This window comes from Scyliorhinus torazame, chromosome 12 (assembly GCF_047496885.1).
Source record: "Scyliorhinus torazame isolate Kashiwa2021f chromosome 12, sScyTor2.1, whole genome shotgun sequence".
Taxonomy (NCBI): Eukaryota; Metazoa; Chordata; class Chondrichthyes; order Carcharhiniformes; family Scyliorhinidae; genus Scyliorhinus; species Scyliorhinus torazame.
Genome location: NC_092718.1, coordinates 138,467,945 through 138,539,631, shown reverse-complemented (window position 1 = coordinate 138,539,631; position 71,687 = coordinate 138,467,945). Strand labels below are relative to the sequence as shown.

General features: G+C 55.6%; 1 protein-coding gene across 1 annotated transcript; it reads left to right on the top strand.

Moving 5' to 3' along the window:
- Nucleotides 1-14,748: 14,748 nt before the first annotated feature.
- Nucleotides 14,749-63,131, top strand: LOC140386616 (uncharacterized). The gene is made up of 2 exons (XM_072469093.1): nt 14,749-15,248; nt 60,193-63,131. Exons 1-2 carry the CDS (start codon nt 14,889-14,891, stop codon nt 62,794-62,796), a joined length of 2,964 nt encoding a protein of 987 aa, XP_072325194.1. The 5' UTR covers nt 14,749-14,888; the 3' UTR covers nt 62,797-63,131.
- Nucleotides 63,132-71,687: the final 8,556 nt, after the last annotated feature.

The window sequence follows — 71,687 nt, the reverse complement described above, 5'->3', positions numbered from 1 at the left end:
GGAGCGACTGGGAGGGGGAGAGATGGGGAGGGGAGGGGGAGGGAGGGGGAGAGACGGTGCGGGGAGGGGGAGAGACGGTGCGGGGAGGGGGAGAGACGGTGCGGGGAGGGGGAGAGACGGTGCGGGGAGGGGGAGAGACGGTGCGGGGAGGGGGAGAGACGGTGCGGGGAGGGGGAGAGACGGTGCGGGGAGGGGGAGGGACGGGGAGGGCGAGGGACGGGGAGGGGGAGGGACGGGGAGGGAGAGAGAGGGGGAGGGGGAGAGACGGTGCGGGGAGGGGGAGAGACAGTGCGGGGAGGGGGAGGGGGAGGGGGAGAGACGGTGCGGGGAGGGGGAGAGGCGGTGTGGGGAGGGGGAGCGACTGGGAGGGGGAGAGATGGGGAGGGGGAGAGAAGGTGCGGGGAGGGGGGGATTGGGAGAGACGGTGCGGGGAGGGGGGGGAGGGGGTGAGACGGTGCGGGGAGGGGGAGACACGGTGCGGGAGGGGGAGAGTTGGTGCGGGGAGGGGGAGTGGGAGAGACGGTGCGGGGAGGAGGGGGGGAGAGACGGTGCGGAGGGGAGGAGGAGGAACGGGGAGGGGGAGGGGTGGTGCGGGGAGGGGGAGGGGTGGTGCGGGGAGGGGGAGGGGTGGTGCGGGGAGGGGGAGGGGTGGTGCGGGGAGGGGGAGGGATGGTGCGGGGAGGGGGAGGGACGCTGCGGGGAGGGTAGGGGGAGAGACGCTGCGGGGAGGGGGTGGGACGCTGCGGGGAGGGGGAGGGACGGGGAGGGGGAGGAACGGTGCGGGGAGGGGGAGAGACGGTGCGGGGAGGGGGAGAGACGGGGCGGGGAGGGGGAGAGACGGGGCGGGGAGGGGGAGAGACGGGGCAGCGAGGGGGGGAGGGGGAGAGACGGTGCAGGGAGGGGGAGAGACGGTGCAGGGAGGGGGAGAGACGGTGCAGGGAGGGGGAGAGACGGTGCAGGGAGGGGGAGAGACGGTGCAGGGAGGGGGAGAGACGGTGCAGGGAGGGGGAGAGACGGGGCAGGGAGGGGGAGAGACGGGGCAGGGAGGGGGAGAGACGGGGCAGGGAGGGGGAGAGACGGGGCAGGGAGGGGGAGAGACGGGGCAGGGAGGGGGAGAGACGGGGCAGGGTGGGGGAGAGACGGGGCAGGGAGGGGGAGAGACGGGGCAGGGAGGGGGAGAGACGGTGCAGGGAGGGGGAGAGACGGTGCAGGGAGGGGGAGAGACGGTGCAGGGAGGGGGAGAGACGGGGCAGGGAGGGGGAGAGACGGTGCAGGGAGGGGGAGAGACGGGGCAGGGAGGGGGAGAGACGGGGCAGGGAGGGGGAGAGACGGGGCAGGGTGGGGGAGAGACGGGGCAGGGTGGGGGAGAGACGGGGCAGGGAGGGGGAGAGACGGGGCAGGGAGAGGGAGAGACGGGGCAGCGAGGGGGAGAGACGGGGCCGCGAGGGGGAGGGGGAGAGACGGGGCCGCGAGGGGGAGGGGGAGAGACGGGGGCCGCGAGGGGGGGAGGGGGAGAGACGGGGCCGCGAGGGGGGGAGGGGGAGAGATGGGGGGGAGGGGGATAGACGGTGCAGCGAGGGGGGGAGGGGGAGAGACGGTGCAGCGAGGGGGAGGGGGAGAGACGGTGCAGCGAGGGGGGGAGAGGGAGAGACGGTGCGGGGAGGAGGGGAGGGGAGAGACGGGGAGGGGGAGGGACCGTGCGGGGAGGGGGAGAGACGGTGCGGGGAGGGGGAGGGTGAGAGACGGTGCGGGGAGGGGAGCGACTGGGAGGGGGAGGGGGAGGGAGGGGGAGGGGGAGAGACGGTGCGGGGAGGGTGGGAGGGGGAGAGACGGTGCGGGGAGGGTGGGAGGGGGAGAGACGGTGCGGGGAGGGGGAGAGACGGTGCGGGGAGGGGTAGAGACGGTGCGGGGAGGGGGAGAGACGGTGCCGGGAGGGGGAGAGACGGTGCCGGGAGGGGGAGAGACGGTGCCGGGAGGGGGAGAGACGGTGCGGGGAGGAGGGGAGGGGGAGAGACGGTGCGGGGAGGGGGAGGGACGGTGCGGGGAGGGGGAGAGACGGTGCGGGGAGGGGGGGAGGGGGAGAGACGGTGCGGGGAGGGGGGGAGGGGGAGAGACAGTGCGGGGAGGGGGACGGGGAGAGACGGTGCAGCGAGGGGGAGAAGGAGAGATGGTGCGGGGAGGGGGAGCGACTGGGAGGGGAGAGACGGTGCGGGGAGGGGGAGAGACGGTGCGGGGAGGGGGAGAGACGGTGCGGGGAGGGGGAGAGACGGTGCGGGGAGGGGGAGAGACGGTGCGGGGAGGGGGCGAGACGGTGCGGGGAGGGGGCGAGACGGTGCGGGGAGGGGGAGAGACGGTGCGGGGAGGGGGAGGGACGGGGAGGGGGAGGGAGGGGGAGAGACGGTGCGGGGAGGGGGAGAGACAGTGCGGGGAGGGGGAGAGACGGTGCGGGGAGGGGGAGAGGCGGTGTGGGGAGGGGGGAGAGACAGTGAGGGGAGGGGGAGCGACTGGGAGGGGGAGAGAGGGGAGGGGGAGGGGGAGAGAAGGTGCGGGGAGGGGGGGATTGGGAGAGACGGTGCGGGGAGGGGGAGAGACGGTGCGGGGAGGGGGAGACACGGTGCGGGAGGGGGAGAGACGGTGCGGGGAGGGGGAGGGGGAGAGACGGTGCGGGGAGGAGGGGGGGGAGAGACGGTGCGGAGGGGAGGGGGAGGGGAGGGGGAGGAACGGGGAGGGGAGGGGGAGGAACGGGGAGGGGAGGGGGAGGAACGGGGAGGGGGAGGGGTGGTGCGGGGAGGGGGAGAGGTGGTGCGGGGAGGGGGAAGGGTGGTGCGGGGAGGGGGAGGGGTGGTGCGGGGAGGGGAGGGGTGGTGCGGGGAGGGGGAGGGGTGGTGCGGGGAGCGGGAGGGGGAGAGACGCTGCGGGGAGGGGAGGGGGAGAGACGCTGCGGGGAGGGGGTGGGACGCTGCGGGGAGGGGGAGGGACGGGGAGGGGGAGGAACGGTGCGGGGAGGGGGGAGAGACGGTGCGGGGAGGGGGAGGGGGAGAGACGGTGCGGGGAGGGGGAGAGACGGGGCAGCGAGGGGGGGAGAGACGGTGCAGGGAGGGGGAGAGACGGTGCGGGGAGGGGAGGGGGAGAGACGCTGCGGGGAGGGGGTGGGACGCTGCGGAGAGGGGGAGGGACGGGGAGGGGGAGGAACGGTGCGGGGAGGGGGGAGAGACGGTGCGGGGAGGGGGAGGGGGAGAGACGGTGCGGGGAGGGGGAGAGACGGGGCAGCGAGGGGGGGAGAGACGGTGCAGGGAGGGGGAGAGACGGTGCAGGGAGGGGGAGAGACGGTGCAGGGAGGGGGAGAGACGGTGCAGGGAGGGGGAGAGACGCTGCGGGGAGGGGGTGGGACGCTGCGGAGAGGGGGAGGGACGGGGAGGGGGAGGAACGGTGCGGGGAGGGGGGGAGAGACGGGGAGGGGGAGGGGGAGAGACGGTGCGGGGAGGGGGAGAGACGGGGCAGCGAGGGGGGGAGAGACGGTGCAGGGAGGGGGAGAGACGGTGCAGGGAGGGGGAGAGACGGTGCAGGGAGGGGGAGAGACGGTGCAGGGAGGGGGAGAGACGGTGCAGGGAGGGGGAGAGACGGTGCGGGGAGGGGGAGAGACGGTGCGGGGAGGGGGAGAGACGGTGCGGGGAGGGGGGAGACACGGTGCGGGAGGGGGAGAGACGGTGCGGGGAGGGGGAGGGGGAGAGACGGTGCGGGGAGGAGGGGGGGGAGAGACGGTGCGGAGGGGAGGGGGAGGGGAGGGGGAGGAACGGGGAGGGGAGGGGGAGGAACGGGGAGGGGAGGGGGAGGAACGGGGAGGGGGAGGGGTGGTGCGGGGAGGGGGAGGGGTGGTGCGGGGAGGGGGAAGGGTGGTGCGGGGAGGGGGAGGGGTGGTGCGGGGAGGGGGAGGGGTGGTGCGGGGAGGGGGAGGGGTGGTGCGGGGAGCGGGAGGGGGAGAGACGCTGCGGGGAGGGGAGGGGGAGAGACGCTGCGGGGAGGGGGTGGGACGCTGCGGGGAGGGGGAGGGACGGGGAGGGGGAGGGACGGGGAGGGGGAGGAACGGTGCGGGGAGGGGGGAGAGACGGTGCGGGGAGGGGGAGGGGGAGAGACGGTGCGGGGAGGGGGAGAGACGGGGCAGCGAGGGGGGGAGAGACGGTGCAGGGAGGGGGAGAGACGGTGCGGGGAGGGGAGGGGGAGAGACGCTGCGGGGAGGGGGTGGGACGCTGCGGAGAGGGGGAGGGACGGGGAGGGGGAGGAACGGTGCGGGGAGGGGGGAGAGACGGTGCGGGGAGGGGGAGGGGGAGAGACGGTGCGGGGAGGGGGAGAGACGGGGCAGCGAGGGGGGGAGAGACGGTGCAGGGAGGGGGAGAGACGGTGCAGGGAGGGGGAGAGACGGTGCAGGGAGGGGGAGAGACGGTGCAGGGAGGGGGAGAGACGCTGCGGGGAGGGGGTGGGACGCTGCGGAGAGGGGGAGGGACGGGGAGGGGGAGGAACGGTGCGGGGAGGGGGGAGAGACGGTGCGGGGAGGGGGAGGGGGAGAGACGGGGCAGCGAGGGGGGGAGAGACGGTGCAGGGAGGGGGAGAGAGACGGTGCAGGGAGGGGGAGAGACGGTGCAGGGAGGGGGAGAGACGGTGCAGGGAGGGGGAGAGACGGTGCAGGGAGGGGGAGAGACGGTGCAGGGAGGGGGAGAGACGGTGCAGGGAGGGGGAGAGACGGGGCAGGGAGGGGGAGAGACGGGGCAGGGAGAGGGAGAGACGGGGCAGGGAGGGGGAGAGACGGGGCAGGGAGGGGGAGAGACGGGGCAGGGAGGGGGAGAGACGGGGCAGCGAGGGGGAGAGACGGGGCAGCGAGGGGGAGAGACGGGGCCGCGAGGGGGAGGGGGAGAGACGGGGCCGCGAGGGGGAGGGGGAGAGACGGGGCCGCGAGGGGGGGAGGGGGAGAGATGGGGCCGCGAGGGGGGGGAGGGGGAGAGATGGGGGGGGGGAGGTGGATAGACGGTGCAGCGAGGGGGGGAGGGGGAGAGACGGTGCAGCGAGGGGGGGAGGGGGAGAGACGGTGCAGTGAGGGGGGGGAGGGGGAGAGACGGTGCGGGGAGGAGGGGAGGGGGAGAGACGGTGCGGGGAGGGGGAGGGACGGGGAGGGGGAGGGACCGTGCGGGGAGGGGGAGGGGGAGAGACGGTGCGGGGAGGGGGGAGGGTGAGAGATGGTGCGGGGAGGGGAGCGAGTGGGAGGGGGAGAGATGGGGAGGGGGAGGGGGAGAGACGGTGCGGGGAGGGTGGGAGGGGGAGAGACGGTGCGGGGAGTGTGGGAGGGGGAGAGACGGTGCGGGGAGGGGGAGAGACGGTGCGGGGAGGGGGAGAGACGGTGCGGGGAGGGGGAGAGACGGTGCGGGGAGGGGGAGAGACGGTGCCGGGAGGGGGAGAGACGGTGCGGGGAGGGGGGGGAGGGGGAGAGACAGTGCGGGGAGGGGGACGGGGAGAGACGGTGCAGCGAGGGGGAGAAGGAGAGATGGTGCGGGGAGGGGGAGCGACTGGGAGGGGGAGAGACGGTGCGGGGAGGGGGAGAGACGGTGCGGGGAGGGGGAGAGACGGTGCGGGGAGGGGGCGAGACGGTGCGGGGAGGGGGAGAGACGGTGCGGGGAGGGGGAGGGACGGGGAGGGGGAGGGAGGGGGAGAGACGGTGCTGGGAGGGGGAGAGACAGTGCGGGGAGGGGAGGGGGAGAGACGGTGTGGGGAGGGGGAGAGGCGGTGTGGGGAGGGGGAGAGGCGGTGTGGGGAGGGGGAGAGACAGTGAGGGGAGGGGGAGCGACTGGGAGGGGGAGAGAGGGGAGGGGGAGGGGGAGAGAAGGTGCGGGGAGGGGGGGATTGGGAGAGACGGTGCGGGGAGGGGGAGAGACGGTGCGGGGAGGGGGAGAGACGGTGCGGGGAGGGGGAGAGACGGTGCGGGGAGGGGGAGAGACGGTGCGGGGAGGGGGAGAGACGGTGCGGGGAGGGGGAGAGACGGTGCGGGGAGGGGGAGACACGGTGCGGGAGGGGGAGAGACGGTGCGGGGAGGGGGAGGGGGAGAGACGGTGCGGGGAGGAGGGGGGGGAGAGACGGAGGGGAGGGGGAGGGGAGGGGGAGGAACGGGGAGGGGAGGGGGAGGAACGGGGAGGGGGAGGGGTGGTGCGGGGAGGGGAGGGGTGGTGCGGGGAGGGGGAGGGGTGGTGCGGGGAGGGAGAGGGGTGGTGCGGGGAGGGAGAGGGGTGGTGCGGGGAGGGGGAGGGGTGGTGCGGGGAGGGGGAGGGGTGGTGCGGGGAGGGGGAGGGGTGGTGCGGGGAGCGGGAGGGGTGGTGCGGGGAGCGGGAGGGGGAGAGACGCTGCGGGGAGGGGAGGGGGAGAGACGCTGCGGGGAGGGGGTGGGACGCTGCGGGGAGGGGGTGGGACGCTGCGGGGAGGGGGAGGGACGGGGAGGGGGAGGAACGGTGCGGGGAGGGGGGAGAGACGGTGCGGGGAGGGGGAGGGGGAGAGACGGTGCGGGGAGGGGGAGAGACGGGGCAGCGAGGGGGGAGGGGGAGAGACGGTGCAGGGAGGGGGAGAGACGGTGCAGGGAGGGGGAGAGACGGTGCAGGGAGGGGGAGAGACGGTGCAGGGAGGGGGAGAGACGGTGCAGGGAGGGGGAGAGACGGTGCAGGGAGGGGGAGAGACGGTGCAGGGAGGGGGAGAGACGGTGCAGGGAGGGGGAGAGACGGTGCAGGGAGGGGGAGAGACGGTGCAGGGAGGGGGAGAGACGGTGCAGGGAGGGGAGAGACGGTGCAGGGAGGGGGAGAGACGGGGCAGGGAGGGGGAGAGACGGGGCAGGGAGGGGGAGAGACGGGGCAGGGAGGGGGAGAGACGGGGCAGCGAGGGGGAGAGACGGGGCCGCGAGGGGGAGGGGGAGAGACGGGGCCGCGAGGGGGGAGGGGGAGAGATGGGGGGGGGAGGGGGAGAGATGGGGGAGGGGGATAGACGGTGCAGCAAGGGGGGGAGGGGGAGAGACGGTGCAGCGAGGGGGGGAGGGGGAGAGACGGTGCAGCGAGGGGGGGGGAGGGGGAGAGACGGTGCGGGGAGGAGGGGAGGGGGAGAGACGGTGCGGGGAGGGGGAGGGACGGGGAGGGGGAGGGACCGTGCGGGGAGGGGGAGGGGGAGAGACGGTGCGGGGAGGGGGGAGGGTGAGAGATGGTGCGGGGAGGGGAGCGACTGGGAGGGGGAGAGATGGGGAGGGGAGGGGGAGAGACGGTGCGGGGAGGGTGGGAGGGGGAGAGACGGTGCGGGGAGTGTGGGAGGGGGAGAGACGGTGCGGGGAGGGGGAGAGACGGTGCGGGGAGGGGGAGAGACGGTGCCGGGAGGGGGAGAGACGGTGCGGGGAGGGGGAGAGACGGTGCGGGGAGGGGGAGAGACGGTGCCGGGAGGGGGAGAGACGGTGCCGGGAGGGGGAGAGACGGTGCGGGGAGGAGGGGAGGGGGAGAGACGGTGCGGGGAGGGGGAGGGACGGTGCGGGGAGGGGGAGAGACGGTGCGGGGAGGGGGGGGAGGGGGAGAGACAGTGCGGGGAGGGGGCGGGGAGAGACGGTGCAGCGAGGGGGAGAAGGAGAGATGGTGCGGGGAGGGGGAGCGACTGGGAGGGGGAGAGACGGTGCGGGGAGGGGGAGAGACGGTGCGGGGAGGGGGCGAGACGGTGCGGGGAGGGGGCGAGACGGTGCGGGGAGGGGGAGAGACGGTGCGGGGAGGGGGAGGGACGGGGAGGGGGAGGGAGGGGGAGAGACGGTGCTGGGAGGGGGAGGGGGAGAGACGGTGCGGAGGGGAGGGGGAGGGACGGGGAGGGGGAGGGAGGGGGAGGGGTGGTGCGGGGAGGGGGAGGGGTGGTGCGGGGAGGGGGAGGGGTGGTGCGGGGAGGGGGAGGGGTGGTGCGGGGAGGGGGAGGGGGTGGTGCGGGGAGGGGGACGGGTGGTGCGGGGAGGGGGAGGGGTGGTGCGGGGAGGGGGAGGGGGTGGTGCGGGGAGGGGGACGGGTGGTGCGGGGAGGGGGAGGGGTGGTGCGGGGAGGTGGAGGGATGGTGCGGGGAGGGGAGGGGGAGAGACACTGCGGGGAGGGGAGGGGGAGAGACGCTGCGGGGAGGGGGTGGGACGCTGCGGGGAGGGGGAGGGACGGGGAGGGGGAGGAACGGTGCGGGGAGGGGGGAGAGACGGGGCAGCGAGGGGGGGAGGGGGAGAGACGGGGCAGGGAGGGGGAGAGACGGTGCGGGGAGGGGGAGAGACGGGGCAGCGAGGGGGGGAGGGGGAGAGACGGGGCAGGGAGGGGGAGAGACGGGGCAGGGAGGGGGAGAGACGGGGCAGGGAGGGGGAGAGACGGGGCCGCGAGGGGGAGGGGGAGAGACGGGGCTGCGAGGGGGGGAGGGGGAGAGATGGGGGGGGGAGGGGGATAGACGGTGCAGCGAGGGGGGGAGGGGGAGAGACGGTGCAGCGAGGGGGGGAGGGGGAGAGACGGTGCAGCGAGGGGGGGAGGGGGAGAGACGGTGCAGCGAGGGGGGGAGGGGGAGAGACGGTGCAGCGAGGGGGGGAGGGGGAGAGACGGTGCAGCGAGGGGGGGAGGGGGAGAGACGGTGCAGCGAGGGGGGGAGGGGGAGAGACGGTGCAGCGAGGGGGGGAGGGGGAGAGACGGTGCAGCGAGGGGGAGAGACGGTGCAGCGAGGGGGAGAGATGGTGCAGGGAGGGGTAGGGACGGTGCGGGGAGGGGGAGGGACGGACTGTGCGGGAACGGACGGTGCGGGGAGGGGGAGGGACGGTGCGGGTACGGGGAGAGACGGTGCGGGGAGGGGGAGGGACTGTGCGGGTAGGGGGAGAGACGGTGCGGGGAGGGGGAGAGACGGTGCGGGGAGGTGGGGAGGGGGAAAGACAGTGCGGGGAGGGACGGTGCAGGTTGGGGGAGGGACAGTGCGGGGAGGGGGAGGGGGAGGGACGGTGCGCGGAGGGACGGTGCGGGGAGGGGGAGGGACGGTGCGGGGAGGGACGGGGAGGGGGAGGGACGGTGCGGGGAGGGGGAGGGACGGTGCGGGGAGGGGGAGGGACGGGAGGGGGAGGGACGGTGCGGGGAGGGGGAGGGACGGTGCGGGGAGGGGGAGGGACGGTGCGGGGAGGGGGAGGGACGGTGCGGGGAGGGGGAGGGACGGTGCGGGGAGGGGGAGGGACGGTGCGGGGAGGGGGAGGGACGGTGCGGGGAGGGGGAGGGACGGTGCGGGGAGGGGGAGGGACGGTGCGGGGAGGGGGAGGGACGGTGCGGGGAGGGACGGTGCGGGGAGGGGGAGGGACGGTGCGGGGAGGGGGAGGGACGGTGCGGGGAGGGGGAGGGACGGTGCGGGGAGGGGGAGGGACGGTGCGGGGAGGGGGAGGGACGGTGCGGGGAGGGGGAGGGACGGTGCGGGGAGGGGGAGGGACGGTGCGGGGAGGGGGAGGGACGGTGCGGGGAGGGGGAGGGACGGTGCGGGGAGGGGGAGGGACGGTGCGGGGAGGGGGAGAGACGGTGCAGGGAGGGGGAGAGACGGTGCAGGGAGGGGGAGAGACGGTGCAGGGAGGGGAGAGACGGTGCAGGGAGGGGGAGAGACGGGGCAGGGAGGGGGAGAGACGGGGCAGGGAGGGGGAGAGACGGGGCAGGGAGGGGGAGAGACGGGGCAGCGAGGGGGAGAGACGGGGCCGCGAGGGGGAGGGGGAGAGACGGGGCCGCGAGGGGGGAGGGGGAGAGATGGGGGGGGGAGGGGGAGAGATGGGGGAGGGGGATAGACGGTGCAGCAAGGGGGGGAGGGGGAGAGACGGTGCAGCGAGGGGGGGAGGGGGAGAGACGGTGCAGCGAGGGGGGGGAGGGGGAGAGACGGTGCGGGGAGGAGGGGAGGGGGAGAGACGGTGCGGGGAGGGGGAGGGACGGGGAGGGGGAGGGACCGTGCGGGGAGGGGGAGGGGGAGAGACGGTGCGGGGAGGGGGGAGGGTGAGAGATGGTGCGGGGAGGGGAGCGACTGGGAGGGGGAGAGATGGGGAGGGGAGGGGGAGAGACGGTGCGGGGAGGGTGGGAGGGGGAGAGACGGTGCGGGGAGTGTGGGAGGGGGAGAGACGGTGCGGGGAGGGGGAGAGACGGTGCGGGGAGGGGGAGAGACGGTGCGGGGAGGGGGAGAGACGGTGCCGGGAGGGGGAGAGACGGTGCGGGGAGGGGGAGAGACGGTGCGGGGAGGGGGAGAGACGGTGCCGGGAGGGGGAGAGACGGTGCCGGGAGGGGGAGAGACGGTGCGGGGAGGAGGGGAGGGGGAGAGACGGTGCGGGGAGGGGGAGGGACGGTGCGGGGAGGGGGAGAGACGGTGCGGGGAGGGGGGGGAGGGGGAGAGACAGTGCGGGGAGGGGGCGGGGAGAGACGGTGCAGCGAGGGGGAGAAGGAGAGATGGTGCGGGGAGGGGGAGCGACTGGGAGGGGGAGAGACGGTGCGGGGAGGGGGAGAGACGGTGCGGGGAGGGGGCGAGACGGTGCGGGGAGGGGGCGAGACGGTGCGGGGAGGGGGAGAGACGGTGCGGGGAGGGGGAGGGACGGGGAGGGGGAGGGAGGGGGAGAGACGGTGCTGGGAGGGGGAGGGGGAGAGACGGTGCGGAGGGGAGGGGGAGGGACGGGGAGGGGGAGGGAGGGGGAGGGGTGGTGCGGGGAGGGGGAGGGGTGGTGCGGGGAGGGGGAGGGGTGGTGCGGGGAGGGGGAGGGGTGGTGCGGGGAGGGGGAGGGGGTGGTGCGGGGAGGGGGACGGGTGGTGCGGGGAGGGGGAGGGGTGGTGCGGGGAGGGGGAGGGGGTGGTGCGGGGAGGGGGACGGGTGGTGCGGGGAGGGGGAGGGGTGGTGCGGGGAGGTGGAGGGATGGTGCGGGGAGGGGAGGGGGAGAGACACTGCGGGGAGGGGAGGGGGAGAGACGCTGCGGGGAGGGGGTGGGACGCTGCGGGGAGGGGGAGGGACGGGGAGGGGGAGGAACGGTGCGGGGAGGGGGGAGAGACGGGGCAGCGAGGGGGGGAGGGGGAGAGACGGGGCAGGGAGGGGGAGAGACGGTGCGGGGAGGGGGAGAGACGGGGCAGCGAGGGGGGGAGGGGGAGAGACGGGGCAGGGAGGGGGAGAGACGGGGCAGGGAGGGGGAGAGACGGGGCAGGGAGGGGGAGAGACGGGGCCGCGAGGGGGAGGGGGAGAGACGGGGCTGCGAGGGGGGGAGGGGGAGAGATGGGGGGGGGAGGGGGATAGACGGTGCAGCGAGGGGGGGAGGGGGAGAGACGGTGCAGCGAGGGGGGGAGGGGGAGAGACGGTGCAGCGAGGGGGGGAGGGGGAGAGACGGTGCAGCGAGGGGGGGAGGGGGAGAGACGGTGCAGCGAGGGGGGGAGGGGGAGAGACGGTGCAGCGAGGGGGGGAGGGGGAGAGACGGTGCAGCGAGGGGGGGAGGGGGAGAGACGGTGCAGCGAGGGGGAGAGACGGTGCAGCGAGGGGGAGAGATGGTGCAGGGAGGGGTAGGGACGGTGCGGGGAGGGGGAGGGACGGACTGTGCGGGAACGGACGGTGCGGGGAGGGGGAGGGACGGTGCGGGTACGGGGAGAGACGGTGCGGGGAGGGGGAGGGACTGTGCGGGTAGGGGGAGAGACGGTGCGGGGAGGGGGAGAGACGGTGCGGGGAGGTGGGGAGGGGGAAAGACAGTGCGGGGAGGGACGGTGCAGGTTGGGGGAGGGACAGTGCGGGGAGGGGGAGGGGGAGGGACGGTGCGCGGAGGGACGGTGCGGGGAGGGGGAGGGACGGTGCGGGGAGGGACGGGGAGGGGGAGGGACGGTGCGGGGAGGGGGAGGGACGGTGCGGGGAGGGGGAGGGACGGGAGGGGGAGGGACGGTGCGGGGAGGGGGAGGGACGGTGCGGGGAGGGGGAGGGACGGTGCGGGGAGGGGGAGGGACGGTGCGGGGAGGGGGAGGGACGGTGCGGGGAGGGGGAGGGACGGTGCGGGGAGGGGGAGGGACGGTGCGGGGAGGGGGAGGGACGGTGCGGGGAGGGGGAGGGACGGTGCGGGGAGGGGGAGGGACGGTGCGGGGAGGGACGGTGCGGGGAGGGGGAGGGACGGTGCGGGGAGGGGGAGGGACGGTGCGGGGAGGGGGAGGGACGGTGCGGGGAGGGGGAGGGACGGTGCGGGGAGGGGGAGGGACGGTGCGGGGAGGGGGAGGGACGGTGCGGGGAGGGGGAGGGACGGTGCGGGGAGGGGGAGGGACGGTGCGGGGAGGGGGAGGGACGGTGCGGGGAGGGGGAGGGACGGTGCGGGGAGGGTATAGGGACGGTGCGGGGAGGGGGAGGGACGGTGCGGGGAGGGGGAGGGACGGTGCGGGGAGGGGGAGGGACGGTGCGGGGAGGGGGAGGGACGGTGCGGGGAGGGGGAGGGACGGTGCGGGGAGGGGGAGGGACGGTGCGGGGAGGGGGAGGGACGGTGCGGGGAGGGGGAGGGACGGTGCGGGGAGGGGAGGGACGGTGCGGGGAGGGGGAGGGACGGTGCGTGGAGGGGGTGAGGGGGAGTGACTGTGGGGGAGGGGGAGACAGACAGGGCGAGGGAGGGAGGGACGGACGGGGCGAGGGAGGGAGAGGCGGACGGGGCGAGGGAGGGAGGGAGGGACGGACGGGGCGAGGGAGGGAGGGAGGGACGGACGGGGCGAGGGAGGGAGGGGCGGACGGGGCGAGGGAGGGAGGGGCGGACGGGGCGAGGGAGGGAGGGAGGGACCGACGGGGCGAGGGAGGGAGGGACCGACGGGGCGAGGGAGGGAGGGGCGGACGGGGCGAGGGAGGGAGGGGCCGACGGGGCGAGGGAGGGAGGGACGGACGGGGCGAGGGAGGGAGGGGCCGACGGGGCGAGGGAGGGAGGGACGGACGGGGCGAGGGAGGGAGGGACGGACGGGGCGAGGGAGGGAGGGACGGACGGGGCGAGGGAGGGAGGGACGGACGGGGCGAGGGAGGGAGGGACGGACGGGGCGAGGGAGGGAGGGACGGACGGGGCGAGGGAGGGAGGGACGGACGGGGCGAGGGAGGGAGGGACGGACGGGGCGAGGGAGGGAGGGACGGACGGGGCGAGGGAGGGAGGGACGGACGGGGCGAGGGAGGGAGGGACGGACGGGGCGAGGGAGGGAGGGGCCGAAGGGGCGAGGGAGGGAGGGGCGGACGGGGCGAGGGAGGGAGGGACGGACGGGGCGAGGGAGGGAGGGACGGACGGGGCGAGGGAGGGAGGGACGGACGGGGCGAGGGAGGGAGGGACGGACGGGGCGAGGGAGGGAGGGAGGGACGGACGGGGCGAGGGAGGGAGGGACGGACGGGGCGAGGGAGGGAGGGGCGGACGGGGAGAGGGAGGGGGGGGCGGACGGGGAGAGGGAGGGAGGGGCGGACGGGGAGAGGGAGGGAGGGGCGGACGGGGAGAGGGAGGGAGGGAGGGGCGGACGGGGAGAGGGAGGGAGGGAGGGGCGGACGGGGAGAGGGAGGGAGGGGCGGACGGGGAGAGGGAGGGAGGGGCGGACGGGGAGAGGGAGGGAGGGGCGGACGGGGAGAGGGAGGGAGGGGCGGACGGGGAGAGGGAGGGAGGGGCGGACGGGGAGAGGGAGGGAGGGGCGGACGGGGAGAGGGAGGGAGGGGCGGACGGGGAGAGGGAGGGAGGGGCGGACGGGGAGAGGGAGGGAGGGGCGGACGGGGAGAGGGAGGGAGGGGCGGACGGGGAGAGGGAGGGAGGGGCGGACGGGGAGAGGGAGGGAGAGACCGACGGGGAGAGGGAGGGAGGAAGGAACCGACGGGGAGAGGGAGGGAGAGGCGGACGGGGAGAGGGAGGGAGAGGCGGACGGGGAGAAGGAGGGAGAGGCGGACGGGGAGAGGGAGGGAGGGACCGACGGGGAGAGGGAGGGAGAGGCGGACGGGGAGAGGGAGGGAGGGGCGGACGGGGAGAGGGAGGGAGGGGCGGACGGGGAGAGGGAGGGAGGGGCGGACGGGGAGAGGGAGGGAGGGGCGGACGGGGAGGGGGAGGGAGTGACCGACGGGGAGGGGGAGGGAGTGACCGACGGGGAGAGGGAGGGAGTGACCGACGGGGAGAGGGAGGGAGTGACCGACGGGGAGAGGGAGGGAGTGACCGACGGGGAGAGGGAGGGAGTGACCGACAGGGCGAGGGAGGGAGAGACCGACAGCAGGTCACAGACGATTCAGCGAGGTGGGGAGGGGGAGAGGCGGTGCAGCGAAGGGGGGAGGGGGAGAGACGGTGCAACGAGGGGGGGAGGGGGAGAGACGGGGAGGGGCGGTGCGGGGAGGGGGAGAGAAGCGGGGTGAGGGGGAGGGACGGTGCGGGGAGGGACGGTGCGGGGAGGGGGAGAGATGCTGCGTGGAGGGGGTGAGGGGGAGTGACAGTGCGTGGAGGGGTGAGGGAAAGTTACGGTGCGGGGAGGGGGAGTGACGGTGCGGGGAGGGGGGGGAGATGCGTGGAGGGGGTGAGGGGGAGTGACGGGGAGGGGAAGTGGGAGGGGGAGACACGGTGCAGCGAGAGGGAGTGGGGAGGGGGAGAGACGGTGCAGCGAGGGGGAGTGGGAGGGGGAGAGACTGTGCAGTGAGGGGGGGGGGCGGAGAGACAGTGTGGGGAGGGTGTAGTGAGGGGTGATGAAAGCTCTCGAGCCTCTGTGCCAATGTCATGTTCTCCTTTCAGGCTGTGTGAGGCTGGGCTGGGCGGGCTGTGTGTGACCCTAGTCCGATGATCAAGATTCATTTCCTTGTAGGTAATGCTTCATTACGGGTCCTCGGACAGCTTACTGTCTTGCTGAAGACGGCCAGGTTGGAGGGAGCAGGGGTTGCAGATGGAGACGGAGAGCAGCGCGGTGATCGAACACCAGTATATGTGCTCCGAGTGCGGGCAGCTCTACAACACGCTGGAAGATGTGCTGCTGCATCAGCAGACTCATGTGGGCCTCCATGTGTACGTGTGCCCTGAGATGGCCGAGTCGGAGATCAAGGAGATGGAGCTGACGCACAGCATGTGCGAGACAGAAAACCGCTTCCAGTGTGTGGACTGTGAGCAGCTTGTTGGCACAGCCGAGGAGCTGCTGCAGCATCAGGAATTGCACGCCCAGGATAGCTTAGTCTGTGGCAAACTGGACATCGGCAGCTTCAGCCTGCCTGAGGGCACTCATCATTACGCATGTTCAGAATGTACGCAGGTCAGTCTGAGGCGACCCACTTCACTCAAACTGCAGCACCAGGTGCAGAGAGCGAGATCTGCAATATTAAAACCTCCCATCCCATCCCAAATTGGGATGACACATTGGAATGGATGACAGGAGGCCGGAGAGAGAGTTTTTGGGGTTGGTTCACTTGAAGGGGACCAGGGATTCGGCACCTTTATTGCTGTGGAGGCGTTGGTGTAGAGATGCGTTGTCCTCCAGGCAGCAGAGACGGTTCTGGGGAGATATAATTGTTGTGCATCATATAAATAAGGGTAGTTGATTGAGTAAAAGAGGGGATGGTGGGGGAGGTGAGTGTGGCCTTGAAGTCTAGAGTTGTTCTGATCTGGGAATTGTGGCTCAGGGGGTGGGGGCAGTGTCTGAAAGGTGTTCAGTTCTGGAGGCTGATTGGTTGTGTACCAGACTCCAATTCAGCACTGCCTAAGCTGCTGGAGCGAAGTCATCCAAAAGTTTTTTGAGATCTGCTGTGTCCGGACAATATTCCCACAGTGATATTACACTGGGGACAGCACGGTGGGGACAGGTCTGTCACTGTATAACACTGCAGTACAGTGCTGATGGGGACAGGTCTGTCACTGTATAACACTGCAGTATAGTGCTGGTGGGGACAGGTGTGTCACTGTATAACTGCAGTACAGTGCTGGTGGGGACAGGTCTGTCACTGTATAATGCTGGGGTACAGTACTGGTGGGGACAGGTCTGTCACTGTATAACTGCAGTACAGTATTGGTGGGGACAGGTCTGTCACTGGATAATGCTGGGGTACAGTACTGGTGGAGACAAGTCTGTCACTGTATAACGCTGTGGTACAGTACTGGTGGGGACAGGTCTGTCACTGTATAACTGCAGTACAGTATTGGTGGGGACAGGTCTGTCACTGGATAATGCTGGGGTACAGTACTGGTGGAGACAAGTCTGTCACTGTATAATGCTGTGGCACTACTGGTGGGGACAGGTCTGTCACTAACACTGGTGTACAGTACTGGTGGGGAAGGTCTGTCACTGGAATACGCTGGGGTACAGTACTGGTGGGGACATGTCTGTCACTATAACACTGGCGTACAGTACTGGTTGGTACATGTCTGTCACAGAAGGGCACTGGGATACAGTACTGGTGGGACAGGTCTGTCACTACATAACGCTGGTGTACAGTACTGATGGGGACAGGTCTGTCACTATAGCACTGAGGAACAGTACTGGTGGGGACAGGTCTGTCACTATAACACTAGGGTACAGTACTGGTGGGGACAGGTCTGTCACTATAACACTGGGGTACAGTGCTGGTCGGGACTGGTCTGTCACTATAACGCTGGGGTACGGTACTGGTGGGGACAGGTCTGTCACTATAACATCGAGGTACAGTTCTGGTGCGGACAGGTCTGTCAATATAACATTGAGGTACAGTACTGGTGGGGACAGGTATGTTACACTATACTACTGGGGGACCGTACTGGTGGGGTCAGGTCTGTCATTAACAGTGGGGTACAGTACAGGTGGTGACAGGTATGTCACACTATACTACTGGGGGACAGTACTGGTTGGGACGGGTCTGTGATTGCATGATGTGTACAGTACTGCTGGCGACCGGTCTGTTGTTGTAGACGGCTCTTTCATTAACACTGGGATACAGTGCTGGTGGGGCAGTGCTTAAACTATAGGAAAGGGCAGGTAGTGGTATCATTGTTGTGTTGTAATTCTCTGACTCACTACTTGTATGTAAGTGAATGTGGTGTCAGCTGACGTCAGGCTGGCTGGAGGAAACTGAAGATGAAGTTCCTTGTGCATGATCTTACTGTTTATCATCTGTTTTGTATATTGTTTACCCACTCTTAATGTTAATAAATTGTTTCTAGCTTTAGCTACAAGTGTTCTTGTGATATAAATCAGGCCAGCCGACAAACATACAACTGGGATACAGTACTGCTGGGGACAGGTCTGTTACTGTATAACACTGGGGTACAGTAGTGGATTGGGCCGGTCTGATACTGTATAACACTGGTACAGGAGTGGATTGGGCGGGTCAGTCACTGTATAAGTGGGGTACAGTAGTGGATCGGACTGATACTGTATAACACTAGGGTACAGTAGTGGATCGGGTCGGTCAGTCACTGTATAACACTGGGGTGCAGGACTGGTGGGGACCAGACTGTCACTGTATAACACGGGTACAGAAGTGAATCGGACAGGTCTGTTATTGTATAACACTGGGATACAGTAGTGAATCGGACAGGTCTTACTGGAAAACACTTGGGTACAGTACTGGTGGGGACAGGTCTGTTACTGTACAACACTGGGGTACAGTAATGGTGGCCACTGGCCTGGCACTAACACTGGGGCACAGTAGTGGATTGGTCAGATCTGTTACTGTATGACACGGGTACAGTAGTGGATGTGGCAGGTCTGTTACTGTATAACAGTTACAGTAGTGGATCGGGCAGGTCTATCTGTGTATAACACTGAGTTACAGTAGTGGTGGGGGCAGGTCTGTTACTGTATAACATGGGTACACTAGTGGATCAGGCGGGTCTGTTACTGTATAACACGGGTACAGTAGTGCATCGGGCCGGTCTGTCACTGTAGAACACTGGGGTACAGGACTGGTAGGGATGCGTCTGTTACTGTACAACACGGGTACAGTAGTGGGTAACGCAGATCTGTCACTGTATACACTGGGGTACTGTCGTGGATCGGACAGGTCTGTTACTGTCTCACGGTTACAGCAGTGGATCGGGCAGGTCTGTTACTGCATAACACGGGTACAGTAGTGGGTCACGCAGATCTGTCAATGTATAACACTGGGGTAGTGTAGTGGATCGGGCAGGTCTGTTACTGTATAACTCTGGGGTAGAGTAGTGGATCTGGCAGGTCTGTCACTTTATAACACTGGGGTAGAGTACTGGATTGGGCAGGTCTGTTACTGTATAACACGGGAACCGTAGTAGATTGGGCAGGTCTGTTGCTGTATAAAATAGGTGCAGTAGTGACTCGGACAGGTCTGTTACTGTATTACACTCGGGTACAGCTCTGGTGGGGATGGGACTGTCAATAACACTGGGATACAGTAGTGGATCGGGCAGGTCCGTTACTGTGTAACACTGGGGCACAGTAGTGGATTGGGCAGGTCTGTTACTGTATAACACGGGAACCGTAGTAGATTGGGCAGGTCTGTTGCTGTATAAAATAGGTGCAGTAGTGACTCGGACAGGTCTGTTACTGTATTACACTCTGGTACAGTACTGGTGGGGATGGGACTGTCAATAACACTGGGGTACAGTAGTGGATCGGGCAGGTCCGTTACTGTGTAACACTGGGGCACAGTAGTGGATTGGGCAGGTCTGCCACTGTATAACACTGGGGTACAGTAGTGGATCGGGCCGGTCTGTCACTGTATAACACTGGGGTGCAGGACTGTTGGGGACCAGTCTGTCACTGTATAACACGGGGGTACAGTAGTGGATCGGACGGGTCTGTTATTGTATAACACTGGGGTACAGTAGTGAATCGGACTGGTCTTGCTGTACAACACTGAGGTACAGTAATGGTGGGCACTGGTCTTTCACGAACACTGGGGCATAATAGTGGATTGGTCAGATCTGTTAGTGTATAACAACAAAGAACAAAGAAATGTACAGCACAGGAACAGGCCCTTTGGCCGTCCAAGCCCATGCCGACCATGCTGCCCGACTAAACTACAATCTTCTACACTTCCTGGGTCTGTATCCCTCTATTCCCATCCTATTCATGTATTTGTCAAGATGTCCCTTAAATGTCACTATCGTCCCTGCTTCCACCACCTCCTCCGGTAGCGAGTTTCAGGCACCCACTACCCTCTGCGTAAAAAAACTTGCCTCGTACATCTACTCTACATCTCACCTTAAACCTATGCCCCCTAGTAATTGACCCCTCTATCCCGGGGAAAAGCCTCTGACTATCCACTCTGTCTATGCCCCTCATAATTTTGTAGACCTCTATCAGGTCGCCCCTCAACCTCCTTCGTTCCAGTGAGAACAAACCGTGTTTATTCAACCGCTCCTCATAGCTAATGCCCTCCATACCAGGCAACATTCTGGTAAATCTCTTCTTCACTCTCTCTAAAGCCTCCACATCCTTCTGGTAGTGTGGCGACCAGAATTGAACACTATACTCCAAGTGTGGCCTAACAAGGGTTCTATACAGCTGCAACATGACTTGCCAATTCTTATATTCAATGCCCCGGCCAATGAAGGCAAGCATGCCGTATGCCCTCTTGACTACCTTCTCCACCTGTGTTGCCCCTTTCAGTGACCTGTAGGATCTGTACTCCTAGATCTCTTTGACTTTCAATACTCTTGAGGGTTCTACCATTCACTGTATATTCCCTACCTGCATTAGACCTTCCAAAATGCATTACCTCACATTTGTCCGGATTAAACTCCATCTGCCATCTCTCCGCCCAAGTCTCCAAACAATCTAAATCCTGCTGTATCCTCTGACAGTCCTCATCGCTATCCGCAATTCCACCAACCTTTGTGTCGTCTGCAAACTTACTAATCAGACCAGTTACATTTTCCTCCAAATCATTTATATAGACTACAAACAGCAAAGGTCCCAGCACTGATCCCTGTGGAACACCACTGGTCACAGCCCTCCAATTAGAAAAGCATCCTTCCATTGCTACTCTCTGCCTTCTATGACCTAGCCAGTTCTGTATCCACCTTGCCAGCTCACCCCTGATCCCGGGTGACTTCACCTTTTGTACTAGTCTACCATGAGGGACCTTGTCAAAGGCCTTACTGAAGTCCATATAGACAACACCCACTGCCCTACCTGCATCAATCATCTTAGTGACCTCCTCGAAAAACTCTATCAAGTTAGTGAGACACGACCTCCCTGTCACAAAACCATGCTGCCTCTCACTAATACGTCCATTTGCTTCCAAATGGGAGTAGATCCTGTCTCGCAGAATTCTCTCCAGTAATTTCCCTACCACTGAGGTAAGGCTCACCGGCCTGTAGTTCCCTGGATTATCCTTGCTACATTTCTTAAACAGAGGAACAACATTGGCTATTCTCCAGTCCTCGGGACATCCCCTGAAGACAGTGAGGATCCAAAGATTTCTGTCAAGGCCTCAGCAATTTCCTCTCCAGCCTCCTTCAGTATTCTGGGGTAGATCCCATCAGGCCCTGAGGACTTATCTACCTTAATATTTTTTAAGACACCCAACACCTCGTCTTTTTGGATCTCAATGTGACCCAGGCTATCTACACACCCTTCTCCAGACTCAACATCTACCAATTTCTTCTCTTGGGTGAATACTGATGCAAAGTATTCATTTAGTACCTCGCCCATTTCCTCTGGCTCCACACATAGATTCCCTTGCCTATCCTTCAGTGGGCCAACCCTTTCCCTGGCTACCCTCTTGCTTTTTATGTACGTGTAAAAAGCCTTGGGATTTTCCTTAACCCTATTTGCCAATGACTTTTCGTGACCCCTTCTAGCCCTCCTGATCTCGACCCATATAGCCTCCTGTGCCCCTGACTCTATAGTCCCCTTTTTCTATTGCTTAAGTTCCTTCCTACTTTCCTTATATTCCACGCAGGCTTCGTCTGTTCCCAGCCTTTTAGCCCTGACAAATGCCTCCTTTTTCTTTTTGACGAGGCCTACAATATCTCTCGTTATCCAAGGTTCCCGAAAATTGCCGTATTTATCCTTCCTCACAGGAACATGCCGGTCCTGAATTCCTTTCAGCTGACACTTGAAAGCCTCCCACATGTCAGATGTTGATTTGCCCTCAAACATCCGCCCCCAATCTATGTTCTTCAGTTCCTGCCGAATATTGTTATAATTAGCCTTCCCCCAATTTAGCACATTCATCCTAGGACCACTCTTATCCTTGTCCACCAGTACTTTAAAACTTACTGAATTGTGGTCACTGTTACCGAAATGCTCCCCTACTGAAACATCTACTACCTGGCCGGGCTCATTCCCCAATACCAGATCCAGTACCGCCCCTTCCCTAGTTGGACTGTCGACATATTGTTTTAAGAAGCCCTCCTGGATGCTCCTGACAAACTCCGCCCCGTCTAAGCCCCTGGCACTAAGTGAGTCCCAGTCAGTATTGGGGAAGTTGAAGTCTCCCATCACCACAACCCTGTTGTCTTTACTCTTTTCCAAAATCTGTCTACCTATCTGCTCCTCTATCTCCTGCTGGCTGTTGGGAGGCCTGTAGTGAACCCCCAACATTGTGACTGCACCCTTCTTATTCCTGATCTCTACCCATATAGCCTCACTGCCCTCTGAGGTGTCCTCCCGCAGTACAGCTGTGATATTCTCCCGAACCAGTAGCGCAACTCCGCCTCCCCTTTTACATCCCCCTCTATCCCACCTGAAACATCTAAATCCTGGAACGTTTAGCTGCCAATCCTGCCCTTCCCTCAACCAGGTCTCTGTAATGGCAACAACATCATAGTTCCAAGTACTAATCCAAGCTCTAAGTTCATCTGCCTTACCCGTAATACTTCTTGCATTAAAACATATGCACGTCAGGCCACCAGACCCGCTGTGTTCAGCAACTTCTCCCTGTCTGCTCCGCCTCAGAGCCCCACTGTCCCTATTCCCTAGTTCTCCCTCAATGCTCTCACCTTCTGACCTATTGCTCCCGTGCCCACCCCCCTGCCATACTAGTTTAAACCCTCCCGTGTGACACTAGCAAACCTTGCGGCCAGGATATTTATGCCTCTCCGGTTTAGATGCAACCCGTCCTCATATAGGTCACACCTGCCCCGGAAGAGCTCCCAGTGGTCCAGATAACGGAAACCCTCCCTCCTACACCAGCTGTTTAGCCACGTGTTTAGCTGCTCTATCTTCCTATTTCTAGCCTCACTGGCACGTGGCACAGGGAGTAATCCTGCCACATCTCACAGTCAGAGCACTGCACCCTCTAACTGACATTGCGTCAATTAATTAAAATTAAAGGTTTTTTAAAAAATGTTTTTATTTTTTTTAATACATTTTTTCAAAGTTTCTGTTAACTATCTGTTTCCTAGCACTAGATTTCTAATATAAATGCAAAAGCTAAATATAGTACTCTCCGATCTCTGGCTTAGATACCCCTCTAAATTATAATTAAGTAATTATGTTTAATTAGTTACCAATGCTTAATTTTTTTAATTTAGTGTAGATTCCCAACCAGCCACTCAGGTCACAGCTTTTCTGTGATGTCACTTCAGTTTCCCCCCGACACACACAATTTGAAAAAGGTATAAGAATTGGCAAGTCATGTTGCAGCTGTATAGAACCTTAGTTAGGCCACACTTGGAGTATAGTGTTCAATTCTGGTCGCCACACTACCAGAAGGATGTGGAGGCTTTAGAGAGGGTGCAGAAGAGATTTACCAGAATGTTGCCTGGTATGGAGGGCATAAGCTATGAGGAGCGATTGAATAAACTCGGTTTGTTCTCACTGGAACGAAGGAGGTTGAGGGGCGACCTGATAGAGGTATACAAAATTATGAGGGGCATAGACAGAGTGGATAGTCAGAGGCTTTTCCCCAGGGTAGAGGGGTCAATTACTAGGGGGCATAGGTTTAAGGTGAGAGGGGCAAGGTTTAGAGTAGATGTATGAGGCAAGTTTTTTACGCAGAGGATAGTGGGTGCCTGGAACTCACTACCGGAGGAGGTAGTGGAAGCAGGGACGATAGGGACATTTAAGGGGCATCTTGACAAATATATGAATAGGATGGGAATAGAAGGATACGGACCCAGGAAGTGTAGAAGATTGTAGTTTAGTCGGGCAGTATGGTCGGCACGGGCTTGGAGGGCCGAAGGGCCTGTTCCTGTGCTGTACATTTCTTTGTTCTTTGTTCTTTGTTTTGTATAAAAGTAAAAATACTTACTTACCTTTTTACCTTCTGAGGGTCTCCGATGTTCTCAGGTTCTCTCCCTGACAGAGACTGCTCCTCCTCCTCCGAACGGCTCCCGAAACTAGGCCGCGATCTTTTAAAATCTCGGCTCTGACTCGCAGCTCCTGCGCTTTTTAAATCTCCCTCGCTGTTTTCAATGTCCCGGCTCACTCACCTCTCGCGCTGTTTTCAATGTCCCGGCTCGCGCTGTTTTCAACACTGGTACAGTGGTAGATGTGGCAGGTCTGTTAATGTATAACATAGTTACAGTCGTGGATCGGGCAGGTCTATCAGTGTATAATGGAGTTACAGTAGTCGTGGGGGCGGGTCTGTTACTGTATAACACGGGTACAGTAGTGGATCGGGACGGTCTGTCACTGTAGAACACTTGGGTACAGGACTGGTAGGGATGCGTCTGTTACTGTATAACATGGGTACAGTAGTGGATCGGGCAGGTCTGTTACTGTATAATACTGGGATTTAGTAGTTGGTCGGGCAAGTCTGTTACTGTATAACACTGGGAACAGTAGTGGACAGGACAGGTCTGTCACTGTATAACACGAGTACAGTAGTTGGTCGGGCAGGTCTGTTACTGTATAACACTGGGGTATAGCCGTGGATCGGGCAGGTCTGTTACTGTATGACCCTAGGATACAGTCGTGGATTGGGCAAGTCTGTTACTGGATAAGGCTTGGGTACAGTACTGGTGGGGACAGGTGTGTTACTGCATAACACGGATGCAGTAGTGGATCGGGCAGGTCTGTTACTGTGTAACACTGGGGTACAGTAGTGGATAGGGCAGGTCTGTTACTATATAACACTGGGATACAGTACTGGTGGGGCCAGGGCTATTACTCTTGAACACGGGTACAGTACTGGTAGGGACAGGTTTGTTATTCTATAACACTGGGGTACAGCACTGGTGGGGACAGCACTGTTGGTGTATAACACTGGGTTACATAGAACATAGAACATAGAACAATACAGCGCAGTACAGGCCCTTCGGCCCACGATGTTGCACCGAAACAAAAGCCATCTAACCTACACTATGCCATTATCATCCATATGTTTATCCAATAAACTTTTAAATGCCCTCAATGTTGGCGAGTTCACTACTGTAGCAGGTAGGGCATTCCACGGCCTCACTACTCTTTGCGTAAAGAACCTACCTCTGACCTCTGTCCTATATCTATTACCCCTCAGTTTAAAGTTATGTCCCCTCGTGCCAGCCATATCCATCCGCGGGAGAAGGCTCTCACTGTCCACCCTATCCAACCCCCTGATCATTTTGTATGCCTCTATTAAGTCTCCTCTTAACCTTCTTCTCTCCAACGAAAACAACCTCAAGACCGTCAGCCTTTCCTCATAAGATTTTCCCTCCATACCAGGCAACATCCTGGTAAATCTCCTCTGCACCCGCTCCAAAGCCTCCACGTCCTTCCTATAATGCGGTGACCAGAACTGTACGCAATACTCCAAATGCGGCCGGACCAGAGTTCTGGACAGCTGCAACATGACCTCTCGACTCCGGAACTCAATCCCTCTACCAATAAAGGCCAACACTCCATAGGCCTTCTTCACAACCCTATCAACCTGGGTGGCAACTTTCAGGGATCTATGTACATGGACACCTAGATCCCTCTGCTCAGCCACACTTTCAAGAACTTTACCATTAGCCAAATATTCCGCATTCCTGTTATTCCTTCCAAAGTGAATCACCTCACACTTCTCTACATTAAACTCCATTTGCCACCTCTCAGCCCAGCTCTGCAGCTTATCTATATCCCTCTGTAACCTGCTACATCCTTCCACACTATCGACAACACCACCGACTTTAGTATCATCTGCAAATTTACTCACCCACCCTTCTGTGCCTTCCTCTAGGTCATTGATAAAAATGACAAACAGCAACGGCCCCAGAACAGATCCTTGTGGTACTCCACTTGTGACTGTACTCCATTCTGAACATTTCCCATCAACCACCACCCTCTGTCTTCTTTCAGCTAGCCAATTTCTGATCCACATCTCTAAATCACCCTCAATCCCCAGCCTCCGTATTTTTTGCAATAGCCTACCGTGGGGAACCTTATCAAACGCTTTGCTGAAATCCATATACACCACATCAACTGCTCTACCCTCGTCTACCTGTTCAGTCACCTTCTCAAAGAACTCAATAAGGTTTGTGAGGCATGACCTACCCTTCACAAAGCCATGCTGACTATCCCTGATCATATCATTCCTATCTAGATGATTATAAATCTTGTCCCTTATAATCCCCTCCAAGACTTTACCCACTACAGACGTGAGGCTCACCGGTCTATAGTTGCCGGGATTGTCTCTGCTCCCCTTTTTGAACAAAGGGACCACATTTGCTGTCCTCCAGTCCTCTGGCACTATTCCTGTAGCCAATGATGACATAAAAATCAAAGCCAAAGGTCCAGCAATCTCTTCCCTGGCCTCCCAGAGAATCCTAGGATAAATCCCATCAGGTCCCGGGGACTTATCTATTTTCAGCCTGTCCAGAATTGCCAACACCTCTTCCCTACGTACCTCAATGCCATCTATTCTATTAGCCTGGGACTCAGCATTCTCCTCCACAACATTATCTTTTTCCTGAGTGAATACTGACGAAAAATATTCATTTAGTATCTCGCCTATCTCTTCAGACTCCACACACAATTTCCCATCCCTGTCCTTGACTGGTCCTACTCTTTCCCTAGTCATTCGCTTATTCCTGACATACCTATAGAAAGCTTTTGGGTTTTCCTTGATCCTTACAGTACTGGTGGGGACCGGACTGTCACTGTATAACACGGAAGTACATGGTAAGATTCTTGGCAGTGTGGATGAGCAGAGAGGTCTCGGTGTCCATGTACATAGATCCCTGAAAGTTGCTACCCAGGTTGAGAGGGTTGTTAAGAAGGTGTACGGTGTGTTAGCTTTTATTGGTAGAGGGATTGAGTTTTGGAGCCATGAGGTCATGTTGCAGCTGTACAAAACTCTGGTGCGGCCGCATTTGGAGTATTGCGTGCAATTCTGGTCGCTGCATTATAGGAAGGATGTGGAAGCATTGGAAAAGAGTGCAGAGGAGATTTACCAGAATGTTGCCTGGAATGGAGGGAAGATCTTATGAGGAAAGGCTGAGGGACTTGAGGCTGTTTTCGTTAGAGAGAAGAAGGTTAAGAGGTGACTTAATTGAGGCACACAAAATGATCAGAGGATTGGATAGGGTGGACAGTGAGAGCCTTTTTCCTTGGATGGTGATGTCTAGCATGAGGGGACATACCTTTAAATTGAGGGGAGATAGATATGGGACTGATGTCAGAGGTAGGTTCTTTACTCAGAGTAAGGGTGTGGAATGCCCTGCCTGCAACAGTAGTGGACTCGCCAACACTAAGGACGTTCAAATGGTCATTGGATAGACTTATGGACGAAAGGGGAATAGTGTAGGTGGGCTTTAGAGTGGTTTCACAGGTCGGCGTAACATCGTGGGCTGAAGGGCCTCTACTGCGCTGTAATGTTCTATGTTCTACAGTAGTGGTGGGAACAGGTCTGTTACTGTTTAATACTGGGGTATGGTAGTTTTTCAGGCAGGTCTGTTACTGTTTAACATGGGTACAGTACTGGTGGGGACAGATCTGTTACTGTATAACACGGGTATAGTAGTGGATTGGGCAGGTCTGTTACTGTATAACACTGGGGTACAGTAGTGGATCGGGCAGGTCTGTTACTGAATAACACTGGGGTACAGTATTGGTGGGGATGGGACTGTCACTAACACTGGGATGCAGTAGTGGGTCGGGCAGGTCAGTTACTGTATAACACGAGGCTACAGTAGTGCATAGGGCAGATCTGTCATTGTATAACACGGGTACAGTCGTGGATTGGACAGGTCTGTTACTGTAAAACACTCGGCCACAGTCGTGGATTTGGAAGGTCTGTTACTGGATAAGGCTTGGTTACAGTAATGGTGGGAACAGGTCTGTTACTTGTTATGGGCCAGGGTTTAGAGAACCCCAAAGTGTATCATGGAGTTCACCTGACCCACTACTTTTACCAGATTGTGGTATGGGGAGCACACGGCCCACTCGACAGGTGCGGTACAGCAGAAATCGAAATGTCATTTTTTAAGCAAAACAATGTTTATTCTATGAATTTCAGTTAACCTTTTTAAGACATACAGTGAAGATCTTCGCAACCATCAATTCAAATACAACCCCCGAAGAATACAACACTAAGTAATCCTTGAGCTTTCCTTTTAACGAGGCATAAAAAAAAAGCTTTTAACAGAAGAACATCGGGTTTAAATTCACTACTGAGAACAGTTATTACTCTGAATTCACCAAATGATCAAGAGATAGTCTTTACATGACAGAGAGAACAACATTACACCTTCTCTGGCTGACAACACTGAAACGAAACCAAAAAAACAGACACACCCAAGCTTTTCTCAAAGTGAAACTAAAAACTGACAGACAGCCCAGCTCCACCCACACTGACACCACTGCAGTAACATGAGCAGACAAACATTTCTTAAAGTGACATTACCATGACGTACTGTATAAAGGCTTGGGTACAGCACTGGTGGGGACAGGTCTGTTGCTGCATGACACAGACACAGTAGTGGATCGGGCAGATCTGTTACTGTATAATACTGGGATACAGTAGTGGATCGGACAGGTCTGTTATTGTTTAACACGGATACAGTAGTGGATTGGGCAGGTCTGTTACTGTATAACACTGGGGTACAGTAGTAGATCGGGCGGGTGTTACTGTATAACACTGGGATACAGTAGTGGATTGGGCAGGTTTTTTTGTATAATAGGTACAGTAGTGAATTAGAGAGGTCTGTCACTGTATAGCAGTGCAGTACAGTGCGGGTGGGGGCAATTTTGTTGCTGTATAACGCGGGTACAGTAGTGGATCGGGCAGGTCTGTTACTCTTCAACACTGAGGTGCAGTACTGGTGGGGACAGGTCTATTACTGTTGAATACAGATACAGTACCGGTAGGGACAGATTTGCTACTCTATAACACTTGAGGTACAGTACTGGTGGGGACTGGACCGTCACTGTGCAACACTCAGGTACAGTAGTGGTTTGGGCAGGTCTGTCACTAGAATGCTGAGGTACAATAGTGGATTGAACAGGTCTGTTACTGTATAACTGGGGTAGAGTACTGATGGGGATGGGCCCGTAACTAAACACTGGGGTACAGTAGTGCATCAGGCAGGTGTGTTGCTGTATAACACTGGAGTACAATTGTGTATTGGGCCACACTAAATTGCCCCTTAATTGGAAAAAATTAATTGGATACTCTAAATTTATAAGAAAAAATGTCTGTTACAGTAGTGGATCGGGCAGGTCTGTTACTGTATAACACTGGGCTGCAGTAACGGATCGGGCAGGTCTGTTACTGTATAACACTGGGCTGCAGTAACGGATCGGGCAGGTCTGTTACTGTGTAACACTGGGGTACAGTGGATTGGGCAGGTCTGTTACTGTATAACACTGGCCTACAGTAACGGATCGGGCAGGTCTGTTACTGTGTAACACTGGGGTACAGTGGATTGGGCAGGTCTGTTACTGTATAACACTGGCCTACAGTAACGGATCGGGCAGGTCTGTTACTGTATAACACGGGTACAGTAGTGGATCGGGCCGGTCTGTTGCTGTACAACACTGCCATACAGTAGTGGATCGGGCAGGTCTGTTACTGTAAAACACGGGTACTGTAGTGGATTGGGCAGGTCTGTTACAGTATAACTGAAGTACAGTAGTGGATTGAACAGGTCAGTTACTGTATAACTGGGGTACAGTAGTGCATTGGGCAGGTCTGTCACTACAACATTGGGTACAGTCGTGTATTGGGCAGGTCTGTTGCTGTATAACACTGCAGTACAGTAGTGGATCGGGCAGGTCTGTTGCTGTATAACACTGCAGTACAGTAGTGCATCGGGCAGGTCTGTTGCTGTATAACACTGCCGTACAGTAGTGGATCGGGCAGGTCTGTTGCTGTACAGGGCACAATGGTGGCGCAGTGGGTAGCACTGCTGCCTCATGGCGCCGAGGTCCCAGGTTCGATCCCGGCTCTGGGTCACTGTCCGTGTGGAGTTTGCACGTTTTTCCCGTGTTTGCGTGGGTTTTACCCCCACAACCCAAAGATGTGCAGGGTAGGTGGATTTGGCCACACTAAATTGCCACTTAATTGGAAAAAATTAATTGGATTCTCGAAATTTATTTTTAAAAAAGGTGTGTTGCTGTACAACGCGGGTACAGTAGTGGATCGGGCAGGTCTGTTACTGTATAACACTGGGCTGCAGTAGTGGATCAGGCAGGTCTGATACTGTACAATGGGTAGAGTAGTGGATCGGGCAGATTTGTCACTGTATAACACTAGGCTACAGTAGTGGATCGATCAGGTCTGTTACAGTATAACACTGGGGACAGCGCATCGGGAAGGTCTGTTACTGTGCAACACTGGGGTACAGTAGTGGATTGGGCAGGTCTGTTACTGTATAACACGGGTACATAGTGGATCGGGCGGGTGTTACTGTATAACAATGGAGTACAGTAGAGGATCGGGCAGGTCTTACTGTATAACACTGGGGTACAGTAGTGGATCAGGCAGGTCTTTTTTTGTATAACGGGTGCAGTAGTGAATCAGACAGGTCTGTCACTGTATAGCACTGCAGTTCAGTACTGGTGGGGACAATTTTGTTGCTGTATAACACGGGTACAGTAGTGGATCGGGCAGGTCTTTTAATGTTCAACGCTGGGGTGCAGTACTGGTGGGGACAGGTCTATTACTGTTGAATACGGATACAGTACTGGTTGGGACAGGTTTGTTGGTGTATAACACTGGAGTACAGTACTGGTGGGGACTGGACTGTCACTGTAGAATGCTGAGGTAGAATAGTGGATTGTACAGGTCTGTTACTGTTTAACTGGGGTACAATCGTGTAATCGGCATGTCTGTTGCTGTATAACACTGCGGTGCAGTAGTGCATCGGGCAGGTCTGTTGCTGTATAACACTGCGGTACAGTCGTGTATTGGGCAGGTCTGTTGCTGTATGACACAGCGGTACAGTAGTGCATCGGGCAGGTCTGTTGCTGTATAACACTGCGGTACAGTAGTGGATCGGGCAGGTCTGTTGCTGTATAACACTGCCGTACAGTCGGTAATCGGGCAGGTCTGTTGCTGTATAACACTGGGGTACAGTCGTGTCTTGGGCAGGTCTGTTGCTGTATCACACTGTGGTACAGTAGTGCATCGGGCAGGTCTGTTGCTGTATAACACTGCCGTACAGTCGGTAATCGGGCAGGTCTGTTGCTGTATAACACTGGGGTACAGTCGTGTCTTGGGCAGGTCTGTTGCTGTATCACACTGCGGTACAGTAGTGCATCGGGCAGGTCTGTTGCTGTATAACACTGCGGTACAGTAGTGCATCGGGCAGGTCTGTTGCTGTATCACACTGTGGTACAGTAGTGCATCGGGCAGGTCTGTTGCTGTATAACACTGCGGTACAGTAGTGCATCGGGCAGGTCTGTTGCTGTATAACACTGGGGTACAGTAGTGCATCGGGCAGGTCTGTTGCTGTATAACACTGCCGTACAGTCGTGTCTTGGGCAGGTCTGTTGCTGTATCACACTGTGGTACAGTAGTACATCGGGCAGGTCTGTTGCTGTATAACACTGGGGTACAGTCGTGTCTTGGGCAGGTCTGTTGCTGTATCACACTGTGGTACAGTAGTGCATCGGGCAGGTCTGTTGCTGTATAACACTGCGGTACAGTCGTGTCTTGGGCAGGTCTGTTGCTGTATCACACTGTGGTACAGTCGTGGATCGGGCAGGTCTGTTGCTGTATAACACTGCCGTACAGTCGTGTCTTGGGCAGGTCTGTTGCTGTATCACACTGTGGTACAGTAGTGCATCGGGCAGGTCTGTTGCTGTATAACACTGCCGTACAGTCGTGTATTGGGCAGGTCTGTTGCTGTATAACACTGTGGTACAGTAGTGCATCGGGCAGGTCTGTTGCTGTATAACACTGCCGTACAGTCGGTAATCGGGCAGGACTGTTGCTGTATAACACTGGGGTACAGTCGTGTCTTGGGCAGGTCTGTTGCTGTATCACACTGTGGTACAGTAGTGCATCGGGCAGGTCTGTTGCTGTATAACACTGCCGTACAGTCGTGGATCGGGCAGGTCTGTTGCTGTATAACTGGGGTACAGTCGTGTATTGGGCAGGTCTGTTGCTGTATGACACTGGTACAGTAGTGCATCGGGCAGGTCTGTTGCTGTATAACACTGGGGTACAGTCGTGTATTGGGCAGGTCTGTTGCTGTATCACACTGTGGTACAGTAGTGCATCGGGCAGGTCTGTTGCTGTGTAACACTGCGGTACAGTAGTGCATCGGGCAGGTCTGTTGCTGTATCACACTGTGGTACAGTAGTGCATCGGGCAGGTCTGTTGCTGTATAACACTGCCGTACAGTCGTGGATCGGGCAGGTCTGTTGCTGTATAACACTGCCGTACAGTCGTGTATTGGGCAGGTCTGTTGCTGTATCACACTGTGGTACAGTAGTGCATCGGGCTGGTCTGTTGCTGTATAACTGGGGTACAGTCGTGTATTGGGCAGGTCTGTTGCTGTATCACACTGTGGTACAGTAGTGCATCGGGCAGGTCTGTTGCTGTGTAACACTGCGGTACAGTAGTGCATCGGGCAGGTCTGTTGCTGTATAACACCGGTACAGTAGTGCATCGGGCAGGTCTGTTGCTGTATAACACTGCCGTACAGTAGTGCATCGGGCAGGTCTGTTGCTGTATAACACTGCCGTACAGTCGGTAATCGGGCAGGTCTGTTGCTGTATCACACTGGGGTACAGTAGTGGATCGGGCAGGTCTGTTGCTGTATCACACTGTGGTACAGTAGTGCATCGGGCAGGTCTGTTGCTGTATCACACTGTGGTACAGTAGTGCATCGGGCAGGTCTGTTGCTGTATCACACTGTGGTACAGTCGTGGATCGGGCAGGTCTGTTGCTGACCAGGGCAGAATGGTGGCGCAGTGGGTGGCGCATGGCGCCAATGTCCCAGGTTCGATCCCGGCTCTGGGTCACTGTCCGTGTGGAGATTGCACGTTCTTCCCGTGTTGGTGTGGGTTTTGCCCCACAACCCCAAGATGTGCAGGGTAAGTGGATTGGGCACGCTAAATTGCCCCTTAATTGGAAAAAATTAATTGGGTACACTAAATTGATTTTTAAAAATGTCTGTTACAGTAGTGGATCGGGCAGGTCTGTTACTGTATAACACTGGGCTGCAGTAACGGATCGGGCCGGTCTGTTACTGTATAACGGGTACAGTACTGGATCGATCAGGTCTGTCACAGAATAACACTGGGGTACAGTAGTGTATCGGGCAGGTCTGTTACTGTGTAACACTGGGGTACAGTGGATTGGGCAGGTCTGTTACTTTAAGGCTTGGGGACAGGTCCATTATTGCATAACACGGATACAGTAGTGGGTCGGACAGATCTGTTACTGTACAACACTGTGATACAGTCATGGATCGGACAGGGCTGTTACTATATAAAATGAGTACAGTACTAGTGGGGACAGTTCTGTTGCTGTACAACGCGGGTACAGTAGTGGATCAGACATGTCTGGTACTGTATAACACTGGGGTGCAGTACTGGTAGGGACAGGTTTGTTACTCTATAACACGGATACAGCACTGATGGGGACAGGTCTGTTAGTGTTTAACACTAGGGTACAGTACCGGTGGAGACAGGTGGTCTGTTACAGTATAACACGGGCAGCAGTGGATCGAATAGGTCTGTTACTGTATAACACTGGGGCACAGTAGTGGTCGCGCAGATCTGTCACTGTATAACACTGGGGTACAGTACTGATGGGGATGGGACTGTCACAAACACTGGGGTACAGTAGTGCATAGGGCTGGTCTGTCCCTGTATAACACGGGTACAGCAGTGGATCTGACAGGCCTGTTACTGTATAACACTGGGATACAGTTGTGGCTCGGACAGGTCTGTTACTGTATAACACCGGGGTACAGTAGTGGATTGGGCAGGTCTGTTACTGTGTAAGGCTTGGGGGCAGGTCTGTTACTGCATAACACGGATATAGTAGTGGGTCGGGCAGATCTGTTGCTGTGTAACACTGGGGTACAGTACATAGAACATAGAAAATACAGCACAGAACAGGCCCTTCGGCCTTTGTCCTAGATTAATCATAGATTATCATTGAATTTACAGTGCAGAAGGAGGCCATTCGGCCCTTTGAGTCTGCACCAGCTCTTGGAAAGAGCACCCTACCCAAACTCAACACCTCCACCCAACACCAAGGGCAATTTGGACATTAAGGGCAATTTATCATTGGCCAATTCACCTAACCCGCACATCTTTGGACTGTGGGAGGAAACCGGAGCACCCGGAGGAAACCCACGCAGACACGGGGAGGACGTGCAGACTCCGCACAGACAATGACCCAAGCCGGAATCGAACCTGGGACCATGGATCTGTGAAGCAATTGTGCTATCCACAATGCTACCGTGCCGCCCTTAAGAACAAATAAATCTACACTATATCATTTTCCCGTAATCCATGTACCTATCCAACAGCTGCTTGAAGGTCCCTAATGTTTCCGACTCAACTACTTCCACAGGCAGTGCATTCCATGCCCCTACTACTCTCTGGGTAAAGAACCTACCTCTGATATCCCTCCTATATCTTCCACCTTTCACCTTAAATTGATGTCCCCTTGTAATGGTGTGTTCCACCTGGGGAAAAAGTCTCTGACTGTCTACTCTATCTATTCCCCTGATCATCTTATAAACCTCTATCAAGTCGCCCCGCATCCTTCTCCGCTCTAATGAGAAAAGGCCTAGCACCCTCAACCCTTCCTTGTAAGACCTACTCTCCATTCCAGGCAACATCCTGGTAAATCTTCTTTGCACCTTTTCCAGAGCTTCCACATCCTTCCTAAAATGAGGCGTCCAGAACTGTACACAGTACTCCAAATGTGGCCTTACCAAAGTTTTGTACAGCTGCATCATCACCTCACGGCTCTTAAATTCAATCCCTCTGTTAATGAACGCGAGCACACCATAGGCCTTCTTCACAGCTCTATCCACTTGAGTGGCAACTTTCAAAGATGTATGAACATAGACCCCAAGGTCTCTCTGCTCCTCCACAATGCCAAGTTAACCCTGTATTCCGCATTCATATTTGTCCTTCCAAAATGGACAACCTCACACTTTTCAGGGTTAAACTCCATCTGCCACTTCTCAGCCCAGCTCTGCATCCTATCTATGTCTCTTTGCAGCCGACAACAGCCCTCCTTACTATCCACAACTCCACCAATCTTCGTATCGTCTGCAAATTTACTGACCCACCCTTCAACTCCCTCATCCAAGTCATTAATGAAAATCACAAACAGCAGAGGGCCCAGAACTGATCCCTGCGGTACACCACTGGTAACGGGGATCCAGGCTGAATATTTGCCATCCACCACCACTCTCTGACTTCTATCGGTTAGCCAGTTTGTTATCCAACTGGCCAAATTTCCCACTATCCCATGCCTCCTTACTTTGTGCATAAGCCTACCATGGGGAACTTTATCAAATGCCTTACTAAAATCCATGTACACTACATCCACTGCTTTACCTTCATCCACATGCTTGGTCACCTCCTCAAAGAATTCAATAAGATTTGTAAGGCAAGACCTACCCCTCACAAATCCGTGCTGACTATCCCGAATCAAGCAGTGTCTTTCCAGATGCTCAGAAATCCTATCCTTCAGTACCCTTTCCATTACTTTGCCTACCACCGAAGTAAGACTAACTGGCCTGTAATTCCCAGGGTTATCCCTAGTTCCTTTTTTGAACAGGGGCACGACATTCGCCACTCTCCAATCCCCTGGTACCACCCCTGTTGACAGTGAGATCGGACAGGTCTGTCACGATATAACAGGAGTACAGTACTAGTGGGGACAATTTTGTTGCTGTATTATGCGGGTACAGTAGTGGATCAGGCATGTCTGGTACTGTATAACACTGGGGTACAGCACTGGTGGGGACAGGTCTGTGTGTATAACACTGGGGTACAGTACCGGTGGAGACAGGTCTGTTACAATATAACCTGTGCAGTAGTAGATCGGACGGATCTGTTACTGTATAACACTGGGGTACAGTAGTGGATTGGACAGGTCTATTACTGTATAACACTGGGGCACAGTAGTGTGTCGCGCAGATGTGTCACTGTATAACTCGGGTACAGTCGTGGATCGGGCAGGTCTGTTACCGTATCACTGGGGTACAGTACTGATGGGGATGGGACTGTCACTAACACTGGGGGACAGTCGTGCATAGGACACTGTATAACATTGGGATACAGTCGTGTATTGGGCAGGTCTGTCACTGCATAACACTGGGGTACAGTCATGTATTGGGCAGGCCTGTTGCTGTATAACACTGCCGTACAGTGGTGGATCGGGCAGTTCTGTTGCTGTACAGGGCAGCATGGTGGCGCAGTGGGTAGCACTGCTGCCTGACGGCGCCGATGTCCCAGGTTCGATCCCGGCTCTGGGTCACTGTCCGTGTGGAGTTTGCACGTTCTTCCCGTGTTGGCGTGTATTTTTTTCCCACAACCCAAAGATGTGCAGGGTAGGTGGATTGGCCACACTAAATTGCCCCTTAATTGGAAAGAATTAATTGGGTATTCAAAATTTATTTTTAAAAAAAGGTCTGTTACTGTACAACGCGGGTACAGTAGTGGATCGGGCAGGTCTGTTACAGTATAACACTGGGCTGCAGTAATGGATCGGGCAGGTCTTTTACTGTATAACGGGTACAGTACTGAATCGATCTGGTCTGTCACAGAATAACACTGGGGTACAGTAGTGTATCGGGCAGGTCTGTTACTGTGTAACACTGGGGTACAGTGGATGGGCAGGTCTGTTACTGTAAGGCTTGGGGACAGGTCCGTTATTGCATAACACGGATACAGTAGTGGGTCGGACAGATCAGCTACTGTATAACACTGATACAGTCATGGACCGGACAGGGCTGTCACAATACAAAACGAGTACATTACTAGTGGGGACAATTCTGTTGCTGTACAATGCAGGTACAGTAGTGGATCAGACATGTCTGGTACTGTATAACACTGGGGTACAGTCGTATTTCGGGCAGGTCTGTTGCTGTATGACACTGCGGTACAGTAGTGCATCGGGCAGGTCTGTTGCTGTATGACACTGCGGTACAGTAGTGCATCGGGCAGGTCTGTTGCTGTATGACACTGCGGTACAGTAGTGCATCGGGCAGGTCTGTTGCTGTATAACACTACGGTACAGTAGTGCATCGGGCAGGTCTGTTGCTGTATGACACTGCGGTACAGTAGTGCATCGGGCAGGTCTGTTGCTGTATAACACTACGGTACAGTAGTGCATCGGGCAGGTCTGTTGCTGTATAACACTACGGTACAGTAGTGCATCGGGCAGGTCTGTTGCTGTATGACACTGCGGTACAGTAGTGCATCGGGCAGGTCTGTTGCTGTATAACACTACGGTACAGTAGTGCATCGGGCAGGTCTGTTGCTGTATGACACTGCGGTACAGTAGTGCATCGGGCAGGTCTGTTGCTGTATAACACTACGGTACAGTAGTGCATCGGGCAGGTCTGTTGCTGTATGACACTGCGGTACAGTAGTGCATCGGGCAGGTCTGTTGCTGTATGACACTGCGGTACAGTAGTGCATCGGGCAGGTCTGTTGCCGGTTAACACTGCGGTACAGTCGTGGATCGGGCAGGTCTGTTGCTGTATGACACTGCGGTACAGTAGTGCATCGTGCAGGTCTGTTGCTGTATAACACTGCGGTACAGTAGTGCATCGGGCAGATGTGTTGCTGTATAACACTGTGGTACAGTCGTATTTCGGGCAGGTCTGTTGCTGTATAACACTGCGGTACAGTAGTGCATCGGGCAGGTCTGTTGCTGTATGACACTGCGGTGCAGTCGTATTTCGGGGAGGTCTGTTGCTGTATGACATTGCGGTACAGTAGTGCATCGGGCAGGTGTGTTGCTGTATAACACTGCGGTACAGTCGTGGATCGGGCAGGTCTGTTGTTGTATAACACTTGGGTACAGTCGTGGATCGGGCAGGTCTGTTGTTGTATAACACTGCGGTACAGTAGTGCATCGGGCAGGTCTGTTGCAGTATGACACTGCGGTACAGTAGTGCATCGGGCAGGTCTGTTGCTGTATAACACTGCGGTACAGTAGTATTTCGGGCAGGTCTGTTGCTGTATGACACTGCGGTACAGTAGTGCATAGGGCAGGTCTGTTGCTGTATAACACTGTGGTACAGTAGTGCATCGGGCAGATGTGTTGCTGTATAACACTGTGGTGCAGTCGTATTTCGGGGAGGTCTGTTGCTGTATAACACTGCGGTACAGTAGTGCATCGGGCAGGTGTGTTGCTGTATAACACTGCGGTACAGTCGTGGATCGGGCAGGTCTGTTGTTGTATAACACTGGGGTACAGTCGTGCATCGGGCAGGTCTGTTGCTGTATAACACTGTGGTACAGTAGTGCATCGGGCAGGTCTGTTGCTGTATGACACTGCGGTACAGTCGTGGATCGGGCAGGTCTGTTGCTGTATGACACTGCGGTACAGTAGTGCATCGTGCAGGTCTGTTGCTGTATAACACTGCGGTACAGGAGTGCATCGGGCAGATGTGTTGCTGTATAACACTGTGGTACAGTCGTATTTCGGGCAGGTCTGTTGCTGTATAACACTGCGGTACAGTAGTGCATCGGGCAGGTCTGTTGCTGTATGACACTGCGGTGCAGTCGTATTTCGGGGAGGTCTGTTGCTGTATGACATTGCGGTACAGTAGTGCATCGGGCAGGTGTGTTGCTGTATAACACTGCGGTACAGTCGTGGATCGGGCAGGTCTGTTGTTGTATAACACTTGGGTACAGTCGTGCATCGGGCAGGTCTGTTGCTGTATAACACTGCGGTACAGTCGTGGATCGGGCAGGTCTGTTGTTGTATAACACTGCGGTACAGTAGTACATCGGGCAGGTCTGTTGCTGTATGACACTGCGGTACAGTAGTGCATAGGGCAGGTCTGTTGCTGTATGACACTGCGGTACAGTAGTGCATCGTGCAGGTCTGTTGCTGTATAACACTGCGGTACAGTAGTGCATCGGGCAGATGTGTTGCTGTATAACACTGTGGTACAGTCGTATTTCGGGCAGGTCTGTTGTTGTATAACACTGGGGTACAGTCGTGCATCGGGCAGGTCTGTTGCTGTATAACACTGTGGTACAGTAGTGCATCGGGCAGGTCTGTTGCTGTATAACACTACGGTACAGTAGTGCATCGGGCAGGTCTGTTGCTGTATGACACTGCGGTACAGTCGTGGATCGGGCAGGTCTGTTGCTGTATGACACTGCGGTACAGTCGTGGATCGGGCAGGTCTGTTGTTGTATAACACTGCGGTACAGTAGTACATCGGGCAGGTCTGTTGCTGTATGACACTGCGGTACAGTAGTGCATAGGGCAGGTCTGTTGCTGTATAACACTGCGGTACAGTCGTGGATCGGGCAGGTCTGTTGCTGTATAACACTGCCGTACAGTAGTGCATCGGGCAGGTCTGTTGCTGTATAACACTGGGGTACAGTAGTATTTCGGGCAGGCCTGTTGCTGTATAACACTTGGGTACAGTAGTGCATCGGGCAGGTCTGTTGCTGTATGACACTGCGGTGCAGTCGTATTTCGGGGAGGTCTGTTGCTGTATGACATTGCGGTACAGTAGTGCATCGGGCAGGTGTGTTGCTGTATAACACTGCGGTACAGTCGTGGATCGGGCAGGTCTGTTGTTGTATAACACTTGGGTACAGTCGTGCATCGGGCAGGTCTGTTGCTGTATAACACTGCGGTACAGTCGTGGATCGGGCAGGTCTGTTGTTGTATAACACTGCGGTACAGTAGTACATCGGGCAGGTCTGTTGCTGTATGACACTGCGGTACAGTAGTGCATAGGGCAGGTCTGTTGCTGTATAACACTGCGGTACAGTCGTGGATCGGGCAGGTCTGTTGCTGTATGACACTGCGGTACAGTAGTGCATCGGGCAGGTCTGTTGCTGTATAACACTGCCGTACAGTAGTGCATCGGGCAGGTCTGTTGCTGTATAACACTGGGGTACAGTAGTATTTCGGGCAGGCCTGTTGCTGTATAACACTTGGGTACAGTAGTGCATCGGGCAGGTCTGTTGCTGTATGACACTGCGGTGCAGTCGTATTTCGGGGAGGTCTGTTGCTGTATGACATTGCGGTACAGTAGTGCATCGGGCAGGTGTGTTGCTGTATAACACTGCGGTACAGTCGTGGATCGGGCAGGTCTGTTGTTGTATAACACTTGGGTACAGTCGTGCATCGGGCAGGTCTGTTGCTGTATAACACTGCGGTACAGTCGTGGATCGGGCAGGTCTGTTGTTGTATAACACTGCGGTACAGTAGTACATCGGGCAGGTCTGTTGCTGTATGACACTGCGGTACAGTAGTGCATAGGGCAGGTCTGTTGCTGTATAACACTGCGGTACAGTCGTGGATCGGGCAGGTCTGTTGCTGTATGACACTGCGGTACAGTAGTGCATCGGGCAGGTCTGTTGCTGTATAACACTGCCGTACAGTAGTGCATCGGGCAGGTCTGTTGCTGTATAACACTGGGGTACAGTAGTATTTCGGGCAGGTCTGTTGCTGTATGACACTGCGGTACAGTAGTGCATAGGGCAGGTCTGTTGCTGTATAACACTGTGGTACAGTAGTGCATCGGGCAGATGTGTTGCTGTATAACACTGTGGTACAGTCGTATTTCGGGCAGGTCTGTTGCTGTATAACAATGCGGTGCAGTCGTATTTCGGGGAGGTCTGTTGCTGTATGACATTGCGGTACAGTAGTGCATCGGGCAGGTGTGTTGCTGTATAACACTGCGGTACAGTCGTGGATCGGGCAGGTCTGTTGTTGTATAACACTGGGGTACAGTCGTGCATCGGGCAGGCCTGTTGCTGTATAACACTGGTACAGTAGTGCATCGGGCAGGTCTGTTGCTGTATAACACAGCGGTACAGTAGTGCATCGGGCAGGTCTGTTGCTGTATAACACTGGGGTACAGTAGTGCATCGGGCAGGTCTGTTGCTGTATAACACTGGGGTACAGTAGTGCATCGGGAAGGTCTGTTGCTGTATAACACTGGGGTACAGTAGTTCATCGGGAAGGTCTGTTGCTGTATAACACTTGGGTACAGTAGTGCATCGGGCAGGTCTGTTGCTGTATCACACTGTGGTACAGTCGTGTATTGGGCAGGTCTGTTGCTGTATAACACTGCGGTACAGTAGTACATCGGGCAGGTCTGTTGCTGTATGAGACTGCGGTACAGTCGTGCATCGGGCAGGTCTGTTGCTGTATCACACTGCGGTACAGTAGTGGATCGGGCAGGTCTGTTGCTGTCCAGGGCAGAATGGTGGCGCAGTGGGTGGCGCATGGCGCCGATGTCCCAGGTTCAATCCCGGCTGTGGGTCACTGTCCGTGTGGAGATTGCACGTTCTTCCCGTGTTGGTCTGATCTACTACTGCCCATGTTATACTGTAACAGACCTGTTTCCACCGGTACTGTACCCCAGTGTTATACACACAGACCTGTCCCCACCAGTGCTGTACCCCAGTGTTATACAGTACCAGACAGGCCTGATCCACTACTGTACCCGCATAATACAGCAACAAAATTGTCCCCACTAGTACAGTACTCCTGTTATGTAGTGACAGACCTGTCCGATCGACTACTGTATCCCAGTGTTACACAGCAACAGACCTGTCCGATGTACTACTGTACCGCAATGTTATACAGCAACAGATCTGCCCGACCCACTATTGTATCCGTGTTATGCAGTAACAGACCTGCCCCCAAGCCTTGCACAGTAACAGACCTGCCCAATCCACTACAGTACCCCAGTGTTATACAGTAACAGACCTGTCCGAGCCACTACTGTATCCCAGTGTTATACAGTAACAGGCCTGTCAGATCCACTACTGTACCCGTGTTATACCGTGACAGACCAGCCCTATGCACTACTGTACCCCAGTGTTTGTGACAGTCCCATCCCCATCAGTACTGTACCCCAGTGTTATATGGTGACAGATCTGCGCGACCACTACTGTGCCCCAGTGTTATACAGTAACAGACCTATTCGATCCACGGCTGCCCGTGTTATACTGTAACAGACCACCTGTCTCCACCGGTACTGTACCCTAGTGTTAAACACTAACAGACCTGTCCCCATCAGTGCTGTACCCGTGTTATAGAATACGACTGTACCGCAGTGTTATACAGCAACACACCTGCCCGATGCACTACTGTACCCCAGTGTTATTCTGTGACAGACCTGATCGATCCAGTACTGCACCCGTTATACAGTAACAGACTGAACACTGCGGTACAGTCGTATTTCGGGCAGGTCTGTTGCTGTATGAGACTGCGGTACAGTAGTGCATCGGGCAGGTCTGTTGCTGTATAACACTGCGGTACAGTAGTGCATCGGGCAGGTCTGTTGCTGTATAACACTGCGGTACAGTAGTGCATCGGGCAGGTCTGTTGCTGTATAACACTGCGGTACAGTAGTGCATCGGGCAGGTCTGTTGCTGTATGACACTGCGGTACAGTAGTGCATCGGGCAGGTCTGTTGCTGTATAACACTGCGGTACAGTAGTGCATCGGGCAGGTCTGTTGCTGTATAACACTGGGGTACAGTAGTGCATCGGGCAGGTCTGTTGCTGTATGACACTGTGGTACAGTAGTGCATCGGGCAGGTCTGTTGCTGTATAACACTGCGGTACAGTAGTGCATCGGGCAGGTCTGTTGCTGTATAACACTGGGGTACAGTAGTACATCGGGCAGGTCTGTTGCTGTATAACACTGCGGTACAGTAGTGCATCGGGCAGGTCTGTTGCTGTATAACACTGCCGTACAGTCGGTAATCGGGCAGGTCTGTTGCTGTATAACACTGGGGTACAGTCGTGTATTGGGCAGGTCTGTTGCTGTATCACACTGCGGTACAGTAGTGCATCGGGCTGGTCTGTTGCTGTGTAACACTGCCGTACAGTCGTGGATCGGGCACGTCTGTTGCTGTATCACACTGGGGTACAGTAGTGGATCGGGCAGGTCTGTTGCTGTATCACACTGGTGCAGTAGTGGATCGGGCAGGTCTGTTGCTGTATCACACTGTGGTACAGTCGTGGATCGGGCAGGTCTGTTGCTGTATCACACTGTGGTACAGTAGTGGATCGGGCAGGTCTGTTGCTGTATCACACTGTGGTACAGTCCTGGATCGGGCAGGCCTGTTGCTGTATCACACTGTGGTACAGTAGTGGATCGGGCAGGTCTGTTGCTGTATCACACTGTGGTACAGTCGTGGATCGGGCAGGTCTGTTGCTGTATCACACTGTGGTACAGTCGTGGATCGGGCAGGTCTGTTGCTGTATGACACTGTGGTACAGTCGTGGATCGGGCAGGTCTGTTGCTGTATAACACTGGGGTACAGTCGTGTATTGGGCAGGTCTGTTGCTGTATCAAACTGTGGTACAGTCGTGGATCGGGCAGGTCTGTTGCTGTCCAGGGCAGAATGGTGGCGCAGTGGGTGGCGCATGGCGCCGATGTGCCAGGTTCGATCCCGGCTGTGGGTCACTGTCCGTGTGGAGATTGCATGTTCCTCCCGTGTTGGTGTGGGTTTTGCCCCCAGAACCCAAAGATGTGCAGGGTAAGTGGATTGGGCACGCTAAATTGCCCCTTAATTGGAAAAAATTAATTGGGTACTCTAAATTTATTTTTTAAAATGTCTGTTACAGTGGTGGATCGGGCAGGTCTGTTACTGTATAACACTGGGCTGCAGTAACTGATCGGGCCGGTCTGTTACTGTATAACGGGTACAGTAGTGGATCGGGCAGGTCTGTTACTGTATAACACTGGGCTGCAGTAACGGATCGGGCAGGTCTGTTACTGTGTAACACTGGGGTACAGTGGATTGGGCAGGTCTGTTACTGTAAGGCTTGGGGACAGGTCCGTTATTGCATTACACGGATACAGTAGTGGGTCGGACAGATCTGTTACTGTATAACACTGGGGCACAGTAGTGGTCGCGCAGATCTGTCACTGTATAACACTGGGGTACAGTACTGATGGGGATGGGACTGTCACAAACACTGGGGTACAGTAGTGCATAGGGCTGGCCTGTCACTGTATAACACTGGTACAGCAGTGGATCGGACAGGCCTGTTACTGTATAACACTGGGATACAGTAGTGGCTCGGACAGGTCTGTTACTGAATAACACTGGGGTACAGTAGTGGATTGGGCAGGTCTGTTACTGTGTAAGGCTTGGGGGCAGGTCTGTTACTGCATAACACGGATACAGTAGTGCATAGGGCAGGTCTGTTGCTGTATAACATTGCGGTACAGTAGTACATCGGACCGGTCTGTTGCTGTATAACACTGCGGTACAGTAGTGCATCGGGCAGGCCTGTTGCTGTATGACACTGCGGTACAGTAGTGCATCGGGCAGGTCTGTTGCTGTATGACACTGCGGTACAGTAGTGCATCGGGCAGGTCTGTTGCTGTATAACACTGGGGTACAGTAGTGCATCGGGCAGGTCTGTTGCTGTATGACACTGCGGTACAGTAGTGCATCGGGCAGGTCTGTTGCTGTATAACACTGGGGTACGGTAGTGCATCGGGCAGGTCTGTTGCTGTATGACACTGCGGTACAGTAGTGCATCGGGCAGGTCTGTTGCTGTATAACACTGGGGTACAGTAGTGCATCGGGCAGGTCTGTTGCTGTATGACACTGCGGTACAGTAGTGCATCGGGCAGGTCTGTTGCTGTATAACACTGCGGTACAGTAGTGCATAGGGCAGGTCTGTTGCTGTATAACACTGGGGTACAGTAGTGGATCGGGCAGGTCTGTTGCTGTATGACACTGCGGTACAGTAGTACATCGGACAGGTCTGTTGCTGTATAACACTGCGGTACAGTAGTGCATCGGACAGGTCTGTTGCTGTATAACACTGCGGTACAGTAGTGCATCGGGCAGGTCTGTTGTATGACACTGCGGTACAGTAGTGCATCGGGCAGGCCTGTTGCTGTATGACATTGCGGTACAGTAGTGCATCGGGCAGGTCTGTTGTTGTATGACACTGCGGTACAGTAGTGCATCGGGCAGGTCTGTTGCTGTATAACACTGCGGTACAGTAGTGCAACGGGCAGGTCTGTTGCTGTATAACACTGGGGTACAGTAGTGCATCGGGCAGGTCTGTTGCTGTATGACACTGCGGTACAGTAGTGCATCGGGCAGGTCTGTTGCTGTATAACACTGGGGTACAGTAGTGCATCGGGCAGGTCTGTTGCTGTATGACACTGCCGTACAGTAGTGCATCGGGCAGGTCTGTTGCTGTATGACACTGCGGTACAGTAGTGCATCGGGCAGGTCTGTTGCTGTATAACACTGCGGTACAGTAGTGCATCGGGCAGGTCTGTTGCTGTATAACACTGCGGTACAGTAGTGCATCGGGCAGGTCTGTTGCTGTATAACACTGCCGTACAGTAGTGGATCGGGCAGGTCTGTTGCTGTATCACACTGCGGTACAGGAGTGGATCGGGCAGGTCTGTTGCTGTATAACACTGCCGTACAGTAGTGGATCGGGCAGGTCTGTTGCTGTATAACACTGCGGTACAGTAGTGCATCGGGCAGGTCTGTTGCTGTATGACACTGCCGTACAGTAGTGGATCGGGCAGGTCTGTTGCTGTATAACACTGCCGTACAGTAGTGGATCGGGCAGGTCTGTTGCTGTATAACACTGCCGTACAGTAGTGGATCGGGCAGGTCTGTTGCTGTATGACACTGCCGTACAATAGTGGATTGGGCAGGTCTGTTGCTGTATAACACTGCGGTACAGTAGTGCATCGGGCAGGTCTATTGCTGTATCACACTGGGGTACAGTAGTGGATCGGGCAGGTCTGTTGCTGTATAACACTGGGGTACAGTAGTGGATCAGGCAGGTCTGTTGCTGTATAACACTGTGGTACAGTAGTGCATCGGGCAGGTCTGTTGCTGTATAACACTGCGGTACAGTAGTGGATCGGGCAGGTCTGTTGCTGTATCACACTGCCGCACAGTCGTGGATCAGGCAGGTCTGTTGCTGTATCACACTGGGGTACAGTCGTGCATCGGGCAGGTCTGTTGCTGTATAACACTGCGGTACAGTCGTGGATCGGGCAGGTCTGTTGCTGTATCACACTGTGGTACAGTCGTGTATTGGGCAGGTCTGTTGCTGTATCACACTGTGGTACAGTAGTGGATCGGGCAGGTCTGTTGCTGTATCACACTGTGGTACAGTCATGGATCGGGCAGGTCTGTTGCTGTATAACACTGGGGTACAGTCGTGTATTGGGCAGGTCTGTTGCTGTAATCACACTGTGGTACAGTCGTTGATCGGGCAGGTCTGTTGCTGTATAATACTGGGGTACAGTCGTGTATTGGGGAGGTCTGTTGCTGTATCACACTGGTACAGTCGTGGATCGGGCAGGTCTGTTGCTGTATCACACTGTGGTACAGTCGTGGATCGGGCAGGTCTGTTGCTGTATAACACTGCCGTACAGTAGTGGATCGGGCAGGTCTGTTGCTGTATAACACTGCCGTACAGTCGGTAATCGGGCAGGTCTGTTGCTGTATAACACTGGGGTACAGTCGTGTATTGGGCAGGTCTGTTGCTGTATCACACTGCGGTACAGTAGTGCATCGGGCAGGTCTGTTGCTGTGTAACACTGCGGTACAGTCGTGGATCGGGCACGTCTGTTGCTGCATCACACTGTGGTACAGTAGTGGATCGGGCAGGTCTGTTGCTGTATCACACTGTGGTACAGTAGTGGATCGGGCAGGTCTGTTGCTGTATCACACTGTGGTACAGTCGTGGATCGGGCAGGTCTGTTGCTGTATCACACTGTGGTACAGTAGTGGATCGGGCAGGTCTGTTGCTGTATCACACTGTGGTACAGTCGTGGATCGGGCAGGCCTGTTGCTGTATCACACTGTGGTACAGTCGTGGATCGGGCAGGTCTGTTGCTGTATCACACTGGTACAGTCGTGGATCGGGCAGGTCTGTTGCTGTATGACACTGCGGTACAGTAGTGGATCGGGCAGGTCTGTTGCTGTATAACACTGGGGTACAGTCGTGTATTGGGCAGGTCTGTTGCTGTATCACACTGTGGTACAGTCGTGGATCGGGCAGGTCTGTTGCTGTATAACACTGGGGTACAGTCGTGTATTGGGCAGGTCTGTTGCTGTATCAAACTGTGGTACAGTCGTGGATCGGGCAGGTCTGTTGCTGTCCAGGGCAGAATGGTGGCGCAGTGGGTGGCGCATGGCGCCGATGTGCCAGGTTCGATCCCGGCTGTGGGTCACTGTCCGTGTGGAGATTGCATGTTCCTCCCGTGTTGGTGTGGGTTTTGCCCCCAGAACCCAAAGATGTGCAGGGTAAGTGGATTGGGCACGCTAAATTGCCCCTTAATTGGAAAAAATTAATTGGGTACTCTAAATTTATTTTTTAAAATGTCTGTTACAGTGGTGGATCGGGCAGGTCTGTTACTGTATAACACTGGGCAGCAGTAACTGATCGGGCCGGTCTGTTACTGTATAACGGGTACAGTAGTGGATCGGGCAGGTCTGTTACTGTATAACACTGGGCTGCAGTAACGGATCGGGCAGGTCTGTTACTGTGTAACACTGGGGTACAGTGGATTGGGCAGGTCTGTTACTGTAAGGCTTGGGGACAGGTCCGTTATTGCATTACACGGATACAGTAGTGGGTCGGACAGATCTGTTACTGTATAACACTGGGGCACAGTAGTGGTCGCGCAGATCTGTCACTGTATAACACTGGGGTACAGTACTGATGGGGATGGGACTGTCACAAACACTGGGGTACAGTAGTGCATAGGTCTGGCCTGTCACTGTATAACACTGGTACAGCAGTGGATCGGACAGGCCTGTTACTGTATAACACTGGGATACAGTAGTGGCTCGGACAGGTCTGTTACTGAATAACACTGGGGTACAGTAGTGGATTGGGCAGGTCTGTTACTGTGTAAGGCTTGGGGGCAGGTCTGTTACTGCATAACACGGATACAGTAGTGCATAGGGCAGGTCTGTTGCTGTATAACATTGCGGTACAGTAGTACATCGGACCGGTCTGTTGCTGTATAACACTGCGGTACAGTAGTGCATCGGGCAGGCCTGTTGCTGTATGACACTGCGGTACAGTAGTGCATCGGGCAGGTCTGTTGCTGTATGACACTGCGGTACAGTAGTGCATCGGGCAGGTCTGTTGCTGTATAACACTGGGGTACAGTAGTGCATCGGGCAGGTCTGTTGCTGTATAACACTGGGGTACAGTAGTGCATCGGGCAGGTCTGTTGCTGTATGACACTGCGGTACAGTAGTGCATCGGGCAGGTCTGTTGCTGTATAACACTGCGGTACAGTAGTGCATCGGGCAGGTCTGTTGCTGTATAACACTGGGGTACAGTAGTGCATCGGGCAGGTCTGTTGCTGTATGACACTGCGGTACAGTAGTGCATCGGGCAGGTCTGTTGCTGTATAACACTGGGGTACAGTAGTGCATCGGGCAGGTCTGTTGCTGTATGACACTGCGGTACAGTAGTGCATCGGGCAGGTCTGTTGCTGTATGACACTGCGGTACAGTCGTGCATCGGGCAGGCCTGTTGCTGTATAACACTGCAGTACAGTAGTGGATCGGGCAGGTCTGTTGCTGTATCACACTGCGGTACAGGAGTGGATCGGGCAGGTCTGTTGCTGTATAACACTGCCGTACAGTAGTGGATCGGGCAGGTCTGTTGCTGTATAACACTGCGGTACAGTAGTGGATCGGGCAGGTCTGTTGCTGTATAACACTGCCGTACAGTAGTGGATCGGGCAGGTCTGTTGCTGTATAACACTGCCGTACAGTAGTGGATCGGGCAGGTCTGTTGCTGTATGACACTGCCGTACAGTAGTGGATTGGGCAGGTCTGTTGCTGTATAACACTGGTACAGTCGTATTTTGGGCAGGTCTGTTGCTGTATGACACTGCGGTACAGTAGTGCATCGGGCAGGTCTATTGCTGTATCACACTGGGGTACAGTAGTGGATCGGGCAGGTCTGTTGCTGTATAACACTGGGGTACAGTAGTGGATCAGGCAGGTCTGTTGCTGTATAACACTGGGGTACAGTAGTGGATCGGGCAGGTCTGTTGCTGTATAACACTGCGGTACAGTAGTACATCGGGCAGGTCTGTTGCTGTATAACACTGGGGTACAGTCGTGGATCGGGCAGGTCTGTTGCTGTATGACACTGCGGTACAGTAGTGCATCGGGCAGGTCTGTTGCTGTATAACACTGCGGTACAGTAGTGGATCGGGCAGGTCTGTTGCTGTATCACACTGCCGTACAGTCGTGGATCGGGCAGGTCTGTTGCTGTATCACACTGTGGTACTGTAGTGCATCGGGCAAGTCTGTTGCTGTATAACACTGCGGTACAGTCGTGGATTGAGCAGGTCTGTTGCTGTATCACACTGCGGTACAGTAGTGGATCGGGCAGGTCTGTTGCTGTATCACACTGCCGCACAGTCGTGGATCAGGCAGGTCTGTTGCTGTATCACACTGGGGTACAGTCGTGCATCGGGCAGGTCTGTTGCTGTATAACACTGCGGTACAGTCATGGATTGGGCAGGTCTGTTGCTGTATAACACTGGGGTACAGTCGTGGATCGGGCAGGTCTGTTGCTGTATCACACTGTGGTACAGTCGTGTATTGGGCAGGTCTGTTGCTGTATCACACTGTGGTACAGTAGTGGATCGGGCAGGTCTGTTGCTGTATCACACTGTGGTACAGTCATGGATCGGGCAGGTCTGTTGCTGTATAACACTGGGGTACAGTCGTGTATTGGGCAGGTCTGTTGCTGTAATCACACTGTGGTACAGTCGTTGATCGGGCAGGTCTGTTGCTGTATAATACTGGGGTACAGTCGTGTATTGGGCAGGTCTGTTGCTGTATCACACTGTGGTACAGTCGTGGATCGGGCAGGTCTGTTGCTGTATCACACTGTGGTACAGTCGTGGATCGGGCAGGTCTGTTGCTGTATAACACTGCCGTACAGTCGTGGATCGGGCAGGTCTGTTGCTGTCCAGGGCAGAATGGTGGCGCAGTGGGTGGCGCATGGCGCCGATGTGCCAGGTTCGATCCCGGCTGTGGGTCACTGTCCGTGTGGAGATTGCATGTTCTTCCCGTGTTGGTGTGGGTTTTGCCCCCACAACCCAAAGATGTGCAGGGTAAGTGGATTGGGCACGCTAAATTGCCCCTTAATTGGAAAAAATTAATTGGGTACTCTAAATTTATTTTTTAAAATGTCTGTTACAGTAGTGGATCGGGCAGGTCTGTTACTGTATACCACTGGGCTGCAGTAACTGATCGGGCCGGTCTGTTACTGTATAATGGGTACAGTAGTGGATCGGGCAGGTCTGTTACTGTATAACACTGGGCTGCAGTAACGGATCGGGCAGGTCTGTTACTGTGTAACACTGGGGTACAGTGGATTGGGCAGGTCTGTTACTGTAAGGCTTGGGGACAGGTCCGTTATTGCATTACACGGATACAGTAGTGGGTCGGACAGATCTGTTACTGTATAACACTGGGGTACAGTACTGATGGGGATGGGACTGTCACAAACACTGGGGTACAGTAGTGCATAGGGCTGGCCTGTCCCTGTATAACACGGGTACAGCAGTGGATCGGACAGGCCTGTTACTGTATAACACTGGGATACAGTAGTGGCTCGGACAGGTCTGTTACTGAATAACACTGGGGTACAATAGTGGATTGGGCAGGTCTGTTACTGTGTAAGGCTTGGGGGCAGGTCTGTTACTGCATAACACGGATACAGTAGTGCATAGGGCAGGTCTGTTGCTGTATAACATTGCGGTACAGTAGTACATCGGACAGGTCTGTTGCTGTATACCACTGCGGTACAGTAGTGCATCGGGCAGGTCTGTTGCAGTATGACACTGCGGTACAGTAGTGCATCGGGCAGGTCTGTTGCTGTATAACACTGGGGTACAGTAGTGCATCGGGCAGGTCTGTTGCTGTATGACACTACGGTACAGTAGTGCATCGGGCAGGTCTGTTGTATGACACTGCGGTACAGTAGTGCATTGGGCAGGTCTGTTGCTGTATGACACTGCGGTACAGTAGTGCATCGGGCAGGTCTGTTGCTGTATGACACTGCGGTACAGTAGTGCATCGGGCAGGTCTGTTGCTGTATAACACTGCGGTACAGTAGTGCATCGGGCAGGTCTGTTGCTGTATAACACTGCGGTACAGTAGTACATCGGGCAGGTCTGTTGCTGTATCACACTGTGGTACAGTAGTGCATCGGGCAGGTCTGTTGCTGTATAACACTGCCGTACAGTCGTGGATCGGGCAGGTCTGTTGCTGTATCACACTGTGGTACAGTAGTGCATCGGGCAGGTCTGTTGCTGTATAACACTGCGGTACAGTCGGTAATCGGGCAGGTCTGTTGCTGTATAACACTGGGGTACAGTCGTGTATTGGGCAGGTCTGTTGCTGTATCACACTGTGGTACAGTAGTACATCGGGCAGGTCTGTTGCTGTATAACACTGCGGTACAGTCGGTAATCGGGCAGGTCTGTTGCTGTATAACACTGGGGTACAGTCGTGTATTGGGCAGGTCTGTTGCTGTATCACACTGTGGTACAGTAGTACATCGGGCAGGTGTGTTGCTGTATAACACTGGTACAGTCGTATTTTGGGCAGGTCTGTTGCTGTATGACACTGCGGTACAGTAGTACATCGGACAGGTCTGTTGCTGTATAACACTGCGGTACAGTAGTGCATCGGGCAGGTCTGTTGTATGACACTGCGGTACAGTAGTGCATCGGGCAGGCCTGTTGCTGTATGACACTGCGGTACAGTAGTGCATCGGGCAGGTCTGTTGCTGTATGACACTGCGGTACAGTAGTGCATCGGGCAGGTCTGTTGCTGTATAACACTGCGGTACAGTAGTGCATCGGGCAGGTCTGTTGCTGTATAACACTGGGGTACAGTAGTGCATCGGGCAGGTCTGTTGCTGTATGACACTGGGGTACAGTAGTGCATCGGGCAGGTCTGTTGCTGTATGACACTGCGGTACAGTAGTGCATCGGGCAGGTCTGTTGCTGTATGACACTGCGGTACAGTAGTGCATCGGGCAGGTCTGTTGCTGTATGACACTGCGGTACAGTAGTGCATCGGGCAGGTCTGTTGCTGTATGACACTGCGGTACAGTAGTGCATCGGGCAGGTCTGTTGCTGTATGACACTGCGGTACAGTAGTGCATCGGGCAGGTCTGTTGCTGTATGACACTGCGGTACAGTAGTGCATCGGGCAGGTCTGTTGCTGTATGACACTGCCGTACAGTCGGTAATCGGGCAGGTCTGTTGCTGTATAACACTGGGGTACAGTCGTGTATTGGGCTGTTTGTGTATAACACTGGGGGACAGTAGTGTGTCACGCAGATCTGTCACTATAACTCTGGGGTACAGTCGTGGATCGGGCAGGTCTGTTAACGTATCACACTGGGGTACAGTACTGATGGGGATGGGACTGTCACTAACACTGGGGGACAGTCGTGCATTGGACACCGTAGGAGTCCACTACTGCAGGAGGAGACCTTTTGGCACTTCGAGCCTGCTCCGCCATTCATCACGATCATGGCTGTTCATCCAACTCATTTGCCTAATCCTGCTTTCTCCCCATAGCCTTTGATCCCATTCTCCCCAAGTGCTATATTTAGTCCAAAGTTTTAGCATCAACTACTTCCTACTTCCTGTGGTAATGAATTCCACAGGCTCACCCCTCTTTGGGTGAAGAAATGTCTCTTTATATCTGTCCGGAATTGTTTACCCTGAATCCTCAGACTGTGACCCCTGGTTCTAGACACACCCATTATTGCTAACATCTTCCCTGCATCTATCCTGTCTAGTCCCGTTAGAATTTTATGAGTCTCTATGAGATCCCCTCTCATTATTCTGAACTCCAGGGAGAACAATGCAAACCTAGTCAATCTCTCATATGACAGTCCCGCCATCCCTGGAATCAGCTTGTTTACTCGAAACCTCTTGCAATAAAGGCCAACATACAATTATCCTTCTTTACCGCCTGTTACACCTGCATGCTTACCATCAGCGACTGGTGCACAAGGACACCCGGATCCCGCTGCACACTCCCCTCTCCCAATTTACAACCATTCAGGTAGTAATCTGCCTTCCTGCTTTTGCATCCACAGTGAATAACCTCACACTTATCCAAATTATACTGCATCTGCCATTGATTTGCCCACTCGCCCAACCTGTCCAGATCATGCTGAAGAATCCCTGGATCCACGTCACAATTCATTCCGGGGTACACTGCGGGTAGGGACAGGTCTGTCACTGTGTAACACTGGGGTACAGTGCTCGTAGGGACAGGTCTGTCACTCTAACACTAGGCACAGTGCGGACAGGGACGGGTGTGTCACTGTATAACACTGGGGTACAGTGCTGGTGGGGATGGGTGTGTCACTGTATAACACTGGGGTACAGAGCTGGTGGGGACGGGTGTGTCACTGTATAACATTGGGGTACAGTACTGGTGGGGACGGGTGTGTCACTGTATAACATTGGGGTACAGTACTGGTGGGGACAGGACTGTCACTGTCTAATACTGGGGTATAGTAGTTGGTCGGCCAGGTCTGTTACTGTATAACACAGGTACTGTACAGGTGGGGACAGGTCTGTTACTATATAACACTAGGCTACTGTAGTGCATAGGGCAGGTCTGTCACTGTATAACATGGAATTATAGTAGTGGTGGGGACAGGTCTGTTGCTGTATAACACTGCGGTACAGTAGTGGATTGGGCAGGTCTGTTACTGTGTAACACTGGGGTACAGTAGTAGATCGGGCAGGTCTGTAATTATATAACACTGGGGTGTAGAGTATTAGAACATAGAACATTACAGCGCAGTACAGGCCCTTCGGCCCTCGATGTTGCGCGACCTGTGAAACCACTCTAAAGCCCATCTACACTATTCCCTTATCATCCATATGTCTATCCAATGACCATTTGAATGCCCTTAGTGTTGGCGAGTCCACTACTGTAGCAGGCAGGGCATTCCATGCCCTTACTACTCTCTGAGTAAAGAACCTACCTCTGACATCAGTCCCATATCTATCTCCCCTCAATTTAAAGCTACGTCCCCTCGTGCTAGACATCACCATCCGAGGAAAAAGGCTCTCACTGTCCACCCTATCCAATCCTCTGATCATCTTGTATGCCTCAATTAAGTCACCTCTTAACCTTCTTCTCTCTAACGAAAACAGCCTCAAGTCCCTCAACCTTCTCTCATAAGATCTTCCCTCCATACCAGGTAACATTCTGGTAAATCTCCTCTGCACCCTTTCCAATGCTTCCACATCCTTCCTATAATGCGGCGACCAGAATTGCACGCAGTGCTCCAAATGTGGCCGCACCAGAGTTTTGTACAGCTGCAACATGACCTCATGGGTCTGAAACTCAATCCCTCTACCAATAAAAGCTAACACACCGTGCGCCTTCTTAACAACCCTCTCAACCGGGGTGGTAACTTTCAGGGATCTATGTCCATTGACACTGAGATCTCTCTGCTCATCCACACTACCAAGAATCTTACAATTAGCCCAGTACTCTGTCTTCCTGTTATTCCTTTCAAAATGAATCACCTCACACTTTTCTGCATTAAACTCCATTTGCCACCTCTCAGCCCAGCGCTGCAGCTTATCTATGTCTCTCTGTAACTTGTAACATCCTTCCGCACTGTCTACAACTCCACCGACTTTAGTGTCATCTGCAAATTTACTCACCCATCCTTCTACGCCCTCCTCCAGGTCATTTATAAAAATGACCAACAGCAGTGGCCCCTTGTGGTACACCACTAGTAACTGGACTCCAGTCTGAACACTTCCCATCAACCACCACCCTTTGTCTTCTTCCAGCTAGCCAATTTCTGATCCAAACTGCTAAATCACCCTGAATCCCATGCCTCCGTATTTTCTGCAGTAGCCTACCATGGGGAACCTTATATAACGCTTTACTGAAATCCATATACACCACATCAACTGCTTTACCCTCCTCCACCTGTTTGGTCACCTTCTCAAAGAACTCTTAAGGTTTGTGAGGCACAACCTACCCTTCACAAAACCGTGTTGACTATCTCTAATCAAATTATTCCTTTCCAGATGATTATACATCCTATCTCTTATAAACCTTTCCAAGACTTTGCCCACAACAGAAGTAAGGCTCACTGGTGTATAGTTACCGGGGTTGTCTCTACTCCCTTCTTGAACAAGGGGACAACATTTGCTATCCTCCAGTCTTCTGGCACTATTCCTGTAGACAAAGATGACTTAAAGATCAAACCCAAAGGCTCAGCAACCTCCTCCCCAGCTTCCCAGAGAATCCTAGGATAAATCCCATCCGGCCCAGCGGATTTATCTATTTTCACACTTTCCAGAATTGCTAACACCTCCTCCTTATGAACCTCAAGCCCTTCTAGTCTAGTAGCCTGAATCTCCGTATTCTCCTCGACAACATTGACTTTTTCCTGTGTGAATACTGACACAAAATATTCATTTAGCACCTCTCCTATCTCCTCGGACTCCACGCACAACTTCCCACTACTGTCCTTGACTGGCCCTACTCTTACCCTAGTCATTCTTTTATTCCTGACATATCTATAGAAAGCTTTAGGGTTATCCTTGATCCTACCTGCCAAAGACTTCTCATGTCCCCTCCTGGCTCTTCTTAGCTCTCTCTTTAGGTCCTTCCTAGCTAACTTGTAACTCTCGAGCACCCTAACTGAACCTTCATGTCTCATCTTTACATAAGCCTCCTTCTTCCTCTTGACAAGTGTTTCGACTACTTTAGTAAACCACGGTTCCCTTGCTTGACCACTTCCTCCCTGCCTGACAGGTACATACGTATCAATGACACGCAGTAGCTGTTCCTTGAACAAGCTCCACATTTCCATTGTGCCCATCCCCTGTAGTTTTCCTCTCCATCCGATGCATCCTAAGTCTTGCCTCATCGCATCATAATTGCCTTTCCCCCAGATATAACTCTTGCCCTGCGGTATATACCTATCCCTTTCCATCACTAAAGTAAACGTACCCGAATTGTGGTCACTACCACCAAAATGCTCACCTACCTCCAAATCTAACAGCTGTCCTGGTTCATTACCCAGTACCAAGTCCAATATGGCCTCGCCTCTCGTTGGCCTATCTACATACTGTGTCAGGAAACCCTCCTGCACACATTGGACAAAAACGGACCCATCTAAAGTACTCGAACTATAGCGTTTCGAGTCAATATTTGGAAAGTTAAAGTCCCCCATAACAGCTACCCTGTTGCTTTCGCTCCTATCCAGAATCATCTTTGCAATCCTTTCCTCTACATCTCTGGAACTTTTTGGAGGCCTATAGAAAACCCCTAACAGGGTGACCTTCTTTCCTGTTTCTAACCTCAGCCCATACTACCTCAGTAGACGAGTCCTCATCAAACTTCCTTTCTGCCACCGTAATACTGTCCTTGACTAACAATGCCACCCAATCCCCCTCTTTTACCACCTTCCGAAATGGTGGGGATGGGACTGTCACTAACACTGGGTTGCAATAGTGCATAGGGCAGATCTGTCACTGTATAACACTGGGGTACAGTAGTGGATTGGGCAGGTCTGTTACTGTATAACACCGGTACAGTAGTGGATTGGGCAGGTCTGTTACTGTATAACACGGGTACAGTATTGGTGGGGATGGGACTCACTAACACTGGGGTGCCGTAGTGGGCCGGACACATCAGTTACTGTATAACACTGGGCTACAAATGTGCATAGGGCAGCTCTGTCATTGTATAACACTGGGGTACAGGAGTGGATTGGGCAGGTCTGTTACTGTATAACACTGGGGTATAGTGCATCGGGCAGGTCTGTTACTGTACAACAGGGGTACAGTAGTGGATTGGGCAGTCTGTTACTTTATAACACAAGTACAGTATTGGTGGGATGGGACTGTCAATAACACTGGGGTGCAGTAATGGGTCGGGCAGGTCAGTTACTGTATAACACTGGGGCACTGTAGTGGATCGGGCAGGTCTGTTACTGTATAACACGGGTACAGCAGCGATTCGGGCAGGTATGTTACAGTCTAACACTGGGGTACAGTAGTATATCGGGCAGGTCTGTCACTGTATAACACTGGGCTGCGCTAGTGGATTTGGCATATCTGCTACTGTATAACACTGGGATACCGTAGTGGATTGGGCAGGTTTGTTACTGTATAAAATGGGTACAGTAGTGACTCAGACAGGTCTGTTACTGCATTACACTGGGGTACAGTACTGGTGGGGATTGGACTGTCACTAACACTGGGGTGCAGTAGTGGATCGGGCAGGTCAGTTACTGTGTAACACTGGGAACAATAGTGGACAGGGCAGGTCTGTCACTGTATTACACGGGTACAGTAGTGGAATGGGCAGGTCTGTTACTGTATTACACGGGTACAGTAGTGGATCGGGAAGATCTGTCACTATAAATCTAGGGTACAGTAGTGGATCGGGCAGGTCTGTTACTGTGTAACACTGGTTTAGTAGTTGGTCGGTCAGGTCTGTTACTGTATAACACGGGTATAGTAGTGGATCGGGCAGGTCTGTTACTGTATAACACGGGTATAGTAGTGGATTGGGCAGGTCTGGTACTGTATAACACTAGGGTGGAGTTGTGGATCGGGCGGGTCTTATACTGCATAACACGAGGGCACAGTCGCGGATTGGGCAGGTCTGTTACTGTATAAGGCTTGGGTACAGTACTGGTGGGGACAGGTCTGTCACTGTATAACACTAGGGTACAGTTGTGGATCGGGCTGGTCAGTTATTGTATAACACTGGGGTACAGTAGTTAATCGAAGGCCTTACTGGAAAACACTGGGGTGCAGTACTGGTGGGGACAGTTCTGTTACTGTATAACAGAGGTGCAGTACTGGTGGGGATAGGACTGTCACTATAATACTGGGGTACAGTCGTGGATCGGGCAGGTCTGGTACTGTATAACACGGGTACAGTAGTGGATCGGGCAGGTCTGTTACTGTATAACAGTGGTACAGCAGTGGATCAGTCAGGTCTGTTACTGTTTAGCATGGGTACAGTAGTGGATTGGGCAGGTCTAATACTCTATAATACCAGGATACAGTACTGGTGGGGACAGGTCTGTTACTGTATAACACTGGGCTGCGGTAGTGGATTTGGCAGGTGTTGCTGTACAACGCGGGTACAGTAGTGGGTCGGGCAGGTCTGTTACTGTATAACACGGGTACAGTACTGGTCAGGATGGGTCTGTCAGTATAATACTGGGGTACAGTAGTGAATCTGGCAGGTCTCTTACTGTATAATGCTGAGGTGCAGTACTGGTGGGGATGGGTCTGTCACTATAATACTGGGAAACAGTAGTGGATTGGGTAGGTCTGTTACTGTATAACACTGGGATACAGTCATGGATGGGACATGTCTGTTACTGTATAACACTGGGGTACATTAGTGGTGGGAATGGGTCTGTCACTGTATAACATAGACGATAGAAGAAGGAGGAGGCCTTTTCGCCCTTTGAGCCTGCTCTGCCATTCATCACGATCATGGCTGATCATCCAACTCAATAGCCTAATCCTGCTTTCTCCCCATAGCCTTTGATCCCATTCTCCCCACGTGCTATATTTAGCTGTCTCCAAAGTTTTAACATCAACTACTTCCTGTGGTAATGAATTCCACAGGCTCACAACTCTTTGGGTGAAGAAATGTCTCCTTATCTCTGTCCGGAATTGTTTACCCTGAATCCTCAGACTATGACCCCTGGTTCTGGACATACCCATCATTGGTAACATCTTCCCTGCATCTACACTGTCTAGTCCTGTTAGAATTTTATAAGTCTCTGTGAGATCCCCTCTCATTCTTCTGAACTCCAGCGAGAACAATCCTAACCTAGTCAATCTCTCCTCCTATGACAGTCCCGCCATCCCTGGAATCAGTCTGGCAAACCTTCGCGGCACTCCCTCGAGAGCAAGAACATCCTTCCTCAGAGAAGGAGACCAAAACTGCAAGTGTGGCCTCACCAAGGCCCTGTACAATTGCAGCAATACATCCCTGCTTCTATATTCGAAACTCTCACAATGAAGGCCAACATACCATTAGCCTTCTTTACCTCCTGTTGCACCTGCATGCTTAACATCAGCGACTGATGTACAAGGACACCCAGATCCCGCTGCACACTCCCCTCTCCCAATTTACAACCATTCAGGTAGTAATCTGCCTTCCTGCTTTTGCATCCACAGTGAATAACCTCACACTTATCCAAATTATACTGCATCTGCCATTGATTTGCCCACTCGCCCAACCTGTCCAGATCATGCTGAAGAATCCCTGGATCCACGTCACAATTCATTCCGGGGTACACTGCGGGTAGGGACAGGTCTGTCACTGTGTAACACTGGGGTACAGTGCTCGTAGGGACAGGTCTGTCACTCTAACACTAGGCACAGTGCGGACAGGGACGGGTGTGTCACTGTATAACACTGGGGTACAGTGCTGGTGGGGATGGGTGTGTCACTGTATAACACTGGGGTACAGTACTGGTGGGGACATGTCTGTAACTGTATAACACTTGGGTACAGTGCTGGTAGGGACGGGTCTGCTTCTGTATAACACTGGGTAGTGCTGGTAGGGAGAGGTCGATCACTGTATAGCACTGGGTACAGTATTGGTAGGGACAGGTCTGTCACTGTATAAAACTGGGATACAGTGCTGGTAGGGACAGGTCTGTCACTGTGTAACATTGGGTACAGTGCTGGTAGGGACGGGTCTGTCACAGTGTAACACTGGGTACAGTGCGGGTAGGGACAGGTCATGGCACTATAACACTGGGTACAGTTCTGGTAGGGACGGGTCTGTCACAGTGTAACACTGGGTACAGTGCTGGTAGGGACAGGTCTGGCACTATAGCACTGGGTACAGTGCGGATAGGGGCGGGTCAGTCACTGTATAACTGGGTACAGTGCGGTTAGGGACAGGTCATGGCACTGTATAACACTGGGGTACAGTGCTGGTAGGGACAGGTCTGGCACTATAACACTGGAGTACAGTGCTGGTAGGGACAGGTCTGTCACTGGGGTACAGTGCGGGTAGGGACAGGTCTGTCACTGTGTAACTCTGGGGTACGTTGCGGGTAGGGACAGGTCTGTCGCTGTATAACACTGGGGTACAGTGCTGGTAGGGACGGATCTGTCGCTATAACACTGGGGTACAGTGCTGGTAGGGACAGGTCTGCCACTGGGGTGCAGTGCTGGTGGGGACAGGTCTGCCACTGTATAAGACTGGGGTACAGTGCTGGTGGGGACCGGTCTGTCACTGTATACACTGGGGTACAGTACTGGTGGGGACGGGTCTGTCACTGTGTAACACTGTGGTATTGTGCTGGTAGGGCCGTGTCTGTCACTATATAACACTGGGGTACAGTGCTGGTAGGGACGGGTCTGTCACTGCATAACACTGGGGTACAGTGCTGGTAGGGACAGGTCTGTCACTGTATAACACTGGGGTATAGTGCTGGTGGGGATGAGTGTCACTGTATAACACTGGGGTATAGTGCTGGTGGGGATGAGTGTCACTGTATAACACTGGGGTGTGGATGAGAGATTTGAGATTATATTGTTCGATTCCTTGCATCCTTGATAAATTGACTCAGAAATGTTTATTGGATTAATTCTTCAGCTGTGGCCTGTGTCTCTAATTTATTTCTACTGTTTCCTGTTCAGATTTTCGTTAGCTCGGTGGAAGCTCTGGCCCACCAGCAGATGCACAGTAAGCAGGACCATGGCATCGCCGAGTATGTGGAGTTTGGCATTCCCGAAGGCGAGAACTTACATGAGATGTTTATCGGTGAGCAGCTACAGCAGTGCTCCGAATGTGGCCAGCTGCTCAGCACCATGGAGGACTTTCTGCAGCATCAGGGCTTGCACACCAAGGCCCTGGCACAGGAGAGCGCTGACAACCCTGTGCCCGAGAGCCAAGAGACTGAAGAAACCCACGTGGTGCTGGAAAGTGTGCCACAGTACCTGTGTCCGGACTGTAACGTCTCATTCACTGTACCGCACCAACTCCTCATCCATCAAGCATCCCACTCCACGGCGTCCGCTATCCACAGCCTGCCTTGTGACACCATGACATTGAACTGTGACGGAGGTCCCTCTGAGTGTTCAGCCTCTGATTCTGAGCGGCCTTCACCCCCGCCTGCCAACCAGGGTGACGTCCAAAGATCCAATGCAGCCGCCAGCTCTGGCTGCTGCACAGAGAGCCATAATCCAGTCCCCATGCCACTGGAAGTGGACAATACTGGACAGGGCACTGCTGTTCTACAGCCTGCTGCAGGAGGTGTGGGCAGCCAAGGCTTTGTGCCAGAGGCTGTGGGGGGCTCAGACTTGGTCTCTGGTGCTGTGGGGGATCATTCCTATGAGAGCGCAGTGGCCCTGGTGGAACCTGAAGGGACACAGCTCGTTCGCAATGAGGATTATTCCAGGTCTGACTCCCTGGGGCTGCACACGGACGTCAGGCCTCAGCTCCAGGAGCCTGTGGGACAGCCTGCAGAACCCGCGGGGCTGCCCGCTCCATGTGCCAACTGCGAGGAGGAGGAGCAGCCGACTTCGAGGAAGAACCAGCCACTGGGATGTGCAGAGTGTGGGAAGGTCTTCACCACTGCCCGCCGGCTCCTGCAGCACCAAAAGACCCACCTGAGCCTGGCGCATGACTGCCCGGACTGCAAACGCTCGTTCAAGAAGGCCTCATCCCTGGAGCAACACCTCCGGAGTCACAAAGGTGAGGTGCTGTACCTGTGCACCGATTGTGGCAAAGGCTTCAACACCGAGGTGGCACTGGTACAGCACCGGCGGCTGCACACTGATGACCCACTCCACCGCTGTGCCGAGTGTGGTAAAGCCTTCAGCAACATGACCAAGTTCCTTTACCACCGCCGCACTCATTCTTCCACCATGACTGCTGGCAAGGCTGCTGCCCCCGTGAAAAAGGAGAGCGAGAACAAGGAGGTATTGGCGGCGCCAACTGTAGAAACCGTGGACGTGCGGCAAAGAATGCACAATGTCCCCCCGGCCACCGAGGTGCTGCCCAGCACTGTCCTGGTGTATGAGTGTGGGTTCTGTGGCAAGGAGTTCGGGAAACAATCCCAACTCCTCCGACACCGCCGCCTGCACAACTGTGAGCGCCGACACAAGTGCCAGGTGTGTGGCAAGGCCTTCCGCAAGCCGGTGCACGTCAAGAATCACATGCGCACACACACGGGTGAGAGACCCTTCCAGTGTGCTGAGTGTGGCAAAACCTTCACCACGCTGGCCAACCTCATGCGGCACCACCAGATCCACACGGGCGAGAGGCCGTACAAATGTGAATTCTGTGAGCGTGCCTTCGCCCAGTCCTCCAACCTGCAGCAACATCGGCGTATTCACACCGGCGATCTGCCATTCAAGTGCCCCGACTGCCCCAAAGCTTTTGGCCGGGCCTCCAAGCTAATGGTGCACCGCTACTGCCACACCGGCGAGCTGCCCTACAAGTGCGTGGACTGTGGCAAGGGCTTCACACGACAGCGGCGCCTGGAGTTGCACCGGCTGGTGCACACTGGGGAGGTCCCTCACCGGTGCCCAGACTGCGGCCGCCAATTTGTTGATGGCACCAAGCTGGAGGAGCACCGCTGCTCTGGCCGCTGTGCCAAGGTCTACGAGTGTGCCAACTGTGGCAAACGGTGCAACTCCCTGGGAAACCTGCAACTGCACGAGCGGAGCCACACGGGCGAGAGGCCGTTCGGCTGCAGCCAGTGTGGCAAGACGTTTACCAGCACCACAAACCTGACCCTGCACGAGCGCCGGCATACTGGCGAGCGTCCTTACCACTGCCACGACTGTGGCAAGCGTTTTGGCTCCTCCTCCAGCCTTCTGCTGCACCGCCGCATCCATACGGGCGAGAGGCCATTCAAGTGTACAGATTGCGGCAAGGCCTTTAAACAGTCCAACCACCTGCGGGAGCACCGGCGCACCCACACAGGTGAGAGGCCGTACAAGTGTGAGACCTGTGGCAAGGGGTTTGTGCAGTCCATGCACCTGTTGGACCACCGGCGGATCCACACCGGCGAGAGACCGCACCCCTGCACCAAGTGCGGTAAGAGCTTTAAGACTCCATCCAACCTGCGCAGCCACCGCCGCACCCACATGGAGCAGACCATTGTGTGCACTGAGTACGGCGAGACATTTGCCATCATCGAGTCCACTGAGTCCATTCCCACCACCATTGTGGAGACTATCGAGATCTACCAGGCTACGCTGGATGACAACATCCAAGTAGATGCGTTTGTATAGAACGGACAAGCTGGGAGGGTGTGGGGATGGAATGGAAGGAGGACATCCTGATTTCTTGATCCTTTTATAATCCGGGTAATCTCCTGTGGCAGGTGAGCTCTGAACCAAAATGCTGAATGTGGAAAGCCCTGCCGCAGGTTGCTGGACAGGGGTAAGGGCGTTAATATGTAAATTTACAAACGTTTATAAGGCAAATGATGTAGATTTGCAGAGGTTTTTTTTCTTTGCTGGTTTGAACTGAAATGTACTGATGGCCTGTGAATCGCTCCCAGGTGATGTTGGTGACTGGGATCCAGTTTATGCTGTTATGTCTGAAATAGAATATTGTTCATGAACTGTCTGGGCCTCTTCATTCCATGACGGTCAGAAGTGCAAAGCTGCCTGATTCATCTACCGGTCAGCATCTCCAACCCCACCTCCCACAGCTACCAAAAAAAGCTTCCTCTTATTTAATACCAACCTAACTCAGATAGAAGGTGAGAACTCTTGAACTTGTGTGTAAAAATGTGGATGGAATTAATTTGTGTCCCTGGGAGCTGGGGCTCTCCATCTGAAATTGTAACCGAGCAATATTTTTAAAAAGACCTTTTCTTACTACTCTCACCAAGATTTCATGTTTTAAAACTTGGGCTAAATGCTATTTTCCTTTCTTGGGCAACTTAAGGAAAAGCGATTCCCAGAGCTTGATCAAAAGTATTCCACTGCTGTTGCAAATTGCATTGTCTGGCGGCACGGTGGTGAAGTGGCTAGCACTGCTGCCTACAGCACTGAGGACCCGGGTTTGATCCCGGCCCCAGGTCACTGTGGAGTTTGCACAATCTCCCCCTGACTGCATGGGTTTCACCCCCACAACCCAAAGATGCGCAGGTTAGGTGGATTGGCCACGCTAAATTGCCCCTAAACTGGAGACAAAAATAATTGGGCACTCTAAATGTGCAAAAAAAAGTAAATCACTGTCATTTTTTTAAATAAACATTTTATTGAGGTATTTTTGGTATAGTAACAACAAAATAAACTATACATAGACATAGTGCAAAAGCCTTTTGTGCAGGTCCCACCCTTATTGACCCCCCTACTCTAATCTAAACTACTCCCCCCCCCCGGCCTGCTGACGATTAATTTCCCGCAAAGCAGTCGATGAACGGTTGCCACCTCCGGGTGAACCCTAGCAGTGACCCTCAAGGCGAACTTGATTTTCTCCAAACAGAGAAATCTAGCCATGTCCGATAGCCAGGTCTCCGACTTCAGGGGCTTTGAGTCCCTCCAAGCTAGTAATATCTGCCTCCGGCTACCAGGGAAGCAAAGGCCAGAATGTCTGCCTCTTTCTCCTCCTGGATTCCCAGGTCTTCTGACACCCTGAAAATCGCCACCTCTGGACTAAATGCCACCCTTGTTTTTAACACCGTGGACATGACATCTGCAAACCCCTGCCAAAATCCCCTCAGCTTTGGACATGTCCAGAACATGTGGACAGGTTCGCTGGTCCTCCCGCACATTTTGCGCTCCTGTCCTCTACCCCAAAGAATCTGCTCATCCGGGCCACTGTCATGTGAACCCGGTGAACAACCTTAAATTGTATCAGGCTGAGCCTGGCACATGTTGCGGACGCGTTGACTCGACTCATCCTCTATCTCACCTCCCCGCTCCACCTCCCACTTGCGCTTCAGCTCCTCGGTCTGCATCTCCTCCGACCCCATAAGCTCCTTATAAATGTCCGAGACGCTCCCTTCTCCTACCCACCCTCTGGAAACTACCCTGTCCTGAATCCCCCTTCGCGGTAGGAGCGGGAAGGTTGACACCTGTTTACGAAGGAAGTCCCGCACCTGCAGATATCTGAATTTGTTTCCCCTCGCCAGCCCAAGCTTTTTCCTCCAACACCCTCATACTCAGAAAGCTCCCCTCCATTAACGTATCCCCATCCTCTCAATCCCCGCTCTCGCCATAACTGGAACCCCCCCCCCCCCTCGTCCATACACCCCGGGGCAAACCGCTGATTATCACAGACCGATGGGGCCCAGACCGATGCTTCCACATGTCTCCTCCATTGGCCCCAAACTCTCAGGGCCGCCGCCACCACTGGACTGGTGGAGTACCGTGCTGGCAGGAACGGCAGTGGCGCAGTTACCAACGCCCCCAGACTGGTGCCCTTACATGAAGCCGCCTCAATACGCACCCATGCTGACCCCTCCCCCACTTCCTGATCATGGCTATATTCGCCGCCCAGTAATAGTTGCTAAACTTTGGCAACGCCAGCCCACCCTCTCCCCGACTCTGCTCAAGCATTACCTTCCTTACTCGGGGGTCTTGCCCGCCCAGACGAAGCCCGTGATCACTCTGTAGACTCGCTTAAAAAAGGATCGCGGAATAAAGATGGGGAGGCACTGAAATACAAATAGGAATCTCGGGAGGACCATGATCTTCACCATTTGCACCCTCCCAGCCAGAGACAACGGAAGCGCGTCCCATCTCCGAAAACGTCCTTCACGGGCCAGATTCAATTTATGCAGCTGTTCCCACTCCCGTGCCACTTTGATGCCAAGAAATACCTAAAGGTTCCCTCTACGAATCTATTTTTAAAAAAATATATATATTTTATTCAAAATTTTTGGCCAACCATGACAGTACATACATTGCGTATCCCTTACACAGTAATATAACACTATAAATAACAATGGCCAGTTTTAAGCAAGAAATAAATAATATATAAACAACATCGAAATTAAAAAACAAAACTAAATGGCAACTGCCTTGTCCCAAATAAATACTCTCCAAAAATACAATTCAGCAGTCCAATATACAATTACCTATAACAACAACCTATACATATTATACATATACACTAACATCCCTGAGAGTCCTTCTGGTTCTTCCTCTTCCCCCACCCCCCCGGGTTGCTGCTGCTGTCTTCTTCTTTTCCATTCCCTCTATCTGTGAGGTATTCGACGAACGGTTGCCACCGCCTGGTGAACCCTTGAGCCGATCCCCTTAGGACGAACTTAATCCGTTCCAACTTTATAAACCCTGCCATGTCATTTATGCCAGGTCTCCACACCCGGGGGCTTGGCTTCCTTCCACATCAACAGTATCCTGCGCCGGGCTACTAGGGACGCAAAGGCCAAAACATCAGCCTCTTTCGCCTCCTGCACTCCCGGCTCCTCTGCAACCCCGAATATAGCCAACCCCCAGCTTGGTTCGACCTGGACCCCCACCACCTTCAAAAGCACCTTTGTCACCCCCACCCAAAACCCCTGTAGTGCCGGACACGACCAGAACATATGGGTGTGATTCGCTGGGCTTCTCGAGCATCTCGCACACCTATCCTCTACTCCAAAAAATTTACTGAGCCGTGCTCCAGTCATATGCGCCCTGTGTAACACCTTAAATTGTATCAAGCTTAGCCTGGCACACGAGGACGATGAGTTTACCCTACTTAGGGCATCAGCCCACAGCCCCTCCTCAATCTCCTCCCCCAGCTCCTCTTCCCATTTCCCTTTCAGCTCATCTACCATAATCTCCCCCTCGTCCCTCATTTCCCTATATATGTCTGAAACCTTACCGTCCCCCACCCATGTCTTTGAGATCACTCTGTCCTGCACCTCCTGCGTTGGGAGCTGCGGGAATTCCCTCACCTGTTGCCTCGCAAAAGCCCTCAGTTGCATTCCCTTGGGGCAACCCATATTTTTCGGTCTGGGAGACTTGCAAACGTCCCATCTACAAACAGATCTCTCAATTGTGTTACTCCTGCTCTTTGCCATGTTCCAAATCCCCCATCCATTCTCCCCGGAGCAAACCTATGGTTATTTCTTATCGGGGACCACACCGAGGCTCCCGTCTTACCCCTATGCCGTCTCCACTGCCCCCAGATTTTCAAAGTAGCCACCACCACCGGGCTTGTGGTGTATTTCTTCGGTGCGAACGGCAACGGCGCCGTCACCATAGCTTGTAGGCTCGTCCCCCTGCAGGACGCCCTCTCCAATCTCTTCCACGCCGCTCCCTCCTCTTCTCCCATCCACTTACATACCATTGAGACATTGGCGGCCCAGTAGTACTCACTTAGGCTCGGTAGTGCCAGCCCCCCCCTATCCCTACTACGCTGCAGAAATCCCCTCCTCACTCTCGGGGTCTTCCCGGCCCACACAGAACTCATGATATTCTTCTCAATCCTTTTGAAAAAAGCCTTCGTGATCACCACCGGGAGGCACTGAAACACAAAAAGGAATCTCGGGAGGACCACCATTTTAACCGCCTGCACCCTCCCTGCCAGTAACAGGGATACCGTGTCCCATCTCTTGAAGTCCTCCTCCATCTGTTCCACCAACCGCGTTAAATTTAACCTATGCAATGTACCCCAATTCTTGGCTATCTGGATCCCCAAGTAGCGAAAGTCCCTTGTTACCTTCCTCAGCGGTAAGTCCTCTATTTCTCTGCTCTGCCCCCCTGGATGCACCACAAACAACTCACTTTTCCCCATGTTCAGTTTATATCCTGAAAATTCTCCAAACTCCCCAAGTATCCGCATTATCTCTGGCATCCCCTCCGCCGGGTCTGCCACATACAACAACAAATCGTCCGCATACAGAGATACCCGGTGTTCTCCTCCCCTGAGTACTCCCCTCCACTTCCTGGAACCCCTCAGTGCTATTGCCAGGGGCTCAATCGCCAGTGCAAACAATAATGGGGACAGAGGACATCCCTGCCTCGTCCCTCTATGGAGCCGAAAATATGCAGACCCCCGTCCATTCGTGACCACGCTCGCCATCGAGGCCCTATACAGCAGCTGTACCCATCTAATATACTCATCTTCAAAGCCAAATCTCCTCAACACCTCCCACAAATAATTCCACTCCACTCTATCAAATGCTTTCTCGGCATCTATCTCCGCTTCCCCCTCTGGTGGGGGCATCATCATTACCCCTAGCAGCCTCCGTATATTCGTATTCAGCTGTCTCCCCTTCACAAACCCAGTTTGGTCCTCATGGACCACCCCCGGGACACAATCCTCTATCCTCATTGCCATTACCTTGGCCAGAATCTTAGCGTCTACATTCAGGAGGGAAATAGGCCTATAGGACCCACATTGCAGCGGGTCTTTTTCTTTCTTTAGGAGAAGCGATATCGTTGCCTCTGACATAGTCGGGGGCAGTTGTCCCCTTTCCCTCGCCTCATTAAAGGTTCTCATCAGTAGCGGGGCGAGCAAGTCCACGTATTTCCTGTAAAATTCAACTGGGAATCCATCCGGTCCCGGAGCCTTCCCCGCCTGCATGCTCCTAATTCCTTTCACTACTTCCTCCATTTCGATCTGTGCTCCCAGTCCCACCCTCTCCTGCTCCTCCACCTTCGGAAATTCCTGCTGGTCCAGAAAACACATCATTCTCTCCTTCCCATCCGGGGGCTGAGCTTCATATAACCTTTCATAGAATGCCTTGAACACTCCATTCACTCTCTCCGCTCCCCACTCCATCTCTCCCTCCTCATCCCTCACTCCCCATATTTCCCTCGCTGCTCCCCTTTTCCTCAATTGGTGGGCCAGCAACCTGCTCGCCTTCTCCCCATATTCGTATTGTACACCCTGTGCCTTCCTCCACTGCCTCTGCAGTACCCGTAGTCAGCAAATCAAATTCTACGTGTAGCCTTTGCCTTTCCCTGTACAGTCCCTCCTCCGGTGCCTCCGCATATTGCCTGTCCACCCTCAGAAGTTCTTGCAGCAACCGCTCCCGTTCCCTACTCTCCTGCTTTCCTTTATGTGCCCTGATTGATATCAGCTCCCCTCTAACCATTGCCTTCTGCGCCTCCCAGACCACTCCCACCTGGACCTCCCCATTATCATTGAGTTCCAAGTACTTTTCAATACACCCCCTCGCCCTTAGACGCACCCCCTCATCCGACATTAGTCCCATGTCCATTCTCCAGGGTGGACGCCGTTCTTTTTCCTCCCCTATCTCCAACTCCACCCAATGTGGAGCGTGATCCGAAATAGCTATGGCCGTATACTCCGTCCCCCTCACCTTCGGGATCAGCGCCCTTCCCAAAACAAAAAAGTCTATTCGCGAATAAACTTTGTGGACATAGGAGAAAAACGAAAACTCCTTACTCCTAGGTCTACTAAATCTCCATGGGTCTACTCCTCCCATCTGCTCCATAAAGTCTTTAAGCACCTTGGCTGCTGCCGGCCTCCTTCCAGTCCTGGACCTCGATCTGTCCAGCCCTGGTTCCAGCACCGTGTTAAAATCTCCACCCATTACCAACTTCCCCACCTCTAGGTCCCGGATACGTCCTAACATGCGCCTCATAAAGTTGGCATCATCCCAGTTCGGGGCATATACGTTCACTAAGACCACCGCCTCCCCCTGTAATTTGCCACTCACCATCACGTATCTGCCCCCACTATCCGCCACTATGGTCTTTGCCTCAGACATTACCCGCTTCCCCACTAATATAGCCACCCCCCTGTTTTTCGCATCTAGCCCCGAATGAAACACCTGCCCCACCCATCCTTTGCGTATTCTAACCTGGTCTATCAGTTTCAGGTGCGTTTCCTGTAACATAACCACATCTGCCTTAAGTTTCTTAAGGTGTGCGAGTACCCGTGCCCTCTTTATCGGCCCGTTCAGCCCTCTCACATTCCACGTGATCAGCCGAGTTGGGGGCTTCCTGCCCCTTCCTGCCCCAACTCCTGGGACAAGTCAAATTCCTGCCCCCCCCACTTGTCGATTAGCCATCACCTTTTTCCAGCTCCTCACCCGGTTCCCACGCAGCTGTATCTCCCCCAGGCAGTGCCCCCCCGCCCCGTGACCTCGGCTCGCACCGTGCGACGCCCCCTCCTTCCTGCTTCTCTATTCCCGCCATGATTATCATAGCGCGGAAACCAAGCCCGCGCTTCTCCCTTGGCCCCGCCCCCAATGGCCAACGCCCCATCTCCTCCACCTCCCCTCCCCCCATCACCACCTGTGGGAGAGAGAAAAGTTACCACATCGCAGGATTAGTACATAAAACTCCTCTTTCCCCCCTTTTTAACCCCCCTCTTTGCCCCCCACATTCGCCCCACCACTTTGTTCAAACGTTCTTTTTAATAACCCACTCATTCCAGTTTTTCTTCCACAATAAAAGTCCACGCTTCATCCGCCGTCTCAAAGTAGTGGTGCCTCCCTCGATATGTGACCCACAGTCTTGCCGGTTGCAGCATTCCAAATTTTATCTTCTTTTTATGAAGCACCGCCTTGGCCCGATTAAAGCCACCTTCGCCACCTCCGCACTCCAGTCTTGATAAACGCGGATCACCGCGTTCTCCCATTTACTGCTCCGAGGTTTCTTCGCCCATCTAAGGACCATTTCTCTATCCTTAAAACGGAGGAATCTCACCACTATGGCTCTGGGAATTTCTCCTGCTCTCGGTCCTCGCGCCATCACTCGGTATGCTCCCTCCACCTCCAACGGACCCGCCGGGGCCTCCGCTCCCATTAACGAGTGCAGCATCGTGCTCACATATGCCCCGACGTCCGCTCCCTCCACACCTTCAGGAAGACCAAGAATCCTCAGGTTGTTCCTCCTTGCGTTGTTTTCCAGTGCCTCCAACCTTTCCACACATCGTTTCTGATGTGCCTCCTGCGTCTCCGTCTTCACCACCAGGCCCTGTATGTCGTCCTCATTCTCGGCTGCCTTTGCCTTCACGACCCGAAGCTCCCGCTCCTGGGTCTTTTGTTCCTCCTTTAGCCCTTCGATCGCCTGTAGTATCGGGGCCAACAGCTCTTTCTTCTTTTCCTTTTTGATCTCTTCCACACAGCATTTCAAGAACTCTTGTTGTTCAGGGCCCCATGTTAAACTGCCACCTTCCGACGCCATCTTGGTTTTTACTTGCCTTCCTTGCTGCTGTTCTAAAGGATCCACTGCAATCCGGCCACTTTCTCCTCCTTTTTCCATCCGTATCCAGGGGGGATTCCCTTCTGGTTTACCACACAGCGTTTTTAGCCGTCAAAATTGCCGTTGGGGCTCCTATCAAGAGCCCAAAAGTCTGTTTCACCGGGAGCTGCCGAAACGTGCGACTCAGCTGGTCATCGCCGCACCCGGAAGTCCCTCCCGTTTGTTTTTAATGTATTTAAAGAAACTTTTACTATCATTCCTAATGTTACTGGCTAGCCTACCTTCATTGATCCTCTCTTTCCTTATTTCTCTCTTTGTTATCCTCTGTTTGTTTTTGTAGCCTTCCCAATCTTCTGACTTCCCACTACTCTTTGTCACATTATAGGCTTTCTCTTTTGCTTTGATGCATTCCCTAACTTCCTTTGTCAGCCATGGCTGCCTAATCCCCCCTCTGATAACCTTTCTTTTCTTTGGGATGAACCTCTGTACTGTGTCCTCAATTACTCCCAGAAACTCCTGTCATTGCTGTTCTACTGTCTTTTCCCACTAGGCTCTGCTCCCAGTCTATTTTCGTCAGTTCCTCCCTCATGCCCCTGTCGTATATTCAGATTTTTTTGCCCAAACAAAACAATACAAAGGTTTTCCTTTTTACAACAGTAAAACAGTATAAATAACAGTGGCCTTTTTTAACAAATAAATAAATAATATATAAACTAAATGGCAACTGCCCTATCAAAAATAATAACTCTCCAAAGTAAAATCAAACAATCCAATATACATAGCCTAGTACAAATATTTATACAAAAACACCCCTGTGGACCCACCCGGGCCCTCCCCCCCCCTCCCCCCTGGGTTGCTGCTGTTACCTTCCCATTTCTTTTATCATTCTGCGAGGTAGTCAATGAACGGTTGCCACCGCCTGGTGAACCCTTGAGCCGAACCCCTTAGTGCAAACTTTATCCGTTCTAGTTTTATAAACTCTGCCATATCATTTATCCAGGTCTCCACATTTATCTGACTTCCTTCCACATAAG

Coding starts and splice junctions, on each gene's coding strand:
- LOC140386616 (XM_072469093.1), top strand. CDS start 14,889: ATGGAGACGGAGAGCAGCGCGGTGATCGAACACCAGTATATGTGCTCC. Junction 15,249..60,192: donor CATGTTCAGAATGTACGCAG/GTCAGTCTGAGG, acceptor TTTCCTGTTCAG/ATTTTCGTTAGCTCGGTGGA.